At 41.8% G+C, this 71751-nt stretch overlaps 3 protein-coding genes across 3 annotated transcripts; 2 read left to right on the forward strand and 1 right to left on the reverse strand.

Annotated features, from left to right (window-relative positions):
- The first annotated feature begins 3189 nt into the window (after positions 1–3189).
- LOC109873277 (histone-lysine N-methyltransferase, H3 lysine-36 and H4 lysine-20 specific) lies at positions 3190–41067 on the forward strand. Its single transcript, XM_031807627.1, has 23 exons — positions 3190–3291; positions 7089–7915; positions 9869–10010; positions 10234–10406; positions 10523–12731; positions 12962–13074; positions 13162–13417; positions 13604–13692; positions 13820–13865; positions 14089–14291; positions 14491–14628; positions 14792–14915; positions 15835–16035; positions 16342–16521; positions 16716–16872; positions 17201–17406; positions 28507–28619; positions 28741–29010; positions 30734–30850; positions 36114–36255; positions 36559–36665; positions 36933–37134; positions 37415–41067. Exons 2-23 carry the CDS (start codon positions 7106–7108, stop codon positions 38044–38046), a joined length of 6630 nt encoding a protein of 2209 aa, XP_031663487.1. The 5' UTR covers positions 3190–3291; positions 7089–7105; the 3' UTR covers positions 38047–41067.
- A 356-nt stretch (positions 41068–41423) lies between these two features.
- LOC109873279 (ras-related protein Rab-24) lies at positions 41424–49162 on the reverse strand. Its single transcript, XM_020464916.2, has 9 exons — positions 48768–49162; positions 48079–48259; positions 47891–47959; positions 47625–47703; positions 46529–46596; positions 43558–43657; positions 43404–43454; positions 43219–43278; positions 41424–43065 (listed from the first exon to the last, which is right to left on the reverse strand). The coding sequence occupies exons 2-9, from the start codon at positions 48190–48192 to the stop codon at positions 43001–43003; spliced, it is 606 nt and encodes a 201-aa protein (XP_020320505.1). The 5' UTR covers positions 48193–48259; positions 48768–49162; the 3' UTR covers positions 41424–43000.
- Positions 49163–58132: 8970 nt separating this feature from the next.
- On the forward strand, positions 58133–61374 carry LOC109872886 (membrane-associated progesterone receptor component 1-like). The gene is made up of 3 exons (XM_020464301.2): positions 58133–58535; positions 59288–59443; positions 59942–61374. The coding sequence occupies exons 1-3, from the start codon at positions 58181–58183 to the stop codon at positions 60034–60036; spliced, it is 606 nt and encodes a 201-aa protein (XP_020319890.2). The 5' UTR covers positions 58133–58180; the 3' UTR covers positions 60037–61374.
- Positions 61375–71751: the final 10377 nt, after the last annotated feature.

Consider the following 71751-nt stretch of genomic DNA (forward strand, 5'->3'; position numbering starts at 1 on the left):
TGTACTGATCCTGTGCAGGTGTTGTTACACATGGTCTGCCACTGCGAGGACGATCAGCTGTCCGTCCTGTCTCGCTATCTTAGGTGTCTCATAGTACGGACATTGCAATTCATTGCCCTGGACACATGTGCAATCCTCATGACTCCTTGCAGCATGCCTAAGGCACGTTTACACAGATGAGCAGGGACCCTGGGCATCTTTCTTTTGGTGTTTTTCAGAGTAGGTAGAAAGGCCTATTTAGTGTCCTAATTTTTCATAACTGTGACCTTAATTGCCTACAGTCTGTAAGCTGTTAGTGTCTTAACGACCATTCCACAGGTGCATGTTCATTAATTGTTCATGGTTCATTGAACAAGCATGGAAAACAGTGTTTAAACCCTTTCCAATGAAGATTTTTATGAGTTATCTTTGAAAGACAGGGTCCTGAAAAAGGGATGCTTCTTTTTTTTGCTGAGTTTAGTTGGCCTATGTATTGTATTGCATTTTATTTAAATGTTTTCAGTGAAGGCCCAAGATTCAACATACTTCTGCTGTAGGTCAATGTTAATGGTTAATCAGGAAATTATATTTTAAATGTCTAAACATTTACCATTACTGTACCTCTAATTATCTTTACATGCATTATGCTAATGTAATAATATCATATTGAATGCTTTTGTTTTTACTGAACAAAGCCATATCTATTCATCCCTTGTAGAACCTATTACAGCATACTGAAACAATAAAAGTCGCTTTGGGTGGCAGAGGTCAAGCTTATATGTGACCACTAGGTGGAGTAAGGAGTGAGTTGTGCAGTGGCGCCTGTTGGCAGCAGGCCCGGTAGAGTCGTCTGTACAGCCAGAGAAGAAGAGGCGAAGCGAGATGTTTCACTGCCCAAAATCTCCACCGAAAATAAGCACACGAAGTGATGAATTTTTGTATGGAGGTCAATGAGAGAGTCTTTCTATGCCTGCTACGAGAGTGTCGAATTTTGTCAACAAAAAATGTAATTGCTAATTTGCTAAGAGGCTTATTGGATCAAATAGGAGTTTCGTAATGGTTAGGTTGTTACAAATGCCCGATATAAGTGGATGCACGTGGCATTTCGGCAAATTTGAAAAAATTACTTTACATCAGAGGTGTGCTTGTTTTCATAGAGATAGATAGAGGACTCATCATGCATATGACCGATTTTAGCATGGATATTGCCAATAAGCATGGTTACATGCACACAAAAATATGATTATGGTCGATAGTCAGATTACTATAATAGTTTAAAATGTTTACATGCTTTGCAATAAGAACAATTTCCCTAATAATCGTGTTTACATGGACCAGAGGAAGCTGGTGGAAAGGGCTATAGGACAGGCTCATTGTAATGGCTGGAATGGAATCGATAGAACGGTATCAAACACATCAAACATATGGAAATCAAGTTTGACTCCGTTCCATTAATACATTCCAGTCATTACAATGAGCCTGTCCACATATAGCTCTGCCAACAACCTCTTCTGATGGACACCTCTGAAATCAGGCTACGTGAGGCTATTTGTTAATGCAGAAAATTGGCAATCAAAAATAAGCGTTCTACCACAGTGACTATGTTATTTTTGTGAAACATATTTGATTCTGAGTTTTAATTTACTTTATTATTAAACAAAATATTTAACTAGTCAAGTCAGTCAAGAACAAATTCTTATTTTCAATGACAGCCTACCCCAGACGATGCTGGGCCAGTTGTGCGCCGACCTTTGGGACTCCAAATCACGGCCAGATGTAATACAGCCTGGATTTGAACCAGGGACTGTAGTGACACCTCTTGCACTGAGATGCAGTGCCTTAGACCGCTGCACAACTTGGGAGCTTGGACATGTAAAGTTTGTATGTGAAAACTATTTGTAAGGCGCATACTTACTCATGCATAAGAGCGAGGCTTGCGCTACTGGTGCTGGCACATGTGCAGATTAAATACACAGCTGGGATAAGATTAAACTGTTTATATTTCCTAATCATTCAAAGGTTTGCTCAGAAAACCTGATGTTTTTATCGGTGTATGCTTACTTCAATTTTGACCTTACACCGATTAAGATAAGCAGAGTAGGGTGTTTACATTACTATTTCTATATTCGGCCTACTGCCATAATTAGTTTAATATTGAATCATTAGTGTGCATGTAAATATACTAATTGAGGGCTTCCACCATTTTAAAGTAGTCAACTGACTGGGGATTCCTATGAGTTGGGCCATTGAATAATAATAAGAAAATTGACTACTTTAAAATGGAGATAGCCTCAATGGCGCTGCCCATTCAGTCACATACACTATAATGGCACAGATAGAAAGATGAGTCCTCTATCTATCTCTATGGCCTTTTCACACGTATCTGCCCTCTCATTGGCTAGAATGTTCCCACCTGATCTCGCCTCCTCCCACCTGCATTCCATCTTTGAGAACATGCATTTTCATTGTCAGAGCGGTGACTTGACTATCTTGACCATATAATAGACCATCTTTACTACAGCTACAAAGTCATAGTTATGGCAAAATCCCGCCCATTTCTATAATTTATCTTTCTTAAAATCGGATTTTAAACCTAACCATTACCTTTACCCAAACCGTAACCACACTGCTAACGTTATGCATAATCCTAGCCTTAAATGAAGACCAAAAACACGTTTTTGTTTTCATGAATTTTTCATGATATAGCCCATTTTGATTTTGAGGCTGTGTTAACTAGTGACAACCGAATGAACGTCTGGGACATTTGGCCGCCACACTTGAATTAAATTATTTTTTTGTGACCTGAATTATATGCCATACAAACGCCATACAAGTACAGTATACCAGTTCTTCTAGAGTCGGTTTATTTTTTGGGGTGCACAGAGATAGGTTTTATTTGTCAATGTAGTTGAAATCGTATTATAATAGTGTCATTTACTGTAAACACGTTCTAGAGAGAAAATATAGTGCTTTCTATGTAACCAACATAAAGTGCAAACACGTTTTTTAAATTATCTTATCTAACGATGAATTCCCTTGGATGTTTAAATATTTAATACTTTGAGTTGTAGGGCTTTCTTAGGCCCTCTTGATTCTAACATCTTTAATAAGTGGGTGTAGCCATGTTCAGCTGCATATCCTCTGAGCCAATTGGCTCCTGTCTCATACATAATGCTGCATGTGGGGGTGGGGTGGGGGGGATAGCGGGCAGCCTAGTTCCTGTTCCCAGGGCCGCGGGAAACAGCCGCCCTCCCTCCACCCTTCTTCCCTCCTCTCTCTCTGGCTTCCAACAACAGAGCCTGGCGCGAGCCTGTGAGTATACCAACCAGGGCTTTAACTCACTGCTGCATCCACCGCACAAAAAGACAAAGAAGATAATGCAATGCATCGTGATCATTTTGATTTGATTTCAACACACAAAAACATGTTACGGTAGTTTGGTGGTTCTGCCCTCTTCCTTCCCCACCTGAATAAGTGTCTGCTTGAGGAACACTGTATGGTATTATGCTCCAATGGCTTTGCTGAAGCACTCATTCTTATTCAGGAGAAAGAAAGGTTGTTTTGTTCAAAGACACTAGTAGCAATGTGATAGATGAGATGACAGAAATAGATACTGTCACTCCTCTGAGACATCTCATTTATTAGTAATAAGGACAGTTTCTGTTTTTTTGCCAGATGAGTCATAACTCATAAGCAGGTTGGTTTGATTTGATTTGAAGGTGATGGTGGGTAGGGAGGGGTGTGGCATCTTCATTGAGGTAACAGTGTTACAGTGGATTTGAAGGGTTGACTGTCACTATCCTCAGAGCACAAAACCCAAATTAACCAGTAAATACTATAAAACATTATAATTTGCTGTTACACAATTAAAGTCACACAATCATGAAGTTGTATTATGTATAATCAATGCATCATGACTTAGTTGTTAAGTTTCCAGGGTTAGTGGCTTAGTTTACAAGGTTTTTTGTATTCACTACCAATAACTGTAGGGTTAGAGGTCATGTAGGGTTAGATCTGATTGACCCACTGACCTCAAATTATCAATGGGCCAATTACAGTTTTCTATACTTTTAGTAGTGTATTGAACAGATAATTAAACTTTAAGTAAACATTCAATCATAAGGGCTACATAACACTTGTAAAAATACATGATATATATCATTTAATGTCATGACAACGTCAATTAGCTAAGCCAGTTGGGTCATTTTAAACCTAGCCAATTAGCTGATCATGGCATATGCCATCATAAATCATAAGCTGACTACTGTTTATAACAAATGGCAGTGTTATAACAGTGTTATAGGCCTAACAGTGTAATGTAGCCCTTTTAACAGAGACTTCATTTAAGTAAAGTGTTACCAAATAAAGTATGAGTATGAAGACTGACAAATGACTGAAATACATTATAGTCATGTCATGGACAGAGCCGTTAACATAAGTGACAATATTGAGCTGTCAGTAAGTAGACTAATGGACAGTGACAGACTTTATAATGGGTTTGTCAATCACTCTGCCACAAGAAGACATGATGGAGACTTGTGTACAGGTAAGATACTCCTAAGGGTCCACATTGTAGGGGTGAATAGTGAAAACACTGCTTGGGTAAAGATGGAGGAGCACAGGTCTATAAACCAGGCATGACAGGTAAGCATGTTGTGTAAAAGGAGATAAGAATAGAGTGGTACATATAGCTGAGTATTGTGCAACTGCAGTGCTGATGTCTCTAACCACCATTGTTTTTCTGTTCTGACTGACTGCCGACATTACGAACTGCACAGACACAGCACAGCATTGAGGAACACACTTCACATACTGTATAGCAAGATGATGATTCAACAGTTTACTTCAGCTCGCTTTCTTGACGGATATGTAAATAGAGATGCTTTAAATCATGTTATGGTATTTTTCTCTTTACAAATCTGTCTAAAAACGAAAGAAAGATTGGTTTATTAGGGCTTGGAGACGCATGAATGTGTTTGATCTGTCGGGGCGCTGTTTTGACTGTGTTTGCGGTGCACTGCAGGCCCTCTCCCACCAGGCTCATGCGAGCGAGGCTGAGCAGGCAGCGCAGTTCTTCCGTAGGCTTCAGTTTTTCCACTCGACGAAAAATATCGCATATTCATCTTATAGAGAGTGTGAAGATATATGTCGCCTTTTCGAAATACAGAACTGTTATTTGATTAACAGCTTTGCATATTTGATGGTTGTGTATTTATCTAGGACGACCGCCCAATAGATGTGTACTTTCAGAGGGTTATTATTGGACAGCACACTGCGTATCCACGGTCTCTACCATTGTATAATTTCATTTGCAACAAGCAAATAAGCCAATACGTGATTAAAACCATATTTTGATGTTCAGGGCAAGATGGATTCACTATGGAAATGAGCATTATGGCACACTGTCCCCCTACACACACCAGTTACATTTTGCCCGTCGTGAGTCTTCCGTAACCTGTCATATTATAGCATATACACTAAATAGCTTTGACTAAATATTATTGTGGAATGTAGTTTCTTCGAAGGTGTGTAATTAATGCAGCTTTGCATTGAGGCTTTGGAATGTTTTGGATGGATTGGAAACGTGTGCGTAATTGCGGTTACATTTTGTGCGCTTTGATGTGAACTTTATGTCGAGCATATTTTAACACTTTGTGGCCTGTTTTTTGTGAACAGACTCCATTTTGAAGGACCCGGTGAGCAGAGGAAATAAGGCTTTGCAACTCGTCTAAAGGAAAGGAAGCCATCTGTTTTCCGGGTATAGCCATATTAGAATGCATCTACAAGAAGACATAATCCTTTAATTTATAAAGCGCATGAGGTTTCCATTTGGGGTATGATATTATGCCATTGTTGGCATTGTTGGCACAAGTTGATAAATGTGAATGGCAGTAATTAGAAATTAATGTGATCATTTATCGAAGATTGGACCAGTAGAGAGGAATATGTGCGTCTTTCTTCCATCCCACATATCTTTAGGATTTTTGGTGGCTCTCAAAGCCTCAGAAATACTTCATGCTGGGGGTTGGGAGGTAGTGACGATTGGTCCGCTCTCACAGACAGACACGGGCAGTCAGGGGCTGCAAGGGGCAGGTCGACAGCTAGGAAATAGTAATCATTTATTAGAATATGCATTGAATATGAGGTAACATGGAATTAGAAACTTATAGCACACTATGATATGTCGCTGTAAAGGGGTGGTTCTCTCAGTAAGTGAAATGCATGCATATATTTATCTTTTGAAGGGGCCGCCGGTGGAGTAACAGCTATCGCAAGTAGAGACAGTGTATGTCCACAGGATCCTGGCCTAGTATTGCTGCTACTGGGATTCTCCTTATCCGCTTTCACAAAATTGGAAAACAGCACATTTAATTATATAAATTAAAGGGTTGACAGTTGTTTTTGCGGTGACGGACATTTCAATGGTAAGATTATTGCGGTATATCATTGACATCCGCTTTTATTGTTTACACATTCCGTGATTGTGTATGTACAGTAGACATCGGTCGATGTTAAGTCTGTACGAATGTGTGGCTGTGTGAACTTGTGTGTCCATACTGTATTGTAGCGTGCCAGCTATGCACTATCTCTGGTGCCTCGTGAGCCATGGCACACAGAGTTGATGCACAGGCGGCAGGCGCTGTCAAAAGCGGTCCATTTTATTCATGGGCATTCGCGATTTCTACATCAGCCTTTTGAAATCAATTTAACCCTTCGTTGACGCTGGACAGCGTGTCATTACAGTTATGCTGGTCTAATTTTAATATGACCGTTGGCCTTCCAAACGTGCAGTAGGTTGCCACGATTCCACGTTCTTGGCGGGATCGAGGGGTGGAATGATGACAATATTGTGGCTGCCTGATACCTATTTTCATTCTTCATCTTTTTTTTTGAGGTGGGGCAAGATAACTATGTCACACTTTAATAGATAATGAAGCTCAGTAATAATAACTTTGTATCATATTTTTTTTGCCATGCTCTTTGATAGCTTACAATAAATAGACTATAATTATAGACAACAAAATGTATGTGATCAATAATTGAAAATCCATCCAATTAAAGTTGCTATCACTTTTTTAAACCTATTTCTGTTTTACTTTTATGTTTAGGGTGGAGACATGGCAGCATGAGTCAGCCCTATGAACTGTCCATCAAAGATGCTCAGGCCTGCTGCTCTGACCCAACATTGACCTCTGCCCCCAATGACCCTGTCTCCTCCTGCTCAAAGCACCATAACCGCAATTCAAGACTAGACCCTCTACGTGCCATGCAGCTGTCCACCGCCCCTACCCTGAAATCTACATCCACCTATGGGTTCATCAAGGACCTATCCTCCTCCTACAGCCCTCTGAGAAGGCTACAGCACCTGACCACCATGGTCAGCCACCCGGACCTGGTCCTACCTGGAGTCGGGGAAAGGGCCTCCCAGGGCTCCAGGGAAGACTTGCATACCCGGAATGCTGTTGGGAAAACTGACATCGGCAATTCCTTGGTCCTCACAGCTACCCAGCCAGGCAGCAGAGACACAGACAATAGTAAGACTAATCATAGTGTGGAGAAGAAGAGTGACTGTTGCTTCTCTGACCCACCCAGTCCAGCTTTCTCACTGGATAGCAACAGCCCCTTTGCAAATGGCTACCTGCACTTTGAGTCCACTTTGTTTGATGATGAGAATGATGATGATAATGCAGAGGATGATGAGGATATGGCGTTGCCTCTGACAGACAAAGAGAGAAAAGTTGGAAAGTCACCTGAACCTCTTCCTGGACTTTTAAACTTGAAGGTTAAAAATGTACCAGAGCCAGGGCTGTCTGTGGGTAAAGACTTGCAGTCCCCTGGTGTCCCCCCATTTACAGCACATGATGGGTCAGACGAGGACTGGGGGAGTGACTGTAAGCCTCTCTCTCTTGGGAATAGCCCCTCTGGGCCTGCAATGGCAAGTCCTACTACTGAGCTTTTACATAACATGGCTATTCACAGCAACATCATATAGCACCAAACAGCCCCCATATTTAAATCCTGTAACATGTCACAGTTCTGGCCTGGTTACTTCCTTGTCAGTCCAGATCACCTGTTTTACTGTGCAACATAAATTGTCAAGCTTATGGGATTTGATTATATGTGAAATGTTAATGAAGATAGTGAGAGGCCTAAATTCTGGTTAATTAGCCAGAAAGGTCAAGCAAGATCACTTCCTCTATAATCGATAAGCTCCTCATACTATAGCTGGAGAGGATCCATGTCATTCAGTTGCTGTTTGGCTCAGTATACGCCAGCATCTCATGGTAAATTATAGTCAATAGTTCTACCTTTTGCAATCAATAAAAGATGTGCACAGAGAAATGTCATTAGTCAGTCCATATCCAGAGCTTTGTTCATGTTTGCATGATCAGTTGATACAAGGTTAGTGGGATTCCTCGCAAAACTAGAACAAAAAATGAGCATGATTTTGGGGATTTCACAAAATGTTATCCATAGAAGGGTTCTTTAGAGGAAGGATTCTTGACATATATTTGACATTTGTATCTAAAAGCATAGGCCCAGGCCTCATTTTCAGACCCCTTAATGTTTCATCTGTAGGTGCTACAAAGCAAAAAATTGTATCATATGAAGCTTTACGGCTTGCTCTGTAATATGAGTAGTATTTTCATTTCAAGAAAAAATATATTACATTAATTTCTGAATATTGAAACATATAAACATGAATATTGAAAATGAACCATATTTGATTTGGCACATTTAAAAATATATATATTGTTGAACATAATATATTCTATGGGCATATCAAAGTTCTAGAGAGGAATCTCTGCTAGTTTTAAAGTTATGGCCCATTTTATAAAGAGAAATTGGCATAGTAGGCAATGTAACCACAGCCCTCCTTGTATCGTTGCACATCCTGCAATTCATGAGCAGAGGGCGAATATTTTAAATCCATTTTCACATTCACTGTGTTGGTAATGCTTACAAATTGGATCATAACTAAAAGTAGCAGAGATCCCACTCTGGAACCTTCCAAGCCTGTAGAGTTTATTATGTTCAACAATATATTTTTAGATTTGTTTGCCAAATCAAAAGTTTTATATTTTCAAAATTCATAAATGAATGTAAGAACATTGTTATTTAAATCAAAATACTACTCATATTACAGAGAATGGGGTAAAGCTTCATATGACACCATACATCTGGGTAAGGCCAAAATGTCATAAATATTACAACATATATTCATTATGTCTCAATTATGTTTTAAGATACAAATATAAAATATACTGTATGTCAACAATCCTTCCTCCAAAGAACTCTCCTATTGATTTAATTGAGTGAAAATCCCCCAAATCATGGTCGGTTTTATTCTGTATAGTTTCGTGAGGAATCACTCGTTAGTAAAGTTGACTGACATCTAGGCCAGAGAGTGTGTACAGAGCTGATATATGCATTTAGAGTGTTTAAAGAAAGTTTCTTAAACATTTTAAAAGATAGTTGATTATGTAACATTGGTTTGCACTATGTTGTATCTGGTAAAAATTAGAATAGAGTTGCAAGGATTTAACTTTTCCTATTGACGCCGGCTCTCTCATGCGCCAGCAATTTGAGACTGGGGACGAGGTTAAACTTTACCTTACCTAATTTACCTCAATACCAACCAGATTGGTTGTAGATGTTAAATGACTGTGTTCCTGGCCACTCGGCAACGTATAGTCTTGGAAAATATTGGAATGCTTGTATGTGTTTGAAGATAAAGATTTTGACCAAATTTTTACAGGCATATTTGCATATGTGAAAGAGCGTGTACATTCTGATATAGTAATGTAATACATAACATGAATTGTAAACCTTTTGAAACATGACTTGACGTAATTTAAATATTGTCTTATTTGGTGTCTGTCAACAGATGGGCAGCCCAAAGAAGAAGTCCTTACCACCTGTAAAGTTTTTAAAAGGTGAAGTTATATGGGCAAAGTTCAACCGAAGACCCTGGTGGCCTTGTGAGGTGACTGTTGACCCACTACAGGGAACCTATCACAAAATGAAAGGTAGGACCTGGTCCTGGATATTATAAGCCGTTGTTTGGTTTGAGTTGATCTTGTTGAACAGATTTGCACTACCATGGAAGTCTTGTGTTTAGCAATCCACTTGTCATATCTTGTTCTTGCAAAATATATGTTCTATCTGTGATAAAGGTTAAATTAATAGAAAATCTACAAACACTAATACCTAGTGGCCTTGGTCCTTTGCTCCTGTGTGATGATGTTGCAGAGCACAGTGACAGGCCTTGTCGGCTGTACCACATCAGGACCTTTGGGCTGCCTGTGGAACTGGCCTGGGTCACAGGGAAAGCTATACACACATTTCATGGAGGCTTTGAGTTCGAACAGCTTCCCTTGCTGCGCAGGAGAGGAAGGCAAAGGGACGAAGACTACAAATACATTGTAAATATGTGGCACAGCCTTTGCATATGTTGGACAATAATGAATCATGTTTTACCTGAATGTACCTAAAAATACAAACATTTGTGATTACAGAAAAGCTTTATTTGCATTCATAGATACCCAAGAGGTTTAATGCATCTTGGAAAACCAGTGTGGCTGAAGCAGAATCTGCCCTCCCAGAGCGACCCAAAATGGATGTCTCTATACCTGACTCCATAAATACAACCCTCTATGATGGGTCCACATCAGAAAAAGAGAGCAAGGCCCTTCCAACACACCCTTCCAATCCATCCAACTGTATACCCCTTGCACCAAGCAACTTAACAAACGGATCTCTGTCACCTCACAGTAAACATTCTCCAACAAAAGTAAGCACTTCCAAGAAGCCTCAAAGCAAGAAGAAGCCAAGTAAAGCATTTAAAGCTAAAAATGAGTGCTTGAACACCAAAACAACATTTGACAGCACTGACAAGCCAGAGGGGGACATAAAAGAATGTCCGTATTCAGACCTTGACTCTATCCCCAATATTTTGTGTCCTAAAGCACTTGAGCGTCAATCCAAGCATGCTCAGACTCAGCCCTCAGTTCCATTAGTAAAAGAGGTGAAGAAACAGCCAGAAGGACACAGTCGCCTGTGGTTCAGCAAACCAGGAAAAGACAGGCGTCTCAACACTACCACCTCCTTATCTAACCACAGTGCCTTCAGCAAGGGTCCCTGCAAGAAAAAGACTCAAACTGCAGCTACTGTCAACAGAAAGACTCAAGCGTCTAGTGCGGCCATCAAGGGATGCTCTATTGATCAGTTGAAGACTCCAGTGTCCAGCGTAATAGTAAAAGAACACCCTGCTGATCAGTTGAAGACTCCAGTGTCCAGCGTAATAGTAAAAGAACACCCTGCTGATCAGTTGAAGACTCCAGTGTCCAGCATAATAGTAAAAGAACACCCTGCTGATCAGTTGAAGACTCCAGTGTCCAGTGTAATAGTAAAAGAACACCCTGATGATCAGTTGAAGACTCCAGTGTCCAATGCAACATTCAAAGATATTACTGGTGATCAGTCGAAGACTCCAGGCTATAGTGTAACAGTCAAAGAACGTCCTGTTGATCAATTGAAGCCTCCAGTCTCAAGTGTGCCCAAGCCTCCTGATGAGTCGAAGGCCCTGGGCAAGCAGCCTGCACATCTGCCTGCTAGCAACCGCCTGATGACCAGAGCTCTTAAAGCTATGGAGTTAGCAGTGCGGAAACAGAATCTGTTCTCCAGTCCAAAGCCTGGCTGTTTCCTTCCTATCAACAAGACAGAGGAGGAGGTGTCATCTTCCACAAACACTCCTTCTGATAAACCAGAGACCAAAACAGACTGTTATACAGAGGAAAAACCTTTAAAGGTTGACAACGATAATCAGATCACTGGTTTACCAAATTGGTCCTCCTCAAAGTTCACCAGGTCAAAGGACTTTGAAGCAGAGGTTAAGACTGAAGATGAGGGGTTCTTGATATCCCAGATGCCTGTGGACTTTATACCTCTGACATCTGGGAAGGCAAAGAAAAATAACTGTGTGTCTGACATGTCGTCCTGTTCCTCGCCATGCTTCTCTCCCATGGACGCCTTCAAAGACATTAAAGAGTTATCTTTCAAGTCCCTGGAATCAAGTGAGGGTGATGGGAAACCTGTGTCTTTTAAACCAGACACTAACTACAAGTTCAGTACTTTCCTCATGCTGCTGAAGGACATGCACGATACCAGGGAGAAAGATGGAACTCCCTTGGAGCTGGAAATCGGACCACCTAGTGCTCATGTAAAAGAGGAGCCTTCCATGATTCCACCCTTACTGGGAGAGGAGTCACTCGGTCAAGGCCCGTGTCTCGGTAAAAGTAAACAAGGCAAGAGCAAAACCAAGGCCAAGCTCAAACCCAAGTCTTCTCTGAAGGTAGAAATGCCACAACTTGAAGGCAGCACAAACCAGGTCATGAAAAGGCTATCCAAAAACAGAGGCTCATCTGAGACTAAAAAGAAACCGAATGGAAAAGTGCCTTTTGGTAAGAGGTCTCCTGGACCTGGCTACCTTGGGATGGAAGCCTTGCACCACCTTCCGAGCAATTCTTGGGAGAAGTTTGACCAGGATTTAGAGACATTAGGGGGGGTGGGGGAGGGCTGCAGTAGGCTAACGAATGAGAGACTACAGAACATGGTGCCTTTGGAGCAGGGTGGTGCAGAACCATCAGTGTCCTTTCAGCCAAAGATAGTGTTGGGCCAGCAGACTATCGCCGCCACAATTTCTGCAAACACTACACAAAGTACTGGGGAAGGCCAGGAGGCTCCCACAGGTAAAGCATTTTTGTTATTTCCTTGGCTTTATTGAATGGTATCCTAAAGGAGAGAATTACTGATCAATGCATTAACTTTGCTTCTGAAGTCATACCATAATGAAAATATCAACAGCTATGAAGTAAAAGTGTCCGATGCAGGGCCATGAACTTCTGTAGATCATGACATTTAATGATTTAACATGTGTGGTGTATACTAGTCATACCTTTTGCACATTTATCCTCCACAGCACATAAACGAATTCGAAAACCAAGCAAAAGACTCATAGAATGGACAGAAGAGTACAGTCAGATAATCTGCGCAAGGAAGAAACAGAAAAAGCCCCTCCAGCCTTTGGGAAAGGTAGCTCACTCAAACATATTACATCTCTTGGATTTTCAGGATTTTGTATTATGATCCCAGCTCTATACCCTCTTCATGTTATTCCAGGTGGCACATTCCAACAGCAACAAACCAGATCCCCTACCATCAGGGAAAACCACACATGACCACGCCCTTCTGAACCCACTTCCTGAAATACAAACTCTGCCCCCAGACGAACCATCCAAGACCCCCACTGGACAAGCCCCTCCCCCACTAGAGAATACTCCCCCTCAGCATGCACCTATCCTGTCCATAGATACTCTAACCCCACCTCCTGAAGGAGACTCTTCGCTGCTGAGTGACGGTCTGACAAAGAATGTTGGTGAGAAACTATTTATATATAAAATGTATACTTTGGTTGGATTGCAAACAATTACAAAATGTTTTCACAGTGCAGTGTGCCGTGAAACCAAGTAATTGCTGTTATTATTACATTACTCCTCTGTAGTAGTAGTCATTATCCCAGATGTGTGTAAAGGTCCATAGTAACACTGTTGTCTTGTGGCAGGTGACGTTCCTTACTTGGAAACAATCCGTAAGAGACAGAGGAAACCAACACCGAAGATTATGGAGACTGCCACAATTCCAAAGAAGAGGGTATGGAGGTGTTAGGGAATGGTCGTGCTTTGTTCAATAAGGACTTTTTTTTGTATCTGATGGTTCCATTTATCTTCAAAGCAATGAAGGCCTTAAAACGGGTTGACTGGTTAATTATCTATTACAGGTCAAGTCCCTGAAGACCATCTTATCAAGTCATCCTCTTCCTTCAGGTCAGTCTACACAGGAAGGATCTCCCTCAAACTGCACATATTACACACTTTTTAAGAGTCTTTCTCACTTTTGAGTAAGATGAGTATGGAAATAGCATCAATACATTTAAGACTATACACTGTTTATCACAATTCTTTGTCATACTGCTGTCATTTACTTAATGATTGTCAATTCAAAGGGCTGATTGGTCTTGGGGTCAAAGTTGACTGTTTTTGTTCCCAGGCTCTGGACAACTCTTTTCTAAATCAAAGATCAAGCAACCTACCACAGCTACCCCTGCACCCTCCACATTTACACCCTGCACCCCTGCACCCTGCCCCCTGACCCAGAGCAGCCTGGAGAAGGGGCCAGACTGTGACGTCACCAAGCCCCCCAGTGAGGAAACTGATCTTCATGACGATGGGAGGGATACCCTAGACCCAGAGGTCAGACAATAGGTCAAATCTCAAGCTCTATTTTATGGTCCATGTTTGACCCAATAATAACATAGAAAGTACATGGTAAAATAGACATTACTCAATAATAATCTAATAATGAAAATACAAATGTAAAAAATGTTTCTACATGGAATCGTGTTACAGTGTTTGAACTCTCCTGCTGATTTTCCTCTTCTTTGCTCCTCAGGGTTTTACATCCAGTTTGGATGACAGCTTTTCATCCATGAGGGAGGAGTCTTCACTGTGCGATGGCCCACTCTCCCCCAATAAGAAGATCATAGGGGACAGAGGGGGCGCTGCCTCATTGAAAGAGAATGTGTGTCAGGTGAGTAGGCCTCGCATCACCAATGTAGGAGTGGTTACCTTGTGTTGTTTTAATGTGCAATATGTGATTATGGACTGACTGCACTTGCTCTTTACTCATTGTTTCAGATAGTTGTGTAAATGTTGTTGTCATGTTGTCTAAATGTTTCTGGACTGTATGGTAGGTGTGTGAGAAGACTGGGGAGCTGCTGCTATGTGAGGGCCAGTGTTGTGGGGCCTTCCACCTCCAGTGTATCGGCCTCACAGACCCTCCTATAGGGAAGTTCGTCTGCCAGGAGTGCAAGTCTGGTGGGTCAAGCACATATTCTGTAAAAACACAACCACTCATTAACCAGGTTTCCATCCAACCTTTTTATGGGAGTAAAGTACATGTCGGATATAAAATGTCATTACAGGTCTGATGGAAACAGAAAAATGTTCAGTTAAATGTTCAAATGTTGACAAAACAAAATGCGGCAAAAAAGGTGGGAATGTTTTGTGTCTGTAAAATTATTTATGTGAGAAATGTCAGTGGAAACGCTTTTAATGCACAAGTATTGATATAATAACCATCTCATTGAAGTAAACCTGGAGTCACGCGATGACATGTTGGACTTAAACTTCACAGGGAGATGAGGTGCAAGGTGATGATCTTGATGCTCCTTTACAATAATTATTGATGGTCTTATTCTGGTGACATGATCATCGATGCTTGGCTGCCATTTGACAAATAAAAATAATCTTGCTCTTTTGTCCATAATAATCTCATCATGTAGGCTATACGTGCGTAGAGTTGAAAATGCGATGGAAATCCATTTGAACTTGTATTTGTTATTCGGTACATGGGAATTTAACCGCAGAAGCTATTTTTATGTGCACTACGTCATCACACACAACCTTTGATCAGCAACAAGTCAATTTGATGGAAACACATCTCTACTGGGAAAATGCGCATATTGTTTTTATGCGGATTTTAGAATATTTGTATGAAAATCTCTCGCCAATTCAATGGAAGCCACTTCAATGGAAGTGTCATGTTTTTAAGCCCCATTCCTGCTCAGACAAAATTATGGAAAGACTATTATTAGTTGCACATAGAGTTATAAGTGTTCTCTCTGATTGTTTCACACGCTATTTTGCTGACTCTCCCCTGTCATCCTAGCATCCATAAATCTCTTTGGATAGTAAAAGCAAATCCATTGATTAAAGCTGATTTGTTTGTTGCTAGGTGTCCACACCTGTTTTGCGTGTAAGAAGCCCGGGGAGGACGTGATGCGCTGTATGATCCCAGTGTGTGGGAAGTTCTACCATGGAGAGTGTATAGCCAACCACGCTCCCGCTGCCCCCCTGCACCGGGGTCTCCGCTGCTCTCTCCACGCCTGTCTGTCCTGCTTCATAACCAACCCTGTCAACCCCTCCGTCTCCAAAGGTGGATGCTGCTCTGCTTCACCCAGCACAGTTTAGTTTAGCTTTGTTTTATGCAATTCTGCTCAATTGAAATCCCGGTATATTGGCAACTCCACAGGAGAAATTATGATGTTGGAGTTAGTAAGCAGAAACATTTTGCACACGTTTGTGCTAAAATCATTTTCATTTTTGCACAGCAATTCAGTTTATTTCAACAGCATGATAGAAAGACAAACTAATTGAAGTGAACTGTGGGAAGAAAATGTATACCAGATGTTCTAACTAACAGCTCATTCTGCCCGTCTCCCCTGTGTTGTGTGTCCTGTAGGTCGTCTGACACGCTGTGTGCGCTGCCCTGTGGCGTACCATGCCAATGACTACTGCATGGCAGCGGGCAGTGTGGTCCTGGCCAACAACAGCTTCCTGTGTCCCAACCACTTCACTCCCCGCAGGGGCTTCCGCAACCATGAACACGTCAATGTCAGCTGGTGCTTTGTCTGCTCCGAAGGTACGCCGGCCTCCACATATGTTGTGTTGTTAGAGTCAGATATGCATAGGTACGCTATTATGTCATGTACATTACATGATCAGCGTCCAATTTTCTTAAACACTAGATCCCAGTTACATCTCTGTTTACATCTCTGTTTTCAATCCCGTAGACGAGTTCAGTAGCCAAACTGTTATTCTTCTCCCATGCTACAGGGGGCAGTCTGCTGTGCTGTGAGTCGTGTCCTGCTGCCTTCCACCAGGAGTGTCTGAACATCGACATGCCCGAGGGCAGTTGGTTCTGCAACGACTGCCTGGCCGGGAAGAAGCCCCACTATAAGGACATCCTGTGGGTCAAAGTGGGCCGATACAGGTCAGTACAGCCGCCTGGGTACCAACCTTACTGGCTCAGCATTGTTTTGGCAAAACAACAACAAAATGGCTAAAGCAGAAGCAGATTGGCATCCAGTATTTTAGTAAAAGTCCTCCCCTGCCTTAACCACATTCCCAATGCTAAAATATTCTAACTCTGAAGTGTTCTGACATTACTAAACAACCAAGGTACTGAGAACCAAAATGCACCTGCATTTCTATTCACAATCTGGCAGTGGTTGCAAAATGGTAGGGTCTTTCTGCCATGGGCCGTGACCCATTTTCTTTTCTTATTCATATCGTCTTTTCCCTTCCTATCCTCTGTCTAGGTGGTGGCCTGCGGAGGTCAGCCATCCCAAGAACATTCCGGAGAACATCCTACGTATGAGGCACAATGTAGGAGAGTTCCCTGTGCACTTCTTTGGCTCCAACGACTACCTGTGGACCTACCAGGCCCGAGTCTTCCCCTACATGGACGTAGACACCAACAACAAGGAGAAGATGGGGAAGGGTGTAGACGCCATCTACAAGAAAGGTATTCACACCAACAGACCTGGGCAGAAAATAGTTTGAAATAGTTTGAAAATACCAACTTTTTAAATAATAGAGGTAGTCGAATATAGTTTATATAGAGTTTCAACTAAAAGGAAACTTATTTGATATTTTATAAACAATATAAAACATACACATACAAACTACAACATCATGCAAACATCAACTACATAATACCTGCACAGACCCACTAGCACACACACCCATCTCCAGCGCTCCCATCACTCTACGCCACATGGTCTCAAAATGCACCATTTTGTTTCTCTCCCTCGCCCACGCAATTTACATTTTTAGATCATAAAGCATTTGAACTTTCCATTGCATTAACAATGGAAGATTGGTTGATTTCCAGTTTTTGATTGACGAGAAAAGTAACGTCCAACCCATCGGGTTATCTCACTGCGCCCTCATATGCCATGACTTGAAATATACAGACAGACAGATTCAAAGTTCATTTACATTGTAATAGTTCTGACAGCCAACTTTATAACTCTACCCATAGCTTTTGGACCTTATAACATTCCCAGAAGGCATGGATTACTGAGTCATTGTTAGTGTTACACTTCAGACAACTCTGCCGTTGTGCTGTAGAATTTGTGAATTTTGTCTCTTGTATAATACATTCTATACATTAATTTATACTGGATTAAGAGTACATTTTCGTTAACTGTAATCTCATTAGTTATATTCCAACATTCCGTCCATCTTGTGCCAATATCAGTTATTTTTAATTCTTGATTCCAATAGTTTATATTTGTTTCTAAGAGATTGTCAGTTGGATATGCTCTCTGAAAGGATTTGTACAGTTTACCTAACATATGAATATCCTTTTCTGACTCAAATAGGATTCCCTCAAGATTCCTCTGATGTCCAAAATATTTCTAATCAACATTTCGTGATATAAAACTTAAGTTGGATGTACTTGAAAATATCTACATTAGTCAATCCAAAATATTAAGCTGTCATGGAAATACATTTATTTCCTATTACCAAGTCATTTATGGTTTTTATGCCTTTAGTTTTCCAAGTGGACCAATTTATCGGGGAATTCTAAAAAGCTATCCAAGGATTGTTCCATAGGGTTGTGTTATAACAACATTTTCTTCCATGTTGTTCTTAACTATGAAGTTGTTAATATTCTTAGCTTTTCTTTGAAAATTGACACATAAAAATATTCTGAGGGGTGAGCATGCACATCTTCAATATGTACCCATTGTTCCTCTTTAGTGCATTTAACTATATGTCTCAAGTAAACGCCTTGGGTGGTGAGTTGATACAATTCCAAGTCTGGAAGGTTAAAACCACCCTCAGACTTAAGAAGATGTAATACTTTCCTTTTAATTCTATGAGTTTTTTTATTTGCCCCTCTGTTATTACCGAGTATACTTTTGTAGCCCTTTCCTGCAGTTAAATGACCTAGTGGCCTCATGTGTGGAATGTTATTAATATATTTCATTATCTCATAATTAATAAAAAAATATATTTAAAAAATATAAGCAGAAAATATGGTGTTTCTATGTCAAGCGGTTTTGTTATATTTCAGTCTTCTGTGATGTATATAAAGTGTACTATTGGGATGCAAACTATTGGGATGCAAAAGAGTTACATTTTAACTCTATTTCTGGCATGGTGTAGGTGTCTTCTTTTTTTTAAGACCATAACATTGTGTATGAGGTGTATACTTTTGTTTCAAAAAGATTTGTTTAAAACTACCAACAAACCCTGTGTGACCCTGCAGTAAAAGGTTATTAATGAATAAGTATGAAAACTTTGGGAGCCATGCAGGGTCAGCATTATGTGAGGGCCTTAAGGGGCCTGGCCCACCCTACCTACCTCCTTGCCCGTCCAAATAAAATATTGAAATATTGATCATTTATTTGACCGAGACGCACTCCAACAGAAAGACGCATCAATCTCAGATAAAGTATCCAAGTGAGCGAATCAGCGCTCTCTGGTTGTGTCTAAACTTGACACTTACATGCGACTTCTGCTATCAGAATACGAAGCTCACATTGTCTAAACACACGAAAGTCTCTTTGTTGTCTGATTGTGTTTAGATCTGCCTGACCACTTCAGGAGGTGGTCAGGGATGCATTTTGTGCCGATTTTTCCTCAGTCTGGACGCAGTCAGGCTACCGAAAGCGCATACAGTGGGCGATGTCATTAGTACTCCTCCCACAAGTCATAAAATGTGTGTTTTTGGGAGAGAGGCACCTTTTCATTATAATGTTGGCGGAAATATGTTCCTAGGGTGTGGGGAAAGTGTTTGCTGGCCTCATAAATGCTAGCCAGCGAGCTAATATTTAGAATAAAAAATTCCCCAGTGCGCAGGCAATAGCAGCGCCTCGTATCGGCCGGGCTAGAGTGGGAATCGAGCCAGGTGCTATGAAGCCGGCTCAGCGCATCGGGTCTCCAGTGCGTCTCCTCGCCCGGGGTACATGGCACCAGCCCTACGCACGGTGTCCCCGGTTCGCCAGCACAGCCCGTTGCGGTCTGTTCCACCCCGCCGCATTGGCCGGGCTACTGGGAGTATCCAGCCAGGAAAGGTTGTGCAGGCTCGGTGCTCGAGACCTCCAGTGCGCCTCCACGGTCCGGTCTATCCGGTGCCTCCTCCACGCACCAGGCCTCCAGTGGCAGCCCCACGCACCAGGCTGTCTCTCCGTCTCCTTCTTCCGAGTGCTCCCGCCTATCCAGCTCTGCCAGAGTCTCCCTCCTGTCCAGCGCTGCCAGAGTCTCCCTCCTGTCCAGCTCTACCAGAGTCTCCCTCCTGTCCAGCGCTGCCAGAGTCTCCCTCTTGTCCAGAGCTGCCAGAGTCTCCCGTCTGTCCTGAGCTGCCAGAGCCGCCCGTCTGTCCTGAGCTGCCAGAGTCTCCCGTCTGTCCCGAGCTTCCAGAGCCGCCTGTCAGTCAGGAGCTGCCAGAGTCTCCCGTCTGTCCCGAGCTTCCAGAGCCGCCCGTCAGTCAGGAGCTGCCAGAGCCGTCCGTCAGTCAGGAGCTGCCAGAGTCTCCCGTCTGTCCCAAGCTTCCAGAGCCGCCCGTCAGTCAGGAGCTGCCAGAGTCGTCCGTCAGTCAGGAGCTTCCAGAGCCGCCCGTCAGTCAGGAGCTGCCAGAGCCGTCCGTCAGTCAGGAGCTGCCAGAGCCCTTCACTCCTGTGCTGCCGGAATCGCCCTTCCCTCTGGCGCTGCCGGAGTTGCCCTTCACTCCGGCGCTGCCGGAGTCTCCCGCCTGTCCGGTGCTGCCGGAATCTCCTGTCCATTCGGGGCTCGCTGCATGGGTCCCCAGTTCGAGGTCGGCGGCGGGAGTCACCACGCCAGGGGCGCCACTAAAGTGGCGAGACTATGAGGGAGTGGGGTCCACGTCCCACGCCAGAGCCGCCACCGCGGACAGACGCCCACCCAGACCCTCCCCTATAGGTTCAGGTTTTGCGTCCGGAGTCTGCACCTTTGGGGGGGTACTGTCACGTTCTGACCCTAGTTCCTTTATTTTGTCTTTGTGTTAGTATGGTCAGGGCGTGAGTTGGGGTGGGCAGTCTCTGTTCGTTTTTCTAGGTTGTGTTTATGTGTTTTGCCTGGTATGGTTCTCAATCAGAGGCAGGTGTCGTTCGTTGTCTCTGATTGAGAATCATACTTAGGTATCCTTTTCCCACCTGTTTTTTGTGGGTGAATGTTTTCTGTTTAGGGTATGTCACCTTTCAGAACTGTTTCGTTTCATTCTCCGTTGTTATTTTGTTTAGTGTTCTGTTGAATAAATTAACATGGACACACACGTACCACGCTGCATATTGGTCCGATCTCTCCTACTCCTCCTCAGACGAGGAGGACGAAGAACGTTACAGCCAGCTTGCTGTTAGCTGGCTACTTAGCTACAGTAGTTAGATACTGCCATCAGCTGTTGTTTTGCCTATTCCACCTTTTATAGAATGCATACTGGCATTTGAATATAATGCGGGAATGGATACAATGTGGGCAAGGTGGACACATTTAAATGTAAATGTAGACGCATGACGTGTTCGGAATTTTATGATCAGAACTCCATTATCAGAATACAAAAGCGTCATGAACTGTCAGGTCTAGCTAGACACGGCTTCTGTCTCAGTATGTGTAGACCATATATAGCTGATGCTGTCTGGACCAAAAGTGTATGGCAGGTCATACTATTTCTAGCCAGACTGGATTAGATACATGGGCTACATATAGTAAGACCGAGGGGTGCTGTTTCGCTCACTCGGATGCTTTCTCCGGTGAGAGTTTCAGCAGAGAGGAAGAGGCGAAGCGAGAGGGCTCACTCTCGCCAAAATCTGTCCAGAATAAACCCAATGCGTTTCTATGGGCATAATATGCAGACCTAAGCTTGTCGTCTGCCTTCCCGCCTTTGGGACAACGACTCTCATTGTTAGGGTGGAAACATGAGCATCTCGTCATTATATACACATCTCAGGTTTTTGCCTCTTGCGAATTGGAAAGAAAACTGGCAGGTGCACAGTGCACTATTAGGACACTGGCTTTCCCTAAAGTAAATTTAGCAAAATAATATAATTACTCCTGTCTGAATAAAAACATTCAAAATGACTAAACCACACAGAATCATTAGCTTTTTATTTTTTAAATAGCTGTGGATTGTTTCAAATCACAAGTTTGTAGGCCTATGCCTATTTGGGAATCCCGCAATTTGGGCAGCGCCCATGGCAATATGTCTAGCTGATTAAGTTGCGGCTGTCATTGAAAAGCATCTAAAATATGTGTGAAGATCATTTGTCTTGAGTATAGTTAAAAATGTTCCAACAAGAAGAAGGGGAAGGGTGTGTGGCGAAGACATGGCGTTTTTCTCTCCAGAGTGCATGCTCTCAGCTCTCCAGAATGCATGCTCTCAGCTCTCCAGAATGCATGCTCTCAGCTCTCCAGAATGCATGCTCTCAGCTCTCCAGAATGCATGCTCTTATCTCTCCAGAATGCATGCTCTCAGCTCTCCAGAATGCATGCTCTCAGCTCTCCAGAATGCATGCTCTCAGCTCTCCAGAATGCATGCTGTCAGCTTTCCAGAATGCATGCTCTCAGCTCTCCAGAATGCACGCTCTCAGCTCTCCAGAATGCATGCTCTCATCTCTAGAATGCATGCTCTCAGCTCTCCAGAATGCATGCTCTTATCTCTCCAGAATGCATGCTCTCAGCTCTCCAGAATGCATGCTCTCATCTCCAGAATGCATGCTCTCAGCTCTCCAGAATACACGCTCTCAGCTCTCCAGAATGCATGCTCTCATCTCTCCAGAATGCATGCTCTTATCTCTCCAGAATGCATGCTCTCAGCTCTCCAGAATGCATGCTCTCAGCTCTCCAGAATGCATGCTCTCAGCTCTCCAGAATGCATGCTCTCAGCTCTCCAGAATGCATGCTCTCAGCTCACCAGAATGCATGCTCTCAGCTCTCCAGAATGCTTGCTCTCATCTTTCCAGAATGTATGCTCTCAGCTCTCCAGAATGCATCCTCTCATCTCTCCAATGCATGCTCTCATCTCTCCAGAATGCATGCTCTCATCTCTCCAAAATGCATGCTCTCATCTCTCCAGAATGCATGCTCTCATCTCTCCAGAATGCGTTGTCTCACACCAATTATTGCCATTTTTTTGTTTCATTGTATGAATTGTTGGTTGATTGTTTATTTTTCTCATTTTATATGTCACCAGTAGGCTTAGTAAATGCACCGTTAATCCCTCGTCATTTGGTTACATACATTTCTGTTAATGCATGTAATAATTACAGTCATTTACCATTCTCATTCTTGGAGTGGAAATGTTTGCGGATGTCACAACCTGCTACACCATGAGAAACATGTTTTGGTTTATTCCATAACAATTACGAGTTTTGTCAATCTTTTCATTGTGTTTGTTTGGAGTCCTCCATGAGCAATGAGCATGTGTCTGGTTTCTCTGTCCTGATGACGTTGAGGGAGCGCGTGTGCCTGAGCATGCATAGAAGTAGGCCTACCTGGCCTGTTGCAGGAAAGAGCCCATTCAGTAATGTCTGATTTCTGATTGTCTTAACTCACCACGTTCACCACTAATAAGTTAGAGCTTCTCAGTAATTTTTTTGTCACCTAACACATTGTAATCCAAGTTTGTTGTTTTAACATCCATTGCAAATGATAGTTCCTCAGTATTTTAAAAATCTTTCCAACACTCCTGGCCTTGATAATCACCAAGCCTTGGTGTGAAAGAGCAAAATATCATGACCTGATGATCGCATATATCCATTGGAAATATAATTAAAAATCTGCTCTCTGTCCTGAGCTCACTGGCTCAGAGAGGCCTGAATAGACTAGTTGATGCAATGTTGCAAGTTTGCTAGCAACAGCTTCTAGGCCTGATCCAGTTGATGATTTGATACAATGTTGCACTTCACTTCACTAGCAATATATATTTTTTTGTTATATATATATAATATTTTTATTAACTATGAATGAAAGATAAAATGTAGACATTGTACATTTCTCACCCTTTTGTCCCCCTTCGACCCCCCGCCACAAAATGTCTCCAAACACATTTAAAAAGAAAGGCAAACGTACGTATCAGAAGACAAAACAAAAGTATACAACAATGTTACTTCAATACAAGGAAAAATGTAATAGCCTTGGAGCTGTTCAAAATAGGATATCATCGGGTCCCAGGTGGAATAAAATGAGTTGGTTGACCCTCGAATGGTATACTTGTTTGTTTATTTATTTTAGGAACAGCATCAGATCTTTGAGCCAAAGAGAGGCTAAGGGAGAATTGATCGACTTCCATTTCCAATCCTTCTGCGGGCTATTAGGGAGAACAATTGTTGTTTGGTACTCAAAAAATAGCTATTTCTGCACTAGGCTGCAACATTATATCAAATGCTTCAGATAGTGTTTTAAATATAGTGGACCAACAATCTGCCAGACAGGGACAGGACTATGTGGGTCAAATCCGCCAAGGAGCCTTTACACCTGTCACATGTACCATCAATATTTGGGTAGAATTTGGACAATCTGGCCTTACTGAAATGGATACGGTGAAGTACCTTAAACTGTAGAAGGCTGACCCGGAGGAGGAGCTTCCATTTACCCTAAGTACCATTCCAGACTTCATCAGAGATCTCCACCAAGTTCCCTTTCACACTCAGATCGGATTTTACTGATTGACGGATTATCAAGGGACATGATTATCTAAAGAAATATGGGATATGAGTCCCTTTAGTTGGAAAGGTGTTTTCAAAAGGGCATCCAGACCAGCTCCGGTGATAGAATTGGAAAGCTTGGGCTTTGAGTGCGAATAAACTGGTGTATTTGGAAATACCAAAATAAACTTGAATGGGGTAGATTACATTTGATAGCGAGATTTTTGAAATTGGCAAAGGTGCCATCAATTTCAAGGTCATTAAACATTCCTCTGCCACAGCCTGAAAGCTGAATCCAGTTTGCCTGGAAGGAAGAGGTGATTATTACATACAGTGGCTTGTGAAAGTATCAACCCGCTTGACATTTTTCGTATTTTGTTGCCTTGCAACCTGGAGAAAATTGATTTTTGGGTGGGTTGTATCATTTTATTTACACAACATGCATACCACTTTGAATATGCAATTTTTTGTATTTATTGTGAAACAAACAAGAAATCAGACAAAAAAACAGAAACTTGAGCATGCATAACTATTCACCCCTCAAAAGTGAATACTTGGAGAGCCACCTTCTGCAGCAATTGCAGATGGAAGTCTCTTGGGGTATGTCTCTATAAGCTTGGCACATCTTGCCACTGGGATTTTTGAGATTCTTCAATGCAAAACTGCTCCAGCTCCTTGAAGTTGGATGGGTTCCGCTAGTGAACAGCAATCTTTAAGTCATACCACAGATTCTCAATTGGATTGAGGTCTGGGCTTTGACTAGGCCATTCCAAGACATTTAAATGTTTCCCCTTAAACCACTCGAGTGTTGCTTTAGCAGTATGCTCAGGGTCATTGTCCTGCTGTAAGGTGAACCCTCATTCCAGTCTCAAATCTCTGGATGACTGAAACAGGTTTCCCTCAACAATTTCCCTGTATTTAGCGCCATCCATCATTCCTTCAATTCTGACCAGTTTCCCAGTCCCTGCCGATGAAAAACATCCCCACAGCATGATGCTGCCACCACCATGCTTCCCTGTAGGAATGGTGTTCTTGATGAAAGGTGTTGGGTTTGCGCCAGACAGCGTTTTCCTTGATGGCCAAAAAGCAAAATTTTAGTCTCATCTTACCCGAGTTCCTTCTTCCATATGTTTGGGGAGTCTCCCACAGGGTTTGGGTAAAACACCCTGGTCCAGTGCGTTTTCAAACATTTCAAGCAGGAGGGGGGCCAGTTTGGTAGAAAAGTTATTGTAGAATTCGATTTGGTAGCCATCTTGGCCAGGGGATTTCCCACTTTGCATTGCTGTAATTGAATTTATAATCTCCTCTAACTGCGAAGGTTGATCAATTTCCTCTCTCCTCTGTACTCCCGAGTTTCGCAGCAGTCTAAGGCACTGCATCTCAGTGCTTGAGGCGTCACTAGAGACACCCTGGTTCAAGTCCAGGCTGTATCACAACCAGACGTGATTGAGAGTCCCATAGGGCGGCTCACAGTTGGCCAGTGTAGGCCGTCATTGTAAATAGGAATTTCTTGTTAACTGACTTAAATAAAGGTTAAATGTAAAAAATAAAAAATGTTTTTAAAAAAACGTACTTAATGTTAAGAGTTTCCAAATTGTCAAGAAAATCATTCATAATTGAATTGTCTTCAGGTCATTCTGACGTGTAAAGATCCGAATACATTTTTTTGAAGGTCTTTTTTTATTTCAATAGGACTAACTGTTAAGACACCTGAAGTGTTGTGAATTTGAGGGATCAGCTGTAAGGCAGATTTGCACTTTAGTTGATGAACTGGAAGTCGACCAGCCTTTTCTCCATGTTCGTAAAAATAAAAACGGGTGCGGAGTAGCTGCTGCTCAGCCTTATCTGTGGATAGTAAATTGTACTGAGTTTAAGACTCAGCCTTTCTTTGTAAAGTTCTGGTGATGGAGAGGCTGGAGAGTGATGGAGAGGAGTATTGTTGGTCTAATTCCAGAATTGCAGAATTGGTGATGGAGAGGAGTATTGTTGGTCTAATTCCAGAATTGCGTCGATCAGCTGTTGTTGTTTAATTTTCCGTTGTTTATTGAGAAGAGAGTAATAGGAAATTATTTTGCCTCTAAGAACAACTTTAATTGTTTCCCAAAGTGTAGATGGAGAGATCGATTCTGTTTTATTTGTCTCAATAAAGACATCAATTGCATTCGATAGAATGGTGTAGAATTAATTGTTTGAAAGTAAAGATGAGTTAGGTCTCCATGGGGGGCGATCTGAATGAGAGGTCGAGCGACAGAGGAGCATCGTCACTAATAACAATGGCAGACGATTCTACTTTTTTAACAGAGGGGAGAAAGGCATTACAGTCGCATGAAAGAAATTTACAAACAAGAAAGTAACCCGAATCAAACCCTGAGATTGTAGCATTAACAAATAGTCTTTAGAAAGGTAACGTTAAATGACTAGCTAATGCCAACTTATCTGAAACAAAAACATAACAAGTTCACGTTGGATATTTACAATGTGTTACTAGTACCAACTAAGCTATTCAGCCAGCCAATGTTACTTACATGGATACAGGTCTTCGTTTAGCTGATTCTAGCTGTAGCTAGCTAGGTAGTTGTCCAAATGTCAAGCTATCTCAGCTAGCTAGCTGCTAGAAATGGTGGAGAAGTGCCTAGCTAAATCCACCTCCACATTCAGTCAGTGCTTGAGCACTCTGGTTTTTGTTGTGCGTAGCTAGCCATGCTAGCAAGTCAGCACAATTTTGCTGTTGTCTCAAATCTTCTCAGCCAAGTATAGATGAAATACAGATATCCATGTGTGCACCTGGAGTTAAGCATTCATCTTGTTGCCATGTAAAATAGATTTTTTTTTAAATGGGGCATTAGCTAGCCAGCCAGATAATAAACAGTCAAGTGTGTCCAGCCAGCTCCTGCTAGCCAGCCAATTTGATTGTGATGTATTGGCTAACATTGCCACTAATCTCAGTCAAATAAAACTAAATCAAATAAAGATGTCATCGGGGGCTCTCACCCCAAAAATTTAAATAACATTGCTTTCATGTGAAAAGTAATATCCAAGTGGATGTCTTGAAAATCAGTTCGTTGCCAGCTAGCAAAGTAGCCATCCACATATTCCTCCCGCCATGGCTAGCCAGCCGGGCCGCTTCCTCTATCAACTTTACTCTATGCGCCGGACATAGAATGCTTTAACCCCGGCCAGTGTGTCAAAAATTAGGGTCTCTCCCTCAAGAAAGACTGACAGGGTGTAGGAGCTGAAACTTTATCCCCTTCTTGTAGAGACAGGTTTTGATGTCCTTGAATTCAGCTCTTTTCTTCACGAGATTAGCCACCCGGGTCCTGGTAGAAGCATATATCTTGGCCACGGAATTTTGGTTGATGCTCTCTCGCCCAGCACATTGTACGTTCCTTGTCTTGGTAATGAAGAAAACACGCTATGATCATCCTAGGCCGCTCCCCTGAATTGGGTATGGGGGGGGGCAAGGGATCTGTGCGCTCGGTCGAATTCTGGCGGCTTGTCAAAGACACCGTTACCCATCACTTTCACCAGCATGTTGAAGACAAATTTCACAGGGTTGACTCCAGTCTCAATTCCCTCCATGATGCCAACAATCCAGATGTTTTCCGTTCTAGTATAATTCTCAGACGAATCTACCTTGGAAAGTAAAGCTGTGTTGGCCATTTTCATATGAGAGACAGCTGCCTCTAGCTCGGCAATCCGCTCAGTGTTGTCAGTGGAGAAACCTTCTAGTGTAGTGAGGCTTCGCTCAGATCTGCATTCAAATAGTTTACAAAAGTAGTTAATTTCTGAGATCTCTATTCAGATAGTTTTAAAAGTAGTACTTTTGGGGGATCTGTATTCAAATAGTTGTTGTCGCTTCCGAAGTAACTATTTGTTCCCACGTAAAAAATAGTTACTTGCCACAAAGCAAAGTTAAAAGGATTGTTGTTGACTTAATGTTAATCTTTCCCCAGCTTTGGAGGAAGCTGCTAGCAGGTTTTTGAAACTGCAGGCAGAGAAAGAACTGAGACAGCTTCAGGAGGACAGGAGGAACGACAAGAAACCCCCACCATACAGACACATCAAGGTAACTTCCACACCTCTTGCCACACAAAATGTATATATGAAGTTTAAGTTTTGAGCTGTAGAAGTATTAGAACATCCCCTTGACATCTTAATTCCTCTGACATCACTCTCCTACCCCTCAGGTGAATAGGCTAATCGGGAAGGTGCAGTTCATTACGGCCGACCTATCAGAGATCCCGCGCTGTAACTGCAAGGCATCGGACGAGAACCCTTGTGGCATTGACTCTGAGTGTATCAACCGCATGCTGATGTATGAGTGCCACCCCCAAGTGTGCCCAGCAGGGGAGGGCTGTCTTAACCAGGCCTTCACCAAGCGCCAGTACAGCCAGGTGGAGATCTTCAGGACGCTGGCACGAGGCTGGGGCCTCCGCTGTGCCCACGACATCAAGAAGGTAATACATGTCAACTATAGAGTAAATTAAGTAGAGATCAATGTGCCGCCATGAAACTATCCCCTGGGGCTAAAACTATTTTCAAAAAGCTATGGAATTGAAAGGGGACTTTGATTCTTCTTCAATCCCAACAGATTTCAGTCCCAGCAGACTTTCTTTCTAGAAAATGTGAACAATCTTTTGGCTGTTCAAGAAATCATGGATTTAATTTCTTACCTGTACGGGACCCCCCAAGTATACTACAAAAATTACAGGGTAGCCTACTCTGCTGACACAAAAAAAAAACAGATCAATAAAAACGATATTGTCTGATTCATATAATCGGCCTACGAAAAAGGGAGACACAAATACAATATGACATCCATCTAACCTGGAGGAGGAAATTATTTTCCAAAAACAAACAAAAGTAACACTGACCCAATGATAAAGACAGTGAATATGCACATTCACCAAGGATATGGCTGATGTTCTCCGCTGGTGCCAATAAGATAGGCTTCTGTTCAATCAATAAAGTTACGAATTTTGATAACTAAAAGACAGATTGGTGTCTTTTCATTGTTATCTCTATTGTCATTCATTGTTATCTCTAAATGGCAATAGCCATTTGCTTTCCAAACTTTCCAATAGCCATTTGCTTTCCAAACTTTCCAATAGCCATTTGCTTTCCAAACTTTCCAATAGCCATTTGCTTTCCAAACTTTCCAATAGCCATTTGCTTTCCAAACTTTCCAATAGCCATTTGCTTTCCAAACTTTCCAATAGCCATTTGCTTTCCAAACTTTCCAATAGCCATTTGCTGTTCAAGCTTTTACGCGATTGTATTTTAAATATTGCGATATGCCTGGCTGGGTCTCTCTGCTTTTCACTGACAGTCGCAACTCAACAATTTATTTGGTATTTGCAGCACGCGCTGCCCAAAATGCGGGCCCTTCCGACTGTAGGCTATGCGATTTAAAACAATCCACAGCTTTTAATTTTAAGAAGTTGAATGTTTATTATTATTATGTTGAATAATTTTCTTTATTGCTGTATAGACAAGAGTAAGCTAATTAGGTTATATAATGTTGTCAATTTAATTACATTTACTTTAGGGAAAACTTAGTTTCCCTTAGCCTTATGGACACACCCCTATCCATTTTAATGTGGCATAAACACAAGCAGTCATGATTTTTTTCATCTGATTGTCAAACAATCACTTAACAAAGGTGCTCCTGTAGGAACATTTCAGCATCCAAACCCCAACAGTGCACTGTGCACCTGAAATTTGATGAATGGAAAGAGACATCTGTTACAAAACACCTACAGTACATGTATTGTAATGACATTCTGCGATTGTCATTAGGCCTACGCTTGTAGCCTGAATTGATGCATCCACTGTTATCCACGCGCGCCTTGGTCTCGGCTACTCATCTCTGCCTTGACTAAATGTAAGTGTTCTCCTCGAACCACAACACAATTTGGAACGTATACAGTCAATTCGCTCATTTTTCTTGTGGCTGACATGCAGTAATGTTAAGTAATGACGTGATTGACTATAGGTTTTTGGGCATGTTGTATTAATTGTGATAGGCTCCCGTTTTACCAGCACAGTGTACCCCCACAATTTATTTTGCCGGGACGCCGTACTGGTCTGTACCGCCTTACTTTCATACCTGATGTTTAATATTAGAATGAGTGTTCCACCGTATCTCTCCTGCTGACTGTCATGGTTGTGTGTTCTCAGGGGGAGTTTGTGAATGAGTATGTAGGAGAGGTGATCGATGAGGAGGAGTGTCGGGCCAGGATCAAACACGCCCAGGATAACGACATCTGTAACTTCTACATGCTGACCCTGGACAAGGTAGGGTTCAGGAGTCAGGACTTAAAGGTCTAATGCAACTGTTTTTATCTCAATATCAAATCATTTCTGGGTAACAATTTAGTACCTTACTGTGATTGTTTTCAATTAAAATGGTCAAAAGCAAACAAAAATAGCTTCTGAGCAAAGGGCAATTTCTCAAGCAATAATTGTAAGAGTGTTTTGAGCGTAGAGAGGAAGCTGAGCGTTTTGAGCGTTGAGCGTAGAGAGGAAGCTGTTGGCAGAGAGGTTTGGAACTCTCTTTCTTATTGGTCTATTAACTAATTTACCACCAGGTGATGTCAGCATACTATGGAACGCCGTTTGGGTCTTTGCGTGTCAAAAAAGATACATGTCAAATCACACAATTCTATTATAGAATGTTGTGTGTGCTGAATTTGCACTTGTAAGCCAAGTGCCCCCACTACTAACAGTAGCACTGTCAAAGCTGAACAAAAAAGTCTGTAAACAAGCACACACCGGCCAACCGGCCACGAACGATGTGTTTACAATACTGTGTTGGTAATAAGGCATTATTTGTTTGACCTCTACTTCTGGGGTAGCTAGTTAGCTTTAGCTTGGTACCTAGCTGGCACCAATACAATCAGCCTGAAAACAATGACCAGTAGAAACTGCAGCCATTTTCATTATTCTTAGCAATGATTTAGGAATCCTTGTGAGTAAGTATTAGCTAGGTAACCACTTGTTCACCTATTGAAATTGAACTTCAGTTCATGAAAATAAATAGCTAGCCAACTACTTAACCCAGTTGCCCAAAGCTAAAGTTATAAGCACCCAGCAAGCTTCATCTGGCTAGTGAGGCTCAACCGGACCGGGTTATGTGTTTTGAAACTAGCCACAATAAGGATTAGGCACAATAGTGAAATTTGCGGTTTGCCTTCAAAATAAAAGTACCTCTTTGAAAGTGATGCAGAAGGTTACAGTTGGTGGAATCATGTCATATTTAGACTAGATAATGTTAAACAAGGTTGGAATGTGAAGCAATGAAATGGGGTATCAGTCTACCCACAGAACACAACTGTGAAGAGTTACGCAAATATTAGTGTTGTAATTCTTATCGCAGGACTGTGACTGTGTGAAATCACCTCCCCAGTCAGCTTATTGTGTGTATTGACATTCATATTGCACTGTACAGCTTTACCCAAGGATTGGGGATCAATGAAATGGGGTATCAGTCTACTCAATACCCAAGATATTTTTCACAACGCCCTCCTCAGAGTTATCAGACTCCAAAACATCCACACAGTATTGTTTTTCTTTTAGAATAATGTTCAATACACATAGTAGGTTGACAATAAATGTGGCTCAATTCAGTTGTTTCAGAGTCCCGCAATTAGAGCTACAACGGTAATGCTCTCTGGGTGTCACTGAGTAGACTGATACTCCATGTCATTGATCCACAATCCATAGGTAAGGCTGTACAGTGAAATAAGTATGCCCCCTATGCAATTCTATATTCTAATACATCCAGTGTGATTTCGACAGATTTTTGTCAAATTAACAAATTATTGTCTTTTGTTGATTTTGTATAACAACATTCCAACCTCGTTTATTATGATCTATTCAATTATGGCATAATTCTACTATTTGTATTCATTTGCATCACTGTCAATGACATACTTTTATTTTGAAGGCTAACTGCAAAGTGAACTATTGTGGCTAATCCATATTGTGGCTAGCTTCTCATAGATGGGTCCGACCACCATTATTCAAATAAGAACTGTTTTATAAATTAGGGTTATTTTAGATGATGACACCAAGCTATATAGTTAGCGAGCTAACAATAGCTACTGAAACAGATTATGTCGTTTTGCTATGTTTTTGGGGAAGAACATTGTATGCATCCATCAGCTAGCTAGCTTTTTTTATGACCAGTACTGTGGGTGCGAGAACCTTACCAGCATCATAGCATACGTATCGATGAATCGTTGTGACATATGAAATATGAGTGATAACATAATTTCCATGGAAATTAACTTACTAAATATGACAGGCTAAAGTTTTGGTTCCGACATTGACTGGAAATATATATTGAAAACACATTTATTTGTGTCTGCCTGCAAATTGCCCAGTCCTATCAAATATATGCCAGATTATTTCAAAACGGTTGTCTTTGTTTTGAAGGCTATTTGCCATCTATTGTATTAAAAGCACCTCTGTTGCAATATTCACAAACTCTAAAAACCTAATTCTTGCTGATTGACTAGTTTCAGTAGCCTACATATCTTCTCTTTTGTTGGGCGTGTGAAATCAAGTGTGCCTGTATGTGTGGTCAATTAAATACCATGTAGACTATACTATATGGGTGGAGAAGCACAGCATAGCCCTGTCTAAGCCAGGGTGGAGAGGGGGGTTTCTACTAAACTACATTATATGGAATCATTTGAAGAAGGTTATACCAAGGATCATTTGGCTATTTGATTTAGAATTTTAAGACGCCTTGAGGTATGACAAAATATAAAAAATAAAAAATAAAATTTAAATGATTTGATTTAAAAAATGTTTGGCCTTACTGCTATTAGCCCATACAAACGCATTGAATAACAGATTCACTTCATGGAACAACAGAAATCTAAAGGAAGTTTGTCCCATATCTAAGAGATATAAGAAAGATTGAATAAAATCAAATGTTATTGGTCACATACACATGGTTAGCAGATGTTAATGTGAGTGTAGCGAAATGTTTGTGCTTCTAGTTCCGACATTGCAGTAATATCTAACAAGTAATCTAACAATTCCTGCACCTGTACTGACCTCGCCTTCTGGATGATAGCGGGGTGAAGAGGCAGTGGTTGTTGTCCTTAATGATCTTTTTGGTCTTCTTGTGACATCGGGTGCTGTAGATGTCATGGAGGGCAGATAGTTTGCCCCCGATGATGTGTTGTGCAAACCGCACCAACCTCTGGAGAGCCTTGCGGTTGACGGCAGTGTAGTTGCCGTATCAGGCTGTGATACAGCACCACAGGATGCTCTCGATTTTGCATCTGTAAAGGTTTGTCAGTGTTTTGGATGACAAGCCACATTTCTTCAGCCTCCTGAGGTTGAAGAGGTGCTGTTGCAGCTCTTCGGGATGTCTCATGGTCTGATAAACACCGCTCTAGCTCTGTCACCTTTCACCGCAGATGTGGAACTTCGTAATTGGCGGATGCGGTAGATTGAGATGCATCCAATGCAAAACACATATCTCTAGCTTAAACTGATTTCTATTGACATTGTCTGGATATAGATATTGATAACACATGTATTTTACTCTGACTGGGCCACTACAGAAGGCGTATTTTCTTCTGTTAAAGCCATTCTGTTGTTGATTTACTTCTGTGTTTTGAGTCGTTGACCTGTTGCATCACCCATCTTCTGTTGAGCTTCAATTGGCGGACAGATAGCCTTACATTCTCCTGCAAAATGTCTTAAACTTGGGAATTAATTTTTACGTTGATGATAGCAAGCTGTCCAGGCCCTGAGGCAGCAAAGCAGCCCCAAACCATGATGCTCCCTTCACCATACTTTACAGTTGGGATGAGGTTTTGATGTTGGTGTGCTGTGCCTTTTTTTCTCCACAGATAGTGTTGTGTGTTCCTTCCTTCCAAACAACACAACTTTAGTTTCATCTGTCCACAGAATATTTTGCCAGTAGCGCTGTGGAACATCCAGATGCTCTTTTGCGAACTTCAGACATGCAGCAATGTTTTTTTTAGACAGCAGTGGCTTCTTCCGTGATCTCCTCCCATAAACACCATTCTTGTTTAGTGTTTTACGTATCGTAGACTCGTCAACAGAGATGCATGTTCCAGAGATTTCTTTAATCCTTTAGCTGACACTCTAGGATTCTTCTTAACCTCATTGAGCATTTTGCGCTGTGCTCTTGCAGTCATCTTTGCAGGACGACCACTCCTAGGGAGTAGCAACAGTGCTGAACTTTCTCCATTTATAGACAATTTGTCTTACCTTGGACTGATGAACATCAAGGCTTTTAGAGATACTTTTGTAACCCTTTTCAGCTTTATGCAAGTCAACCATTCTTAATATTGCGTCTTCTGAGATCTCTTATTTTCAAGGCATAGTTCACATCAGGCAATGCTTCTTGTGAATAGCAAACTCAAATTTTGTGAGTGTTTTTTATAGGGCAGGGCAGCTCTAACCAATATCTCCAATTTTGTCTCAATGATTGTACTCCAGGTTAGCTGACTCCTGACTCCAATTAGCTTTTGGAGAAGTCATTAGCCTAGGGATTCACACACTTTTTCCAACCTACAATGTTTAAATGATGTGTTCAATATAGACAAGACAAACACAATACTTTGTGTGTTATTAGTTTAAGCAGACTGTGTTTATCTGTTGTTGTGACTTAGATGAAGATCAGATCTCATTTTATGACCAATTTATGCAGAAATCCAGATAATTCCAAAGGGTTCCCATACATTTTATTGCCACTGTATTTCTTAGGTTATTTTCTGTGCATTTTGATCTCAACTAGGTTGGCAAAATTTCTGGGACCAGGGCTACAAAGCAAGCCGGTCACAAACACCTAAAATAACATTACGGGACTGCAGTCAGGTTCGGGACCAGTTCTTGCGGGAGCGGTTGGGAGTCAGAAAATAAGTCAGAAGTCTCTCATGGGACTGTCTCTTGGCATGAAGTTTGTTTTCTCTGTAATCTTATGACCTCTAACTATGATTTATGTTTCTAGCTACAGGAAGTTGTCATGGGTTATTAAAGCTGCAATATGTAACTTTTTAGATGACCTGACAAATTTCACATAGAAATGTGAGTTATAGATCTCTCATTCTCATTGAAAGCAAGTCGTAGAAGCAGTAGATTTCTATGCTTCCCATTCTGAAGTTTCATTCTTGCGTGTTGTACTTTCGGTTTTGAACACCAGCTTCAAACAGCTGAAAATATAATATTTTTGGTTATGGAAAATATATTTCACAGTGGTTTAGATGGTACAATGATTTTCTACACAATGACTGCTTGTTTTGCCACATAAACTGAAATTAGGCAAACTATTAGATTTTTGCAACCAGGAAATGGCAGAGCGATTTCTGCATATTGCATCTTTAATGCTATTGGTTGTTATTAGTTATTATCACTACTATTGACCATTCTTGGTTTCTTGTTTTAAGAGGATTCTCTTGGTTTTCTATATTTCACCTCAGAAAATTACATCTGCTTTGCATGGTAATACAAAGACAACCAAGCAGACTTGATGATTGAACAGTGTTGTTAATTTCGGTGTGTTTGTCAGGATCGGATCATCGACGCTGGTCCGAAGGGGAACCAGGCCCGCTTCATGAACCACAGCTGCCAGCCCAACTGTGAGACCCAGAAGTGGACGGTGAATGGAGATACACGTGTGGGGCTCTTCGCTCTAATAGACGTCCCTGCAGGTGAGCGGAGATTTGGCATGAGGAGTTTGTGCTATGTTAAAGCTTTGACTTTGGCAACACTTTTCATTACATATGCATTAGCAGGAGAAATATAAGAGTAGCATTGAACTAGTTAAAGAAGGAAAGGAAGTTGCATAATATTCACCAGGACAGAGTAGTCCATAGGCAGTATATTTACAGTACTAGTCTATTATGAGGTAATTATATAGGTAAATCCATCAGCAGTTGATGTCCATCTCTGCATCACTTGTTGTGTATACTGGTTTATATCTGTCTTCTATGGGTCATTCTGCCTGTCTCCAGGCACAGAGCTGACGTTCAACTACAATCTGGAGTGTCTGGCCAATGGGAAGACTGTGTGTAAATGTGGAGCTCCAAACTGCAGCGGCTTCCTAGGAGTCCGGCCAAAGGTGAGAGGAGACACTGGAACGAGATGTTGATATTGGGTTTGATGACATGATCCACAGAATGAATAAGATACATGAGATAGTAGAATGAAATAGTAGAAACAATATTAATTGCTATTTTAAAATATCTTTCCACAAATCCAAGGGCACTTGATACAGTAGTCAAAATATTAGTAATGTCAAGGGGAATGAGATATTTGATTGACAGGGGAATCATCAGTTTGGGTGTCTGTGTCTCTATTAACAGCCTGACTCTTCATCCTTCCCCAGAATAACCCTCCAGCAGACGACAAGGGCCGCAAGCTGAAGAAAAAGGTCCAGGCTAAACGGAAGAACAAGATGGAGGTGACCAAGGAGAGGGAGGACGAGTGCTTCAGTTGTGGGGACGGGGGACAGATTGTGTCCTGTAAGAGACCAGGCTGTCCCAAGGTTTACCACGCAGACTGTCTCAACCTCACCAAGAGGCCTGCAGGTCAGTGGCCCAGTTAGGTTCCTGTCAGAGGAAATTATTGAGTTGTTATCATAGCTTGTAGGGGTTTGTTCTATTTCCTCGCTGTTACTGTAGGATTGTGTGATTGGAGAATTATATACTGTACATGACGTATTTCGTGCATTTTCACTGTTTGATGTCTGTCAGATCACTGGTTAGCAGTCTCAGTGTGCTGATTACTTCTCTGTTACGGTTGATGCAGGGCTGTGTCTGACAGCTTCTGTCTGATATACTGCGTCTGACTGCCTTTTCTGTGCTGCAGGTCGGTGGGAGTGCCCGTGGCACCAGTGTGACCTGTGTGGTAAGGAGGCGGCCTCTTTCTGTGAGATGTGTCCCAGCTCTTACTGCACACTGCACCGCGACGGGATGCTCTTCATCTCAAAGCTGGACGGACGGCTGTCCTGCAGCGAACATGACCCCTGTGGACCAGACCCCCTGGAGCCAGGGGAGATCAGGGAGTACCTACCTGACACTGGGGCTCTCTCAACACGCCCGGGGACTGATATTGTACCCCCTCCTGCTGCTGCTGTGGCTGGTGCTGCTGCTACTACAACGGGGACAGGGGACCCCCAACCTGGCCCTGAGTCTTTCCCCCGTCTCCCCATCTCTTGCCCCAACTCTGGCCCCTTCTCTGGCCCCATCAGCACTCCTCTACCCAGCTCGAAGGCCCTCGATAGCTCTCACTTATTCCTTCCCCAATACTCACCCATCTCTTCCTACGGAGATGAGAAGGAAGAAGTTGAGGATCCTTTTGGTAATGAAGACGGGGATGGAGAGGGGATTGAGGGAGAGTTGGAGGATGGAGAGATGGCAGGCTTAAAGTTGAAAGATAAAGAGGAGGAGGAAGAAGAAGAGGAGGGAGAAGAAGAGGAGGGCGAGGAAGAAGAGGAGTAAAGACTAATGTCCTTTTTCAACAACTCTGCATCCTGGCTAATCATTCATTGGGGGGCTACCTGCTTGTTCTTGAGGGTGGGACTGTGCTCAGCATCATGTAGATTCACTCATCTTTGTATATTAGGATCCATGTACAGATGATTTATAGATCTGTGAATTTGAACACCGCCTTGTTCAGACAGACCCCTGAGAAATAGCAGGATGAAACAATGTGGCCTGGAGCTGGAGGGTCGAAATGGAGTAGGAGGGAGTTTTCCCTGGACACTGATTTATGGTCAATTTTCCCCCTAATAGTCCCAGTTAGGGTTTGTGATAGGTATACTGATCCTAGATCTGTGCCTAAGGGCACAATGGGTATGATGGTAACTCTAGTCATATAGATAGGTCCATTTTAATCTCTTCTTTGTTCGTTGTCATAGTTGTTGGTTTGTGGTTTTAATAACATGTTTACATTTCTGCACCTCCTCTTGGAGAACACGGCAACTAATGTATCTGAAGCTTCACCTTTATCAAAGGGGAGACTGAAGAGAGGAGGAGCAGTACTGTCAAAGGCACAGAAATCCCCTCGTGAGAAAGTAGCCTATGGTGTGTTAGATGGGCCTGTCAAGCTGGTTCTCTCTGTAGCAATGCTCCTACATGGCACAAATGAGTAATGCTGTGAAATTAGTGCGTCAGCAATGGAAATTATAAGTCATACAATCAGTCATTTCAACCTTGTCATTGGTGTACAGTTTATATCCATACCTATTTGATGATGATGAATCTATCGTCTCTGCTGGCATCTGCCTTACCACACCAAATGATACAGACACCTAGACAATACACATGAAATCAAATGGCTTAGTTAGTAAATGTGGGTAGTACATCAAGGTGATATTGATATTGAACATGCCTATATCCTAATCCATGACAGCACTTTGTGTTTTCCCCTAACCCTGGCATTGCATTGCTCCTCTGTACTGATATCTGTTTGGGGTGCGTTTGGTTGTACTGTAGGTCTTTGAACACAACTGAAATCTGATTGAGTGGTCAACTAACGTAAATTCAATGTCAAATCAACCAAAAATGTCACCATGTCAGGGTTTAGTTTAACAGTTGGGTGGGGGAAAAATGAAATTCCCTTACGTTGATGACTTTTTCAAAACACAATCAGTTTTCCACATTGATTCAACATCATCACATTTAATTTTTTGAGTTGAATTGACTTGGAAACAACATTGATTCAAGCAGTTTTTGCCCAGTGGGAAGCTTCCTTACATGGTCTAGCTTTCCCTTCAAACTAAACTGAACCTTCAATGTGAAAGTGCCAGAGTGTACTCAGCAGTTGAGTAAGCTACTTGACGTAACCTTGACGACAGCTAGCTCACTTGTGTGTATTACATTCTCTATGACATATTTATATTGACTTTTATAACGCACAAATGAAGATGGGACTGACTTCTAGTAGTGACATTGCTGTATGTCACTTTATATAATCCATACTTTCTGTTTGCTAGGCTATACTCCTTGCCATTAGTTTAGCACTAAAAAGTACACTGGTCCACTCCCCTGCTAAAATGCTTTCACTACCGTATGTATTTGTCTCAGCTATGTGTTTTCTCCCTCTTGAAGCTTGTCTCTACATCACTGTCTTTGTTGTGTCAGTTTTTTGTCTCTGCTTATGCCTTTCCAATTGAGTCAATCAGTGTTGGGTTTTTGTGAATGAAGGGATGTGAAATTGATTCTAGAGGGCCAGAGAACAGAATGAAGTGGATTTGCCACATTCCAGTTGTGGGAATGTTGTGTTTCCATTTCTGAAGCTTATAACACACCTTTACTCCAAATCTGCACAATAAGCATTATTTTTACTGCTTAATGTCTCCCAATTTTGTCACTTTAGTCATGTCGAAGTATCTCTAGCAGCCTTTATGTATTAAAACTTAACTGGCTTATTGTTAGATGAGGCCCATGAAAAGATATGTGCAATTTCTTATATTTTAATAGAAAACCAACCTGTTTTTTAATTACTTGAAAAATGAGTAAACCGGTTCAAAGGGTCCCTTCTTGTCCGTATACTGTACTGTAAAGGTTGCCATGGTGCCCCCTGCTGTTGTTCCGATATACAGATACAGGCACCCACCGTCATGGCCATAGTAAATATCTATCTGACTTGAACATATTTATAGCACTAAAACGCCTACGAATTTTAACAACACAGATAGGTTTTAACTGATCTGTTGGAAGAGTATTTGTACATTTTAGATTGGCCTAGCCTGTCCTTCCAAAATCTTATATAATATGTATATACATTTTGTATATGAAAGCTATATATGATGAATGATAAAAAAAAAACAAGAGCTAATAATGAGTCTAGAGCCAGTGGATATCATGCGTTCTCTGGTCTCAGCTTTGTCATCAACCATTCCCACAAACAGGATCACTTCAACTTTGATACATATTTGTTGTTTACGTTTGAGTTGCTGTCAACAGACGGGGTTAATAACACTTTATATTGATGTAACAGTATCACAGTCATCAAACAGATAATAGTAGGCTATGAAAGCATACAGTATGAGGAGGTCGAGGGTCATTTCTGGTCACGACGTGAGCTGGGAATCGGAAGAGTCGGGAGATTGAAGGCTCAACTATCACTACAGTACCTTTGGGACTTGATATGATAATGAGCTGTATATCTTTTTGCTTTAATATTTTCAGTTTCTACATTGTTAGTTACCCCTCCCTCCTCTTTGGAGGGTTCTTTGATGTGGCACGAAGGAAGAGTTGGGAGGCTGTAAAATGTTTTTATACATACCTACGTATGTAACAAAGCTGGACATTGCTTTTCTACTGCTGTTTTTGTTGTTGTTGCTGTCATGCTTCTTAGCGTCTGACTCTCTTCCCTTCTGCCTTATTAAGCCTTGTGTAATTCATCTGTTCAAATTGTAACTGTTGAAGAGTTCAATAATATCCTGCTGCCTTGTGAGGATATTGAAATGTGCTGGAGTCCTTTGTACATAAAGAAAAAAATGTAAGTTGCAATTACATCTGTTTTCAACTCTGTTTTTGCCATTTTGATTTGGGCCAGAGGTTTGATTGTTACCTTTCCCGACTGAATAATCAGGTTTGTAGGCATATTACTGTATTAACAGTTCACGATTGCATTGATCAGGGGTAGATTTGTTACCATAGTCCACTATAGAGGTGCTCATGATATAGCAACTGGCTTTAACACAGCCATAGCTCAGTGTACTATAAGCCTTGTTAATAACTGTGCTAACCACTGTTTCACTTGACATATTATACAATAAAGTCAAGGAAAACAATGATGAGTGCTGCAGTCAGTCTGGTTGACCAGGCTAATGTAGTGTAGGTGTCACACAGACACACACTAACAGACAGACTTGCAGAAATCTAGTCTTTATTTTTTCAATTTACAACATGCTACAAAACAGTCCACACAATGAATGATCATATCAGCCGACTCTGTGGACCTGTAATGGTGTTGGGACTATATGCATGTTATAATATCCTCAAGGCATCCAATAGACGTGGGACTGCAAACAACCTCTTGCTTTGTGCCTGTGCCCCTTGCAATAACAGTCCTGTAAACCATTAATAAAAATGAGCTATGTGAACTAGGCCTCTTTCTCAGGCACCAGGTCTGCGTCCTGGGGAGTGGCACCATAGAAGGTGCTGTGTGTGTGTGTAAACAATAACACGCTTGATGAAGTGTATGTACACTTGAATGGAGCCTTCTATACAGAGCTAATGATGGATATGGGATTCATGCCTGTGGGCCTATTGCTGCTGCTTACTTCTAGTAACCTACAGGCACAACTTCAGTGGGACTGAGATAAACCCTCAGAGAAGTTTCAGAATTCTCTTTCAATTATCTTTGTACTCAAATGCAATGATAGCTCTAACTAAGCTACATTTTCACACACATTGGTAAAAATCAAGTAAAAATCTGCCATTGGCTAGACTGTCTCAAAAGATCAAAGGTTTCTTGAAAAGTGTAAACAGTAACAACACATTCACAGAAAATTGCAACTTGTGTGGAGTAACGACAATGGTCAGCCTTGAAATAGTGACTTGGAGATTACATTGAACATTAGTTAACATAGCTGTATGTAGGCTTTCTTTGAGTGTATATACAGTATATATATATAAGCCATTTAGCAGACAGTTTTATCCAAAGTGACTTACAGTAAGGCATTCATATATTTTACATATGGGTGGCCCTGGAATCAAACCCTCAACCCTGGCGGTGTAAGCGCCATGCTCTACCAACTGACTTACAGAGGACCACATAAGCTATATCTTGTACTTTTAGCCATGGCGACATAACTATCATATTACATTTACCCACAAGCTTTTTCCTGTGTTGGTGCAATCTTTCTAGTTGCATTCCATACTTTCAACTGTATCAGAACTTATGACGCAAAGAAAAACACATTAGATGACAATAAAGGTGCAGGTACATAGTTTGGCAAGTACATTTCACCATGAAGAGTAGACAATGAAAACAGTGCTCACAGAATGCTTATTCAAATCAAGTCATTAAGAAGCACACTCACTCAAGGCATTTGACTGAGTGATGAAGGCCATTTGTGTCATCAGCATAATTCATTTATATAAGGTGGGTTGATAGACACTGAGGAAATAAATAAAAAAATAGTGGGGTTGAGGTGCTAGTTCCTCGTATGCTTCATTCAGATATCACTCTTGGCAGGTCCCTTGTCATGGAAGAGGGGTCGCATCCAACTATTGTGATGACTCCTTTAAATGCAGTGAGCATGTAATCGTCTATGGGACAACTGAAAAAAGCTACCAAAAAAAAAACAGCAACACTGTTCGGACTCCTCTCTTTCTTTCTCTGTTTTAAATGGACAGGCCCCAGGTGGGATGTGTAGCATCCATCCTGCATTTCCAGGTTGGTTTTACAGCAAGTGATCGCTGTCCATCCAGTAAAGGCTTAACTGTGGCAGCAGGAAGAGAAATAAGAGTCCTTCTTCTGATCCAAGTCAATACCGGTCTCTTCTGTAAAGAGAAAGCAGAGAATTGTCAATCAGACCCATTCAGGAATGCATTGATTCACTACAGTGGAGATTAAATTGACAACTCATGCTAGTAATACTACCATTGCAGACAAAATGTACACGGACAGCTAAGCTATTGGAGCCAAAGTCTCACCGGTCAAGAATTGAAAGGAGATGCTGTTATAGTCCTCTGCAACCTTTTGGAACAGCTCATCTGGAATGTGGTTAAAAGACAGTAGGAGTCTACATCTGCATTTTTGGAAATGTTGTCTTATGAGAATGGGTTATAAATAAGGTTACACTATATTTGAAATTAACTGACCATGAGGTGTCACTTACCCACGTTGTTTCCTGTTTTACTGGATGTTTCAAAATGTTTAGCCCCAATCTCTGTAGATGAGAATGGAAAAAAACTAAACATGAGCCTCTTTAAAACAGCCAGTCCTCCTTATACTAATCAAGAGGATGTCTGTGATTATCATTAGCAATTTACCGTCAGCAAAGTCCTGAACGTCATGGTAGTCTACTTGCCGCAGGCCCCGGTCACTCTCAGTCAGGTCAATCTTTGTGCCACACAGGTATATCTTGCAGTGCTTCAATTGAGATCATAGAAAAATAAATAAATCTGTGTCATTGTGGGCAGTTACATACATAGGATAACATACTATCGTCGGACAGTTTATTAGGTACACCATCTCATTCATGGAAACAGATCGCTCCTAAAGACAGTGCATTACGTGGCCATGACTTCCTATATAAAGCAGACAGACAGGCATTGAGGCATTCAGTTACTGTTGGATTGAACGTTAGAATGGGCAAAACGTGTCAATCCTGTGGGCGAAAACAGCTCGTTGATGAGAGGTCGAAGGAGAATGGCAAGAATTGTGTACGCCGGGGATCATCAACTAGATTTAGCTGCGTGCTGATTTTTTCTTGAGGGGATGGTTGGCTGGCCGGAACATAATTACAAATCATTTCTAGGCTGCAAATTGACCGCAAGAATCCCAAATAGATATAACATTTAACTAAAACAATAATTTCAAACCTGGCTTACATTTGTATATGATCACATCTCCAGTATGCATAGAAATACTTGGGAACAGATTTCCCAATTTAAAATTGCTTGGAGCTGATTTCCTGGTGTTTTTACAGTTATCTCCAACAGAAAACTTGGGGGGCCAAATAAAACCACCTGTAGGCCAAATTCAGCCCGAGAGCTGCCAGTTGGGGACCCTGGTGTAAGCTAACAGGAGGGCCACAAACAGGTAAATAACGGTGCAGTAAAACAGTGGTGTGCAGAACGGCATCTCGGAATGCAAAACTCCTCAATCCTTTTCACGGATGGGCTATTGCAGTAGATGACAACACTATGAACAAGAAGCGGCTCCAATGGGCACGTGACCACCAACACTGGACAATTGAGGAGCGGAAAAACATTGCCTGGAACATGACAGCGAGTTCAGTTTACTTGAGTGGCCTGGTCAGTCCCCAGACCTCAACCCAATATGAGATGGAAAGGGCTATTCACAACATAAATGTACTGCCCTCCAATCTGAAGCAACTGGATGATGCCATCGCGTCAGCATGGACCAACATACCTGTTGAATGCTTGCGTCAACTTGAAGAATGCGCTAAAGAATTTAGGCAGTTCTACATCTACATTTTAGTAATTTAGCAGACACTCTTATCCAGAGCGACTTACGGTAGAGTGCATACATACTTTATTCCCGTACTGGTCCCCTGTGGGAATCGAACCCACAACCCTGGCATTGTAAGCCACACGGGACCTGGCAAAGGGGGGTCCAACCTGGTACTAGATGGTGTACCTAATAAACTAGTACAGTGCATTAGGAAAGTATTCAGACCCTTTGACTATTTCCACATTTTGTTACGTTACAGCCTTATTCAAAAATCGATTAAATTACCCCCCCCCCCCTTAAATCTACACACAATACCCCACAAGGACAAAGAAAAAAAACAGGTTAAGAAATTGGGAAATATCACATTTACAAAAGTATTGAGACCATTTAACACAGTAGTTTGTTGAAGCACCTTTGGCAGCGATTACAGCCTCAAGTCTTCTTGGGTATGACGCTACAAGCTTGGCACACCTGTATTTGGGGAGTTTATCCCATTCTTCTCTGCAGATCCTCTCAAGTTCTGTCAGGTTGGATGGGGAGCGTGGTTGCCTAGCTATTTTCAAGTGTCTCCAGAGATGTTCGATCGGGTTCAAGTCCAGGCACCTCAAGGACATTCAGAGACTTGTCCCGAAGCCACTACTGCGTTGTCTTGGCTGTGTGCTTAGGGTCGTTGTCCTGTTGGAAGGTGAGCCTTCGCCCCCGTCTGAGGTTCTGAGCAGGTTTTCATCAAGGATCTCTGTACTTCGTTCCGTTCATCTTTCTCTCGATCCTGGCAAGTCTCCCATTCCCTGCCGCTGAAAAACATCCCCACACCATGATGCTGCCACCACCATGCTTCAACATAGGGATGCTGCCAGGTTTCTTCTAGATATGACGCTTGGCATTCAGGCCAAAGGGTTCAATCAGACCAGTGAATTTTGTTTCTCATGGTCTGAGAGTCCTTTAGGTGCCTTTTGGCAAACTCCAAGTGGGCTGTCATGTACCTTTTACTGAGAAGTGGCTTCCGTCTGGCCACTCTACCATAAAGGCCTGATTTGTGGAGTGCTGCAGAGATGGTTGTCCTTCTGGAAGGTTCTCCCATCTCCACAGAGGAACTCTGGATCTCTGTCAGAGTAACCATCAGGTTCTCGTGTCACCTCCCTGACCAAGGCGCTTCTCCCCCGATTGCTCAGTTTGGACAGGCAGCCAGCACCAGAAAGAGTCTTTGTGGTTCCAAACTTTTTCCATTTAAGAATGATGGAGGCCACTGTATTCTTGGGGACCTTCAATGCTGCAGACATTTTTTGGTACCCTTACTCAGATCTGTGCCTCGACACAATCCTGGCTCAGAGCTCTACGGACAATTCCTTTGACCTCATGGCTTGGTTTTTGCTCTGACATGCACTGTCAACTGTGGGACCTTATATAGACAGGTGTGTGCCGTTCCAATTCATGTCCAATCAATTGAATTTACCACAGATGGACTCCAATCAAGCTGTAGAAACATTTCAAAGATGATCAATGGAAACATGATGCACCTGTGCTCAATTTCTAGTGTCATAGCAAAGGATCAGAATACTAATTTAAATAAGGCATCTTTTTTATTTTTAACCCATTTGAACACATTTCTAAAAACCTGTTTTTGCAGTGTCATTATGGGGTATTGTATGTAGATTGATGAGGGGGAAAATGTATGTAATACAGTTTTGAATAAGGCTGTAATGTTAAAAAATAATAATAATAAAGTCAAGGGGTCTGAATAGTTTCCAAATGCACTGTATATGACAATACCCATCATACAATTCCCATTGGCAAGTGAGTTGAGTTTTTATGAGACAGTCTAACCTTGTCACAGTTTTGCAGCTCCTTCACCCAGAATCTAGCTCGCTGGAAACTGCTGGTGTCCGTCAAATCTACAGGAGAAAAAGTCACAAATTAAGGTGAATGACAACATACAATGTTTTGGTTAAGTTTTATGTTGTCACAGTTATGAAAGTGTATTTGACCTAGAATATTTTGTAGTACTAATATTACTATTGCAATGTAAAATCAGCCCATAAAAACAACACTAAAAACAGAACCAGATAAAAACAATAAAAAAGACACTTAAATGAGTCATCAACTGGGGAAATGCCTCAGTGGCTACTTTCCAAACTGTAAAAAAAATCCCCCAATGAGGGAAATAAGAGGGGAGGACACTCATATGCAGAAACATCCATTGCACTCAACAAGAATTTCTACAATTAAACATTTAGGATATAACGAAGCCATTAGTGCTTGCCAGGGACCTCACGATACGACATTATCATGATACTTCGGTGCCAATACGATATGTATAGTGATTCTCATGATTCTATATGTATTGCGATTCAATAATGCAATTTTACTGTGATTTGATCATGCAAATTTACTGTGATTTGATGTTCCAAACTTATTGCTCGACACTGAGTATACAAACATTAAGAACACCTGCTCTTTCCATGACAGACTGACCAGGTGAATCCAGGTGAAAGCTATGATCCCTTATCGATGTCACTTGTTAAATCCACTTCAAAATCAGTGTAAATGAAGGGGAGGAGATTTTCAAACCTGGAGACGACAGACATTGATTGTGTACGTGTGCCATTCAGAGGGTGAATGGTAGTAGGTGCCAGGCGCACCGGATTGTGTCAGGAACTGCAACACTGCTGGGTTTTTCACACTCAACAGTTTCCCATGTGTATCAAGAATGGTCCACCACCCAAAGGACATCCGACCAACTTGACACAGCTGTGGGAAGCTTGGATTAAACATGGGCCAGCATCCCTGTGGAACGCTTGACACCTTGATGAGTCCATGCCCCAATGAATTGAGGCAGTTCTGAGGGCAAACCGGGGGCCTCAAATCAATATAAAAAATGTAGCGTGATATTGAGTGTCATTCCAAGGGGATAAGAACTTACCATAGCAGACAATGGCAGCCCTGGCTCCTCTGTAGTAGATTCTACTCATAGCCTCGTAGCGCTCTGATCCAGCCGTGTCCTGGGTTGCAGAGAAGGAATCACTTATAGTCTATCCACACACTACCTCATATCGGGCTACAATGGATTTATTAATTTAATTATTATGCAACGATAATAATAAACCAGACAACTCCCTACGGAGTATAAAGACTCATGCAAATCTTTTTTCCATTTTATAAAGGATGCCAGCAGTCATCCTCACTCACCCATATTCCCAGTGTAACCACCTTGTCTCCCACCTGGATTGGTTTGGCAACAAATGCAGCCCCAATAGTCTATCGAAAAAAGAATGATTGCGAGAAAAATATGTAGCAGTTACAATTTTGAGAAAGAGTCTTCACACAAAAGCAGAGAGCTTCCCACACACCACCCTAGGCAATCAACGGATACTCACGTTCTGGTAGGGGCCGACAAGAAAGCGGTGGTGAACATATCTCTCCACAAGGCTGGTCTTGCCCACACTCTCTTTCCCAAGCATAACAACTTTTGCATCCACACGCATGGTCATAGTGCACAGGACCAGGACAATAAAGGAGAGGAGGAGCAGGAGATGGGTAGACCAGGATGCTGAATTGCTGTGTAACAGATGAGACAAAAACATAATAGATAGTATGATTAAGAAGTTGGGCACGATAAAACAGTTACTGTATTCCTTCTACTTTGTCCATGGCATGACATCATGACTTCGATGCAGCATGACTTGGCAGCCACCAACAGTACCAATAACACAGAATGAGTTTGAGACACTGCACTCGAAGTTGCCACAGCAGAATTTTTCTGAAGAGAGCAGTTGGCAGGATACATTTCAAGACATGTCATGACATTTGTGGCAATGTCAACAATTCTAAGTGGTCTTTAGCTAAGTTAAAATGGGCATGGGTGTGTAGCTAGAAGAATAGTTAATGCTGCCATTAGCTTAACCATCAACAAATGGTACACACAATTAGCAGACCTGAACGATTACACGAAATAAAAAATAACGTTTCGTTAGCTAGCTTCACAGTAGCATTTATTAGCTAGCTATCTAACGTTAGCTAATGATGAGTTGATAGCTAGCTAGCGAGCTAAAACCAAAACACTTACCTGCTTGATAAACTCAGCTAAATGTGTTCAAATTGAAGAATCAGAGACGAGACAGATTAACAGTATAGGTAAATGGTCGAATGGCTCTTAAAATATGAACATTTCGTTAAGAGTTAGCCAATGTTTGAGCCACTTGGTGTTGTCAGCAACGTACATTTTAGCTAAAAACTAAAATTACAGGCTACAGAAACATCCCTAACATTTATATAGCCTATGCCATTGCTATGTCATATGGCAAAGCTTACTCGACTTGAACTTCTAGACCTCATTTGTTAGCAAGCAAGCTAAATACAAAAATCCAAGAGGCTTTGTTATGAGGCCACTACTTCTTCTTTAAAGTTTTAGGGCAGACTACCCTTGTGGTGCATGGCCGCCACCTACTGTACGGGGTCTTCTTTGATATTATTGCGGTCCGCCAACAAATGCTAGCAGTGCATGCCGCCATCTAGTGGTTTGGCTGTATATCAGCCCAAAGAAATAAAATAAAAATGAACTAAACAAAACTCAATGTACTCCTTTATTCAGATTCTACTGCCAATGCCCATCCCTACAGGCTCTGGGGCCTGACAATTAAACAATTAATCAAATGGCCACCGGATTATTTATATTGGACCCCCCCCAGTTGTTTTTTGCACTGCTGCTGCTCGCTGTTTATTGTCTATGCATAGTCACTTCACCCATACCTACATGTACAAATGACCTCGACTAACCTGTACCCCCGCACATTGTCTCTGTACCGGTACCCCTTATATATAGCTTCGTTATTGTTATTTTATTGTGTTACTTTTAATTATTCTTTACTTGAATTTATTTGATAAATATTTTCTTAACTCTGTCTTGAATTGCACTGTTGGTTAAGGGCTTGTAAGTAAGCATATCACGGTAAGGCCTACACATGTTGTATTCGGTGCAGGTGACAAATAAAGTTGGATTTGATCTGATCTTTGGACAGTATTCTTTGCAATGTTTCGGCAGTGAAATCCTGGAAACCCCAAAAACGTTTCAGCCGCATATACTATTATGTCCAGTTTCTTGGACATTTTGTTTGTTTGTGCAGTACAATTAATCACATCTGTGATAAACACCATGAAATCCACCTTCTTCACAACCAGCATATCAGTTTCCCTCAACTGTTGAACAACACCCTGAATCTCCACAGTCTACGGAGTATCCATCACCATACCTTCAGCTCACCTCGCTCCTTCAACTAGTTCACGTGCCTCTGTGTAAGAGACCTGCTGAATAGTCCTGACCTTTGCCACTCCATACTCCTTTACCCTAACCGGGCACTCCGGGGAATTGGGAATGGTGAACTAGTTGCCTGCCGTTACGTTTGTTTACACTACGCTGCACTGGAATCGGAATGCAATAGACTACCACAGTATGAATCATAATTCCCTTACAACCTAGCACTAATCAAGGAAATGGTTCTAGTCGTTTTTCCACCATACATTTTTCACATAGGGGAAGAGGGGGACGACAGCGGCTGTTTTCCAAACTTTAGGAGTCTCAGACGTTAAGAAAGAGAGGTAATAGGGGTAATAGGGGTTGCAACAATGGCGGGGGATTATTTTAGGAAGAGAGGGTCCAGATTATCTAGCCCAGCTGATTTGTAGGGATCCAGGTGTTGCAGCTCTTTCAGAACATCAGCTGCCTGGATTTGGGTGAAGGAGAAGCGGGAGGGAGGCGCTTGGGCCAGTTGCTGCGAGGGGTGCAGAGCTGTTGGCCGGGGTTGGGGTAGCACGGTGGAATCATGGCCAGCCGTAGAGAAATGCTTATTGAAATTCTCGATTATCGTGGATTTATCAGTGGGAACAGTGTTTCCTCGTCTCAGTGCAGTGGGCAGCTGGGAGGAGGTACTCTTATTCTCCAAGGACTTTAGTGTCCCAAAACCTTTTGGAAATAGTGCTGCAGGTTCTGTTTGAAAAAGCTAGCCTTTGCTTTTGTAACTGACTGTGTGTATTGGTTCCTGACTTCCCTGAAAAGTTGCATATCGAGGGGACTATTCGATGCAAGTGCAGTACGCCACCGGGTGTTCTTGTGCAGGTCAAGGGCAGTCAAGTCTGGAGTGAACCAAGGGCTATATCTGTTCTTAGTTCTACATTTTTTGAAAGGGGCATGCTTATTTAAGATGGTGAGGAAAGCACTTTTAAAGAACAACCAGGCATCCACTACTGACGGGAAGAGGTCAATATCCTTCCAGGATACCCGGGCCAGGTCGATTAGAAAGGCCTGCTCGCAGGAGTGTTTTAGGGAGCATTTGACAGTGATGAAGGGTGCTCGTTTGACCACGGACCCATAACGGACACATGCAATGAGGCAGTGATCGCTGAGATCCTGGTTGAAAACAGCAGAGGTGTATTTAGAGGGCAAGTTGGTCAGGATGATATCTACAGTTGAAGTCGGGAGTTTACATACACCTCAGCCAAATACATTTAAAGTCAGTTTTTCACAATTCCTGCCATTTCATCCTAGTAAAAATTCCCTGTCTTAGGTTCACCACTTTATTTTAAGAATGTGAAATGTCAGAATAATAGTAGAGAATGATTTATTTCAGCTTTTATGTCTTTCATCACATTCCCAGTGGGTCAGAAGTTTACATACTGTCACGGCTCCTCTTCTGCAGTCCAGGGGCGGTTCCTCCTGCAGGCAGTGATTGGAGTCACCTGGGCTCAGGGCAATTAAACGGCTTCACTAATCACTTGTCTCTCGCTCTCTCTCTCTGCTCCTCCAGGTATGAACCTGTTTTGTTTGTTCCTTTGTAGTTCTGCATAGTTTTCACTCAGTCATTCACACACACAGATTCACACATCCCTGCACTTTACATACACCTTACATTATGATACTTTCACACCTCATTCCTTTTTCTTTGTTTAAAGTTAATAGTTTGGTTTATAATAAATAACCTTTTTGATTGGTCGCGTCGCCTCATTTTGCCACAGGCTATGAGCTGCTTTAGCAGTTCTGCCCACAAATTTTCCATAGGATTGAGGTCAGGCCTCTGTGATGACCTCAAGCCTATAGAAAATTTGTGGGCAGAACTGAAAAAGCGTGTGCGAGCAAGGAGGCCTATAAACCTGACTCAGTTACCCCAACTCTGTCAGGAGGAATGGTCCAAAATTCACCCAACTTGTGGGAAGCTTGTGGAAGGCTACCCGAAACATTTGACCCAAGTGAAATAATTTAAAGGCAATACTGTGACTTTGTTGTCCTTAAGCTATTTTGCCACAACTTTGGAAGTATGCTTGTTGTCATTGTCCATTTAGAAGACCCATTTGCAACCAAGCTTTAACTTCCTGACTGATGTCTTGAGATGTTGCTTCAATATATCCACATAATTGTCCTACCTCATGATGCCATCTATTTTGTGAAGTGCACCAGTCCCTCCTGCAGCAAAGCACCAACACAACATGTTGCTGCCACCCTGTGCTTCACAGTTGGGAGGATGTTCTTCAGCTTGCAAGCTTCCCCCTTTTCCTCCAAATATAACAATGGTCATTATGGCCAAACAGTTCTATTTTTGTTTCATCAGACCAGAGGACATTTCTCCAAAAAGTACCATCTTTGTTCCCATTTGTAGTTGCAAACCGTAGTCTGGCTTTTTATGGCGGTTTTGGAGCAGTGGCTTCTTCCTTGCTGAGCGGCCTTCCAGGTTATGTCGATATAGGACTCGTTTGACTGTGGATATACATACTTTTGTACCTGTTTCCTCCAGCATCTTCACAAGGTCTTTTGCTGTTCTGGGATTGATTTACACTTTTCTCACCAAAGTATGTTCATCTCTAGGAGACAGAATGCGTCTCCTTCCTGAGCGGTATGACGGCTGCGTGGTCCCATGGTGTTTATACTTGCGTACTATTGTTTGTACAGATGAATGTGGTACCTTCAGGCATTTGGAAATTGCTCCCAAGGATGAACCAGACATGTGGAGGTCAACAAAAAAATGATCTGATCTTGGCTGATTTCATTTGATTTTCCCATAATGTCAAGCAGAGGGGCACTGAGTTTGAAGGAAGGCCTTGAAATACATCCACAGGTACACCTCCAATTGACATCATTTTCTGGAATTTTCCAAGCTGTTTAAAGGCACAGTCAACTTAGTGTATGTAAACCTCTGACCCACTGGAATTGTGATACAGTGAAATAATCTGTCTGTAAACAATTTTTGGAAAAATGACTTGTGTCATGCACAAAGTAGATGTCCTAACCGACTTGCCAAAACTATAGTTTGTTAACAAGAAGTTTGTGGAGTGGTTGAAAAACTAGTTTTAATGAGTCCAACCTAAGTGTATGTAAACTTCTGACTTCAACTGTATGAGGGTGCCCATGTTTACGGATTTGGGGTTGTCCCTGGTAGGTTCCTTGATAATTTGTGTGCGATTTAGGGCATCTAGCTTAGCTTGTAGGACGGCCAGGATGTTAAGCATATCCCAATTTAGGTCACCTAGCAATACAAACTGATGGTAGATGGGGGGCAATCAATTCACATAAGGTGTCCAGGGCACAGCTGGGAGCTGAGTGGGGTCTATAAAAACGGCAACAATGAGGGACTTATTTCTGGAGAGATGGATCTTTAAAAGTAGAAGCTCGAACTGTTTGGGCATCGACCTGGATAGTATGACAGAACTCTGCAGGCTCTCTCTACAGTAGATTGCAAAAACCGCCCCCTTTAGCAGTTTTCTCTTGACGAAAAATGTTGTAATTGGGGATGTAAATTTCAGAATTTTTGGTGGCCTTCCTAAGCCCGGATTCAGACACGGCTAGGACATCAGGGTTGGCGGAGTGTGCTAAAGCAGTGAATAAAACAAACTTAGGGAGGGGGCTTCTGATGTTAACATGCATGAACCCAAAGCTTTTTACGGTTGCAGAAGTCAACAAATGAGAGCGCCTGGGGGGACACAGGGCCGGGGTTAACCTCTACATCACCAGAAGAACAGAGGAGGAATAGGAGGAGGGTACGGCTAAAGGCTATTTAAAGGCAATCTAGTCATCTAGTGCTTTGGGAACAGAGAATAAAAGGAGCAGATTTCTGGGCATGGTAGGATAGATTCAGGTACAGTGGGGTAAACATAGGCATTGAGTGAAGATGAGAGAGGTTGCATCTCTGGAGGCGCCAGTTAAGAATCTCTGGATTAACTATCTAATGTTAGTTAAATTTTGTCATTAATAAATTGGCTAAATGTCTGTAAATTGACAATTCTGTGAACTGTCTTGTGCAAGTTTTAATATGACACAATAACTGTTAGCAAAGTTGTCAGCTAGAGATGATGTGTAGGAGCTGGCAGGGATTTGTAGTCTTGCATGATGTCTACTTGAATGCTAATTAACATGTTTGAATCTGAGAATAAATAGAGCCGAATATATTGATAAAAGTCACCTTGTCCAAGAGATTTACATGGTTATCATCACACCAGGGTAAGTCTACACAAAGCACAGCCATTATTTAAGTGTTTCTAAAATGTCCTATGGGAATGGTGGAAAAACATTTGGAACCATTTTCCTGTTAACACACTATGGAGCCAGCATGATATGGATCAGAAGAGATATTACCACCTACTACCACCTATGGCCACAAATATTGAGGCAGTTTTTATAATGCTTGCCCAATGAAAATGCACTAAATCAAAGATTTGTCACGTCATTGCTCAAATGTGACAAATTACAAATAGAAAAATATAAATTAATTTATTGAACATTAAGTGTATTTTAATGTGATTAACATAGGCCTATAGCCTACTGCAGGGTTTCCCAACCCTGACCTCCCAAGTTTTCTGAGCCAAAATTGTTGGACATAAAAGACCATAAAAAAGTTGCAGAGGGAGGTGTTTAGTCCCAGGGTCCTTAGCTTAGTGTGTTGAACGCTGAGCTGTAGTCATTGAATAGCAATCTCACGTAGGTGTTCCTTTTGCTCCATCCTCGCCCCAACCTGGGCTCGAAACAGGGACCCACTGAACACATCAACAGCTGCCTTCAATGAAGAAAATGAAGAATCATTACCTATTGCTCCGCAAAAGCTGCGGCCCTTGCAGAGCAAGGGAAACGACTACTTCAAGGTCTCAGAGCGAGTGACGTCACCGATTGAAATGCTATTAGCGTGCACCGCTAACCAACTAGACATTTCACACCGGTTACACTTGGCACATGTATTTGGGGAGTTTCTCCCATTCTTCTCTGCAGATCCTCTCAAACTCTGTCAGGTTGGATGGGTAGTGTTGCTGCACAGCTATTTTCAGGTCTCTCAAGAGATGTTCGATCGAGCTCTGGCTGGGCCACTCAAGGACATTCAGAGACTCTTTTGGAAGGTGAACCTTTGCCCCAGTCTGAGGTTCTGAGCGCTCTGGAGCAGGTTTTCATCAAGGATCTCTCTGTATTTTGCTCAATTCATCTTTGCCTCGATCCTGACTAGTCTTCCAGTCCCTGCTGCTGAAAAACATTCCCACAGCATGATGCTGTCACCACTATGTTTCACCGTAGAGATGGTGCCAGGTTTTCTCCAGACGTGACACTTGGCATTCAGGCCAAAGAGTTCAATCTTGGTTTCATCAGACCAGAGAATCTTGCTTCTCATGGCCTGGGAGTCTTTAGGTGCCTTTTGGCAAACTCCAAGTGGGCTGTCATGTGCCTTTTACTGAGGAGTGGCTTCCGTCTGGCCACTACTATAAATGCCTGATTGGTGGTGCTGCAGAGATGGTTGTCCTTCTGGAAGGTTCTCCCATCTCCACAGAGGAACTCTAGAGCTCTGTCAGAGTGGCCATCAGGTTCTTGGTCACATTCCTGACCAAGGCCCTTCTCCCCCGTTTGCTCAGTTTGGCCAGGCGTCCAGCTCTAGGAAGAGTATTGGTGGTTCCAAACATCTTCCATTTAAGAATGATGGAGGCCACTGTGGCTTGGGCCTTCAATGCTGCAGAAATGTTTTGGTAACCTTCCCCAGATCTGTGCCTAGACACAATCCTGTCTCTGAGTTCTACAGGCAATTCCTTCATCCTCATGGCTTGGTTTTTGCTCTGACAGGCACTGTCAATGGTGGGAGCTTATATAGACAGGCGTGTGCCTTTCCAAATCATGTCCAATCAATTTAATTTATCACGTGACAGTGCATGTCAGAGCCAAGTTGTATGAAAACAAGTTCAATGAAAACAGGATGCACCTGTGCTCAATTTCAAGTAGCATAGCAAAGGGGCTGAATACTTATGTAAATAAGGTATTTCTGTTTTTAATTTTTTATAAATTTGCAAACATTTCTAAAACCTGTTTTCACTTTGTCATTATGGGGTATTGTATGTACATTGCTGAGGATTTTTTATGTATTTCATACATTTTAGAATAAGGCTGCAACATAACAAAATGTAAAAAAAGTCAAGGAGTTTGAATACTTTCTGAAGGCACTGTTACGAGAAATTAGTGAGGAGGTGTGGAGTCAGGCGCAGAGAGCAAAAGATGTGGGGAAAAAACACGCTTTAATGTCCCGGAAACATAACATGAACCAAAAGTAGAAAAACGAATTATCAGAAATATAAACGGACAGCGTGAAACCCAAATACAAACAAAATACACTCAAACAACAAAACAGACTGACAAGCCCGCAGGAAACAGAAGCGGGCTGAACGAACTATATATAACCCTCCCCTAACAACCAAACAAGAAACAGGTGATACCAATCAGACAAAACCAAAGGAACACAGAACAACGGATCGGCGATAGCTAGTAGACCGGCGACGACGACTGCCGAGCGCCACCCGAACAAGAAGGGGAGTCACCTTCGGTAATATTCGTGACAGGCACTATATATCAATATTTGTGCATAAAGTCTGTTCCCACCGCCATTTCTCGCATAATTAATTTTACATACATAAAAAGATCTCACCATGTCGAACAAACAAATGATCGGATTGGATTTTTGTCCATCCCATCCATATATAATTTTCATAGTCATGACACGCTTTGTGTAAGCGCTATTGAATATTGACAGGGGGTATGTAGGTGTAGGGTTCGTTGGTGGTGCATTTTTATCATTTCCCTCCTTCCTTTTCTATTTTTGTATCGCAAAATGTAAAGTAATTGACCACACAGTACCGCACAGTAGGTGGCGGCATGCACATACAAAGTGTGCGAACGCCATGATACCGAAGAAGACAGTCCTGCTATCAAATATTATATATGAACACTGACGGAAGATAGCGGAAACAGAGGTTTTGTTTGAAACTGCTAGTGAGTCGAGTGAAGCTAATAGTACAGAAAGTGAGAATGAGTGTGTTACAGTGGCGAAGATAAGGGGAAACGAGAAGTAACGCTATGTTGGAAAAGAGGAAACCACGAGACCCGTTTTTGGTTGGATGAATGCTACTTGGGAAATCCGCTTAATTTCTCCAGGAAAATCTGGAATGTGTTGGAAGAAAGTGTGGAGTCGGTGAGAGTCACAAGAAGTGGTCTTATTTAGATTTCTTGTGCGTCTGCAGAGCACAATATGCGTGTAATAAGACTCAAAAAAGATATCTGAGTGTAATGTTTACTGCATGAATTTCTGGAGCAAGGCGCCTATCTAGGGGGGTATTTCTGGGGTGGTGCAAGAAATAAAGGCAGAGGATATAACTGAAGACATTGATGGAGTAGTTGGTGCACGTCGATTCACCTGTATGGTGGATGGAGAAAGGAAGTTCACTTCATCCATGCTACTGTTCTTTTTTGAGTCTCTTCCTTGTCATAAAGTTAGGATTCATGAGATACCCTGTAAGAGCTTTTGTGCACAAGCCCCTGTCATAAATGTAAAATATTTGGTAATGTGTCAAGTGTGTGAAGAAGGATAGAATATCGTATGCCAGATGAAAAGGGAAATGCTGCAACCTTTGAGGTGAACATCTCCAGGAATTCTTGGAGTGCCCTGTTAAGGTGAAGGAGAATGAGATGGTAAGGAGTGTCCAGTGTGCCTCCTATCTGGAGGCGGTGAAACAATCGGAAGGAACGAGTAGCAGGGAAAAATCAATGGTAGTAGAGCCACCAAAACCAGTGAAGGTGTCCCATCAACTGAGAGATAGTGAAATGCTACATGTTAAAAATATGGACTCTGTATTATTTATTGCAATGGTCATAAACTGTACAGCACAAGCAGAGAAAAAGTTTAAGAAAATTGGAATCGTGAATGCCGCTAAATGTTTTTTAGGTCTGATTTCACAGCCGAGGCAGTGCAAGAAATCCTGTCGGTGAATGTAGCCCCATCACAGGCCCCTGAGCATGTGTAGGGATATATTTTAGAGTGGACTGTGATTGAAGAAGTATGATTTAATTTTTAAAAAACATACAAAAATAGTTGACGTGATTTGTTTTGTATAATGTCGTTTTCCCCGTTTCCCGATGTTTTTTTAGTTTCTATTCAATACCCCGTCCAGCTGGTGGCGTTAGTGTACCATAAACATTGGATGCCAATCGCGTTTACCCCATCAAAGAAGATACCGAAGAAGAAGCATACAGCGATAAACATGGCTGATACAAATGGAGCAGATGAAACTACTCCAGGAGTTTTGCAGGAAATGTTCACGTCTCCGTTGAATTTGAGTCTGCTTGGCCTCTGCATATTTCTTTTGTACAAAATCTTCCGCGGAGATACGCCTGCAGATATGGGCGAGGTTGAGGAACCTCTGCCTAAATTCAAGAAAAGAGATTTCACGTTAGAGGAGCTACAACCGTACGATGGCCTGCAAAATCCAAGAATTCTTATGTCTGTCAATTCAAAGGTGTTCGATGTTACCAGAGGAAAGACATTCTACGGGCCAGGTAAAATAAGTTGCAGGCTATTTGTGCTCATGTGGCGCAACACCAGCTACTCTGCTCAAATGAATGGTTGGCACAACCGTAGCTAACTGTCTTGCTGGTCAGTCAGTTTTATTCTTAGACTTGTTACTTTGTCTATTGAATTATGTGTATTTTTTTTGTATCTCGAAGTTGTTGCATTTTAACTACGACCTTCTAAAACGCCACATCCCCTTCTTTTATGAATCGTGGCGTGTTCGTCCGAGTTGGCACAATGGCATGTAACGTTAACCTCTCACCAAGTTGATTGATCCTGCACTGTCACACAATCCCCGAAGAACACCCTTCCTTCAAATGTATAGAAATGGCATATCTGCTCAGTCTGTATTGAGGTGTGTGCTTGTTGCCTTCATGCTATTTCAAAATAAAGGTTGACACAGGTGAATGCCTTGCACAAAGGTTGAATGTTCAATTCAGCAAGACCATATGGTTGCACAAAAAAAGTATTGTTGAGGTATATTGTAAACCAGTACTAGCTCTCATTTAAAGGATTCAGTCTGTGCCTTCTGTCAGTCTCAACATTAGAATAGAGGACTTGTTGTTAGGGGGGGCTTATCGTTGAAGCCATCAGACTACAGTAAGCTACTGTATGTATGTTGGAGAGCATGTGGAATTTAATTAGATAAATAAAATTGCTATTTTCTGTCTTCACAATCACATTTTAGTTAAAAAAATATTTGGCTAAATTTCAAATCAATCTGTGTGATGTTTTCCAGAGGGTCCTTATGGAGTGTTTGCTGGTAAAGATGCCTCCAGGGGCCTGGCCACCTTCTGTCTGGAGAAGGAGGCCCTGAAAGAGACCTACGACGACCTCTCGGACCTCAACGCCATGCAACAGGAAAGCCTCAATGAATGGGAGACCCAGTTCACTCGTGAGTTGATGCAGGAGTTGGTAGTAGTTGCTACAAAACACGCCCCCACTATCCACTCAACAGTGCAAGTTGTTGATGCACCAAACAGCTTTGATTACCTGTAGAACTATTGGTGTTTAAAAATATATGTCTATGTGCTTCAGGGAATAACTTGTCATGTGGTGGTCCAGTCTTTTTGTGCTTAAGTCAACTACTGTGTTCCTCTTGTATGACTTGCCAATGATAGACGAGTTGGCTACATCGCATACAAAAATATGGTACCATGCCAGGGGATAACATAATGCTACTTTGCATCAAAATTCATCTGTTAGATACACTTTCATCTACATTACATTGAATACTGCTTTAAATTTAAACCCACACATGGGAGTCTTTTATAAAAATAAAGAAATTGGGGACAAGGCTGTTCTCCACACAGTGATTATTATGTTCTTGAGATGGTCTCTGTTGTCTGAAGGTCCCTGAGGGACTCAGTAATTTTCATCTTTCCTTTCACAGAAAAGTATGACTACGTTGGGAAACTTCTGAAACCTGGAGAAGAACCCACAGAGTACACGGATGACGAGGAGGTCAAGGACAAAAAAATGGACTAGAACTCACGAGTGCACAAGGGAAAATACAGATGCCTTAATTTTTCAGGATAATGTTATGCATATTGCCTTGCGTTGCAGCCATTGAGCTAAATGCTTTCTCCTGTATGGTTTTTGTATTATGTCATTGTCATGGACCGCCTCTTATGCTAATTTCATATGCCATTGACCTTCATTAACCTAAAACACACTTGATATTGGTAAAGGTTAGAATAATTATTGAATACTGTACTGTCTTTGAAGTTATACAGGTAGTATTAGTTGTAATGTAGAGGCTGTTGGAGGATCTATTACTGTAGCTCAGTGTTCATTCTGGCTCTCTTCTAGATGGTAATTTTGACAAATATTGTCTTAGTCTCATTTTTGTCATTTGTATAATCATTAAATCTAGTTATTTTCAATTATAGAAACAGTGGGCCATTTTAGTCAACTAAATGCTCTTTCGTTTTAGTCACATCAGATTTGTATTGCCTCAACCTATAGTAAACTTAAATAACTGACTTCCATGTGTACAAATCTATATAGCCTTGTCCTACCAACAGTTTTCTGCATAACATATTCCCAACAGCAAACATATGACTACTATATGTAACAGTTATCTGGGTGTGTAAATTCCTAATTGAGCCTACATTATATTGAGCATTGCATGCAAAACAGACACACACAAGCGCAGAGAGAGTGTGTAACACAATCACCAGATGATGCCGCAAGGTAATATGGGTTGGTTGCTCCTCTGTCACTCGGTCGTGTCATTTCTGTTATCGACGTTCCACTGCCAAATTGATGTCCAAAAGTAGAACGGGCTAATGATTATTTCACCCAGTGATATAATCAAGTCACTCAACCTCAAGTTGGGATCGAGTCCGAATCACCAGTGGTCGAGTCCTGGTTCAAGTTTGAGTCACTGGGTCCACATTAACTCAAAGTTATTAACCCAGTCAGATATATAGTGTAGTGGCAAGATGGATTTAGTCAACTTGTTTGCTACTCATTTACCATTATTTTTGTGCCATCGAATGTTTGGTAGTGTTACCAGGGCCACTTACATTTTCAAAACATTCTTGAATGTTACAAATAGAAATTCCATGAGTCAACGTTATTTCTTATTCAACATGTCAGAGGCATTTTTGTTCTACATAGCCTATTTTTATCTGAATGTTACTGAATGTTGACCTGCTGGACACGCCCTAGTTTGTTGGCTATAACTAGGTATTGAAGTAACATCACTGAAGGTGTAGCCTTAACAAATGGTTAAAGGTCTGGTCTGCAAGTAGCCTAGTTTAAGAATGGCTGCTTTGGTTTAATGAATGTAAAATGCCAATAAACAATAGAAAAACGTTGCGCCGGTATTAAGGGTCATATCTTTTGAACAGTAATGGCTAGAATCAAGTAGTTTTCTCTGAGGAAAAGAGATTTGGCTAGTACGTTGGCTTCAGAACCTGGCTATAAAATGCAGTGGGAGAAGTGGGAGGGTTGAGCGCGACCACAAATTCAAAAATGTTTCTATACTCAAGGGAGAGAAACATAGCTCGACAGTTTTACTATTAAACTTAATGCTGCTATTTTATTTTTGTAAAGCATCTTGTGTTTGTTAACCAGGCAACGGGTATCTTACTAGAAGGCTGGTGGGGACTTGTTAGCTATGGGGAAGCAAGAGAGTCGTCTGCACAATCTGTATAATCAGAGGCGGAGCCAAAGGAGCGCATGTCTACCCACACTCATTGCTTGTTCCCACGCAGCTCACCAGCTGATGTAGGCTAGGCTGTGTTTGGTGGATGTGGAGCATCCTTCCCAGTGCAGTATAGAACTGCCCTGAGCATCTGTGCTGCAAATATTAATTGTGCTTATCACTGAAAAGCTCTCAATCTTTCCAGAAACTCTTGTCCAATCCATGTAGTAGTCAAATTATAGTCTCACTTTAGTCAACTAAAATGAAAAATCATATTTGTTTAGTTATAGTTTTTTTCAGGGTCTCTTTAGTCAGTTAAAGTATTGTCAATTGCCACTGAAAAATAGGTGTTTGATGAATATTTGAATCACAATTTTGTTGATGAAATTAACAGCTGTAGCTTGAAATTAATTTATTTCCTTTTTTGTAATCTTGATGACCACAGATTTTCAATTACACAGAAGCTGATAATGTATTTTTTTTTTTTTTTGAGTATTCATTAAAGTATCCATAAAAAAAATTCTGACTTGGCCATTCTGAGTGATCCATCACTTAGTGTAGCTAAACATCACATACTCTGACTGTACTGCAGCTAGTGTTTCTCATATGCGTTAGAGAAGATAATGCTTGATATACTTAGTCTAGCATTCACTTTCAGCATGACTTTGTAATAACACAATTGGTTGGATATTTTCACATACTACTAGTGTATGGCTTGCACTGGATGAAGTAGGTTTTTGGATGTTCATACTGTAGCTCACATCTTTTCAAAATGTCAAGTGAACTAAAGGCTGCTGCCTGTATCCATTATGTATGGCATGGCAAATACTCTCAGGAATGGGCCAGAACCTGGACTCGAATACCAGTAGACACAGGAAGGGAACACTACAAAATCCATTACTAAGGAATGTCATTGTCTGTGTGATCATGAGACTGATATTTTGATATGATAAATACATCTCCCCAAATGGATAATCAAACTGTAAGACATTTTTTCATTTTTTTATTGTGTAAACGAATGACAAATATTTGAATACGATGCTAGTGAGGTATTGCTTGATGATGTGCATGATAGCCTCGAGGCCCATAGAGGCGTAGTTTTTCCTGACGTATATGATTCTGTGCATGACACTCGGCTGAAATAATAAAAGGGGTTTAGGGTACAATTCCGTTACATTATTATCACAATGTCAAAGAAGAGAACCTGATTATTACACTATTGCATTTCAAACAAGAAACACAAACTAAATTGCACAACTGCCATCTAAACTGGGACCTTTCTTGCCTTCCTTGATGCAAAGTCATCAATAACATCCTCATAAGAAATCTTCCCAGCAATTGCATGTTTAATACGGATGACGGCAAGGCCACTAAGGTGTTCCTGTGACATGGTGGACCTTAGGTAGGATTTGATGCTTCAGCTATGGTCACTGGAAGAGTAAGACATATTCTGAGAGCAGTCCACAAATTTGGATACATTTCTGGAGCTCCCTTTCGTGTATACAGTGCCTTGCGAAAGTATTCGGCCCCCTTGAACTTTGCGACCTTTTGCCACATTTCAGGCTTCAAACATAAACATATAAAACTGTATTTTTTTTGTGAAGAATCAACAACAAGTGGGACACAATCATGATGTGGAACGACATTTATTGGATATTTCAAACTTTTTTAACAAATCAAAAACTGAAAAATTGGGCGTGCAAAATTATTGAGCCCCTTTACTTTCAGTGCAGCAAACTCTCTCCAGAAGTTCAGTGAGGATCTCTGAATGATCCAATGTTGACCTAAATGACTAATGATGATAAATACAATCCACCTGTGTGTAATCAAGTCTCCGTATAAATGCACCTGCACTGTGATAGTCTCAGAGGTCCGTTAAAAGCGCAGAGAGCATCATGAAGAACAAGGAACACACCAGGCAGGTCCGAGATACTGTTGTGAAGAAGTTTAAAGCCGGATTTGGATACAAAAAGATTTCCCAAGCTTTAAACATCCCAAGGAGCACTGTGCAAGCGATAATATTGAAATGGAAGGAGTATCAGACCACTGCAAATCTACCAAGACCTGGCCGTCCCTCTAAACTTTCAGCTCATACAAGGAGAAGACTGATCAGAGATGCAGCCAAGAGGCCCATGATCACTCTGGATGAACTGCAGAGATCTACAGCTGAGGTGGGAGACTCTGTCCATAGGACAACAATCAGTCGTATATTGCACAAATCTGGCCTTTATGGAAGAGTGGCAAGAAGAAAGCCATTTCTTAAAGATATCCATAAAAAGTGTTGTTTAAAGTTTGCCACAAGCCACCTGGGAGACACACCAAACATGTGGAAGAAGGTGCTCTGGTCAGATGAAACCAAAATTGAACTTTTTGGCAACAATGCAAAATGTTATGTTTGGCGTAAAAGCAACACAGCTCATCACCCTGACCACACCATCCCCACTGTCAAACATGGTGGTGGCAGCATCATGGTTTGGGCCTGCTTTTCTTCAGCAGGGACAGGGAAGATGGTTAAAATTGATGGGAAGATGAATGGAGCCAAATACAGGACCATTCTGGATGAAAACCTGATGGAGTCTGCAAAAGACCTGAGACTGAGACGGAGATTTGTCTTCCAACAAGACAATGATCCAAAACATAAAGCAAAATCTACAATGGAATGGTTCAAAAATAAACATATCCAGGTGTTAGAATGGCCAAGTCAAAGTCCAGACCTGAATCCAATCGAGAATCTGTGGAAAGAACTGAAAACTGCTGTTCACAAATGCTCTCCATCCAACCTCACTGAGCTCGAGCTGTTTTGCAAGGAGGAATGGGAAAAAATGTCAGTCTCTCGATGTGCAAAACTGATAGAGACATACCCCAAGCGACTTACAGCTGTAATCGCAGCAAAAGGTGGCGCTACAAAGTATTAACTTAAGGGGGCTGAATAATTTTGCACGCCCAATTTTTCCGTTTTGTTGATTTGTTAAAAAAGTTTGAAATATCCAATAAATGTCGTTCCACTTCATGATTGTGTCCCACTTGTTGTTGATTCTTCACAAAAAAAATACAGTTTTATATCTTTATGTTTGAAGCCTGAAATGTGGCAAAAGGTCGCAAAGTTCAAGGGGGCCGAATACCTTCGCAAGGCACTGTAAATATCAGCAGCTCAAACAGGGTCATGGTCTTCGATGGAAAGTCAGGCAAGTTCTTCAGTTCCTGTGCCAGCTCTCTGCCATCCAAGTCTGAGTGTTCTTTATAGTGCAGTGTCATACTAGGGGCCTCACATTGTTCTGTCAGCTCCTCATTTGAGAGACTTTGGAAGGTTGACAGCACTCCAAACTTCTCTCCCACATTTACCAATCTGGAAAATCTTTCCTGAAGGGCTGAGGTTGCTGCATCCACAACAACATTGAAAAATGTCACCTCCAGCTTCTTCAGGGCATCACTCTTAACCCTCCCACCTTGTCTTAGTCCACATCTTCAAAGTGATGTCCACGCTTTTTCAGGATGGCCCATCGCTGTATGGAGGCTGAGAACAAGGTGTACAGTTTGTGTAAGATACCAAAGTAACCTGTGGCATCGACAACACTTTTAACAGCATCAGCCACAACCAGGTTCAATGTGTGAGCCCCACATGGCACAAATAGAGCTATTGGATTCATTTCCAGGAGTCTGGCTTGGACACCTTTGTTTTTGCCTCTCATGTTGGCCTCATTCTCATAAGACTATCCTCTGCAGTCCTCAAAAGTAATTTTTAGCTCCTCTAATCTTTTGAGAATCACAGATGCCAAATGTTGGAACGTGGACTCTTCTGCCTCTAAAAAAAACATATAATGTTCCTTTACTTGGGCTCCTCCTTCAGTGACACAATTCTAATCACAACTGTCAACTGTTCAGTGTGGCTTCATCCTCATCCTCAGACAACATTTGTGAAAACACCTGTGTGGCTGAGGAGGTTGATGGCTCCTCATCCTGGCCAGTGCCAGAGGGTGTTCCAAAATATTTTAGAAGTGCCCCTAAATACAGTATATGAGTCTGACACCCTAAATACATTTGTTGCACAATTAAATATACATGTCATTATGCACAATTTATCAAACTTTCAGAATAGAAACCAAATGAACCATAAAACCTCCATGGCTAATTCTAGGCATAAGACACCCCAAAAGACTCAATATATCACAAAAGATACAAAATATCAGCATAATATAGACGTCTTTTAAGTTAGCCTACAGCATTGTAAATTCCCCTCACTGAGCTCAGGACCTAGTCAATACAATCACAGAAAACCTTTATGATGTCACCTAACCAAATCAATAATGTGCTAGTTAGGTTGTACTCGTTTTTCTGCAGGCTACACACATTATCATGATGAAACACATACACGTGTTTAGCAGATATTATTGCGGGTGTAGCGAAATGCTTGTGTGTCTAGTTCCAATAGTGCAGTAATATCTAACAAGTAATATCTATCAATACACACAATCTAAAGTAAAGGAATACATATTTGGATGAGCAATGTCAGTAGAACAGGACAGAATACAGTATATACATATGAGATGAGTACTGCAAAATATGTAAACATATTAGAGTGACTAAAGTTCTAATTATTAAAGTGGCCAGTGATTTCAAGTCTGTGTATATAGGGCAGCAGCCTCTAATGTGCTTGTGATGGCTATTTAACAGTCTGATGGCCTTGAGTTAGAAGCTGTTTTTTAGTCTCTTCGTCCCAGCTTTGATACACATGTGCTGACCTCACCTTCTGGATGATAGCGGGGTGAACAGGCAGTGGCTTGGGTAGTTGTTGTCCTTGATGATTTTTTTGGCCTTCCTATGACATCGGGTGCTGTAGGTGTCCAAGAGGGCAGGTAGTTTGCCCCTGATGCGTTGGGCAGACCACACCACCCTTTGGAGAGCCCTGTGGTTGTGGGCAGTGCAGTTGCCATACCAGGCGATGATACAGCCCAACAGGATGCTCTCTATTGTGCATCTGTAAAAGTTTGTGAGGGTTTTAGGTGCCAAGCCAAATTTCTTCAGTCTCCTGAGGTTGTAGAGGCGACGTTGCACCTTCTTCACCACACTGTCTGTGTGGGTGGACCATTTTAGTTTGTCAGTGATGTGTATGCCAAGGAACTTGAAGCTTTCCACCTTCTCCACTGCGGCCCCGTCAATGTGGATAGGGGGGTGCTCCCTCTGCTGGTTCCTGAAGTCCACGATCAGCTCCTTGGTTTTGTTGACGTTGGGTGAGAGGTTATTTTCCTGGCACCACACTCCCAGGACCCTCACCTCCTCCCTGTAGGCTGTCTCGTAATTGTTGGTAATCAGGCCTGCTACTGTTGTGTCATCTGCAAACTTGATGATTGATTTGGAGGCGTGCGTGGCCATGCAGTCATGGGTGAACAGGGAGTACAGGAGGGGACTGAGCACACATCCTTGTGGGGCCCCAGTGTTCAGAATCAGCGAAGTGGAGGTGTTGTTTCCTACATTCACCACCTGAGGGCTGCCCATCAGAAAAGTAATACTGAAAAAAGTGTGGCAAAGTAGTTTTATGTCCTGCATACAAAGTGTTATGTTTGGGGCAAATCCAATACAACACATTCCCGAGTAACACTCTCATATTTTCAAGTATAGTGGTGGCTGTATCATGTTATGGGTATGCATGTAATCGTTAAGTACGGGGGAGTTTTTCAGGATAAAAAAGCTAAGCACAGGCAAAATCCTAGAGGAAAACCTGGTTCAGTCTGCTTTCCACCAGACACGGGGAGATGAATTCACCTTTCAGCAGGACAATAACCTAAAACACAAGACCAAATCTCCCCCTGGAGTTGCTTATCAAGATAACAGGGAATGTCCCTGAGTGGCCTAGTTACAGTTTTGACTTAAATATGCTTGAAACTATATGGTAAGACTTGGTTGTCAAGCAATAATCAATTTAACTAGGCAAGTCAGTTAAGAACAAATTCTTATTTACAATGACAGCCTACAACGGCCAAACCCAGACGACGCTGGGCCAATTGTGTGTATCCCTATGTGACTCCCAATCACAGCCGGTTGTGATACAGCCTGGATTCAAACCAGGGTGTCTGTAGTGACACCTCTAACACTGAAATGCAGTGCCTTAGACCGCTGCGCCACTCGGGAGCCACTAGGGAGCGACTCGGAAGCCACTCGGAAGCCACTCGGGAGCTTGAATAATTTTGAATAGAATAATGGTTCAATATTGTACAATCCAGGTGTGCAAAGCTCTTAGAGACTTACCCTAAAAGACTCACAGATGTAATCTCTGCCAAAGGTGAATCTAACATGTATTGACTAAGAGGTGTGAATACTTATGTAAATGAGATATTTCTGTGTTTCATTTTCAATAGACTTTCAAAAATGTCTAAAAACATATTTTCACTTTGTCATGATGGGGTATTGTGTGTATATGTCAGAAGTGGGATTTGAACCCACACCACCATTCAGAGACCAGAATTCTCTGAAGGAAATTATCCTTGAGAACTGACACTGATGCCGAGAGCAGGAAAGCTTTGGTATTTGTACACTAGAACCATAAATACTTTCAGATAAGTAACTATATTTGTGCATTCGTAACTCGATAGGTTGTTTATTTACAATATAGTGTCATCGCACTGCGTTCAAGTGTGAGGACCAAAATGGTTGTTACTAGTTACCACAGCCACAAAGTCATAAACCCCGGCCATTTCTACAATTTCTCTTGTTAAAGTTAGATTTTTGCCCTAACCTTAACCACACTGCTAACCCTATGCCCAACCCTAACCTTAAATTAGGATCAAAAGAAAAATTGTATTTTCATGAATTTTTATGATATAGCCACCCAGCTAGCAATGAGGAATTGTCCCTTCTTCTGGAGGGACGAAACGGATTGAATTGGCCCGTAATCGGGTGTCGGACTCGGCCCGGAATCAAAATAAATGACTGCCCAGAATCGACCCATTTACATTGGGCCTTTTCCTTCTACCAGAATTCAGCCGACTTTGCCGGCATCTTACCAGAATCCCCTCAGAAGCGGCCCAATGCAAATTTAAATAAATGTATACAAAATGTATACAAAACCCGATTTTGTAATTTTAAATATTACTATTATACATTTTATACATACAAATTATACCCATCCACAAAAAACATTTTGTGTCAGTGGAAACACCATACACCTGGTGACGAGTCAGCATGCATGCTCCTGGCCCGCCACAGGAGTCGCTACAGCGCAATGGGACTAGGACATCCCGGCCTGCCAAACCCTCCGCTAACTTGGACGACACTGTGCGTTGCCTTATAAGTCTCCCAGGCGCGGCCAGCACGGGTCTCGAACCAGCATCTGTAGCAACGCAGTTTGCACTGCGATACAGTGTCTTAGACCGCTGTGCCACTCGGGAGGCTCCAGCCACAAAGTTTTTAATGCTTATCAATTGCCTTGCACGAAGTATCAAAATACAAAAATACTACACAGGACTCTTAAAGAATTTCACTTGAATGTTATAATTGTATTTTTTGCTCACGGAAACCATTTGAATATTTGGAAAAATAATGAAATGTTAATTATATAATGTAGCCCATGTAATCATCTGCCAATCGGCCCGAGCCTCAAGTAATACATTTGGGCCAGATAACTCTCACCGGAATCGGCCCGAGCTCAATCCCTACATCCTAGCCATAAGTAATACTGCCGAAGGCAGCCCAGACTTGGGCCACATGACGTCGGGCGAGTCTGACTCTCAGCCGAGTGCCCAGACTCTCAGTCGGAATTGGCCCGGATCCACTGTGCTAGCTGGGCAATTATGACTTTGTGGCTGTGGTAACTAGTGGACACCGACCAAAATCAACAATGAAGAATAACTAGAAAAGGACATTTACTGAAGTAAATAGGGTGTGCTTGATAGTCTTGAAGTAGTTATGGTTGTGAAATAGTACTAGTAGTAGTGGTAGTGATGGCAGAAATAATGGTCCTGCAATGTCCTGCAATGTCCTGTGTAATTGCTTGCTATTCTATGGGTGATGTAACCCGTAGTTACTTCTTCTTCTTCTTTATTAAAGTTTTAGGGCAGACTACACCTATTGGTGTATTGCCACTACCTACTGTACGGGATCTTCTTTGATATTACTGCGGTCCGCAAACAAATGCTATAAGTGCATGCCGCCACCTACTGTTTTGGCTGTATATCAGTCCAAATAATTAACAAAATAAAAATAAACAAAACAAATTTAAAAAAATATATATATGTGACGTTGGAGCTCCAGTCCGCCCACACTAGTTGCCGCACAATTCCATCGTAAATTGTGGAGTTGAGTTTACAAATAATGGTAGTAGTAGAAATATCAAGTACAAGGAAGGAGCGAAAACCCGCAGACACTCGGCCCTCCGTGGAATGAGTTTGAGAAGTATATTAGGGAGTGAACGTTAATTATAATACTGGTTACATGGAGAAAATTGGACCTCTCTGAAATTAAAATGGATGGCCCTACCTTCAGCAAAATATATTTTATGTAAACCCTCCCTGAACGGTTGAAAAAAAAACAAGTGACCCTCCCCTATACCCAAAATAATAATAAAAACAAAGTGGATAGCAGAGAACATGTCTACTGTTTACCCTCACTTCTTGGACAGACCAGAACCTTAGATATGCAGTATTAGAATATTTTCTTCATCCTGTAAGCATTACATGGCAACGCTGGAATTTTCATAGAAGGTTGTGGGTTCGCAGACCACCGTGGACAAGAGTAGGGGTGGAAAGATCTCCTTTATAGTGAAAGCATTGAATTAATCTATCATCGTATTTGCAGGTCTGAGAAAAATGGCCTTTTATAAACATTTCATGCAATTCAATGTGATTTAACATATTAGCGGAATCTTTTTTTAATAACACACAAATGACTGAAATGACAGGCTAAGAATGGACAGAGAGATAGGCCTATGTGTTCATCTTATCATATTTCTACAATGCCAAATCAGTGTGTCTTGTTTGTAACAAAGCTGTCCTTGTTTGAAAATCATTTAATCTGAGACGTCATTAGGAATCTGAGCATGATACTTTCAAAAGATACAACAAGCTTTGTAGTTCATGAAATGGTAGCAAAAAGCTGTGTTGAAGCCATCTAAATTGAGTCAGTCTGCACATGTCAACGTTGGGATGGTGTTTGTAGCTGAAACGGATTAAGAGCAGCAGTGAATCCCAATTTTGTCTTTGAAGTCTATGGAGCTTTTATGCTAATTTAAAAGTATTATAGTTCAAACAGTGCAAATAGCATCAACAATCTTTTCACAAGCAATCTAATTTAAGTCAGTCTGTACATGTCAATGTTGGTTTGGTGTTTCTTGCTTAAACGCTTCAAGAGCAGTGGCTAAATGAGCTGTATAGGGCCATAAGCAAACAAGAAAATGTCATCCTGAGGCAGCACTCCTAATGGCCGGGGATTTTAATGCAGGAAAACGGAAATCCGTTTGACGTCCTTTCTGCCACCATGTCACCTGTGCAACTAGAGGTGAAAAAACACTAGATCACCTTTACTTCACACACAGAGACTCATACAAAACTCTCCATTGCCCTCCTATTTATTTACAAATCTGAGCATAATTCTATCCTCCTGGTTCCTGCTTACAAGCAACAACTCAAACAGGAAGTGGCGAAGCAGATGCTAAGCTACAGGACTGTTTCTCTAGCACAGACTGGAATATGTTCCAGGACTCATCCGATGGCATTGAGGTGTTTACCACATCATTCACTGGCTTCATTAATAAGTGCACTGACGACGTCGTCCCCACATTGACTATATGCACATATCCCAACCAGAAGCCATGGATTACAGACAACATCCTCACTAAACTAAAGGCTAGAGCTGCCGCTTTCAAGGAGAGGGACCCTCACCCAGACGCTTATAAGAAAACCTGCTATGCCCTCTGACGAACCATCGAAAACAGGCAAATTGTCAATACAGAACTAAGATTGAATGCGGTGACTCAGAGCATGCGGTGACCAGCTGGCAAGTGTCTTCACTGATATTTTCAACCTCTTCCCGACCCAGTCTGTAATACAGTACCTACATGT

This window comes from Oncorhynchus kisutch, linkage group LG28 (assembly GCF_002021735.2).
Source record: "Oncorhynchus kisutch isolate 150728-3 linkage group LG28, Okis_V2, whole genome shotgun sequence".
NCBI lineage: Eukaryota > Metazoa > Chordata > Actinopteri > Salmoniformes > Salmonidae > Oncorhynchus > Oncorhynchus kisutch.

What these genes read in the sequence shown, in the direction of transcription:
- LOC109872886 (XM_020464301.2), top strand. Translation starts at nt 58,181, where the DNA reads ATGCCAATCGCGTTTACCCCATCAAAGAAGATACCGAAGAAGAAGCAT. An exon ending in AAAGACATTCTACGGGCCAG is followed by an intron (nt 58,536 to 59,287) that starts GTAAAATAAGTT and finishes GATGTTTTCCAG; the next exon opens with AGGGTCCTTATGGAGTGTTT. An exon ending in ATGGGAGACCCAGTTCACTC is followed by an intron (nt 59,444 to 59,941) that starts GTGAGTTGATGC and finishes TTCCTTTCACAG; the next exon opens with AAAAGTATGACTACGTTGGG.
- LOC109873277 (XM_031807627.1), top strand. Translation starts at nt 7,106, where the DNA reads ATGAGTCAGCCCTATGAACTGTCCATCAAAGATGCTCAGGCCTGCTGC. An exon ending in GCCCCTCTGGGCCTGCAATG is followed by an intron (nt 7,916 to 9,868) that starts GCAAGTCCTACT and finishes GTCTGTCAACAG; the next exon opens with ATGGGCAGCCCAAAGAAGAA. An exon ending in ACATGCTGACCCTGGACAAG is followed by an intron (nt 30,851 to 36,113) that starts GTAGGGTTCAGG and finishes TGTGTTTGTCAG; the next exon opens with GATCGGATCATCGACGCTGG.
- LOC109873279 (XM_020464916.2), bottom strand. Translation starts at nt 48,192, where the DNA reads ATGACCATGCGTGTGGATGCAAAAGTTGTTATGCTTGGGAAAGAGAGT. An exon ending in TTGTCGGCCCCTACCAGAAC is followed by an intron (nt 47,960 to 48,078) that starts GTGAGTATCCGT and finishes TTTTTTCGATAG; the next exon opens with ACTATTGGGGCTGCATTTGT. An exon ending in AGCTGCAAAACTGTGACAAG is followed by an intron (nt 43,658 to 46,528) that starts GTTAGACTGTCT and finishes TCTCAATTGAAG; the next exon opens with CACTGCAAGATATACCTGTG.